The 72,089-nt window shown below is 39.9% G+C and overlaps 3 pseudogenes and 1 gene segment (V, D, J or C); all 4 read left to right on the top strand.

The window, feature by feature from the left end:
• The first annotated feature begins 33,573 nt into the window (after positions 1–33,573).
• LOC147230087 (Ig heavy chain V region pseudogene) lies at positions 33,574–37,185 on the top strand (annotated as a pseudogene).
• Positions 37,186–43,430: 6,245 nt separating this feature from the next.
• On the top strand, positions 43,431–43,895 carry LOC147230086 (Ig heavy chain V region 3-like). The segment is given in 2 exon segments: positions 43,431–43,473; positions 43,561–43,895. Coding segments are annotated over 2 exon segments (378 nt in total).
• A 2,073-nt stretch (positions 43,896–45,968) lies between these two features.
• On the top strand, positions 45,969–46,414 carry LOC147230085 (immunoglobulin heavy variable 4-38-2 pseudogene; annotated as a pseudogene).
• Positions 46,415–51,388: 4,974 nt separating this feature from the next.
• On the top strand, positions 51,389–51,834 carry LOC147230084 (immunoglobulin heavy variable 4-38-2 pseudogene; annotated as a pseudogene).
• Positions 51,835–72,089: the final 20,255 nt, after the last annotated feature.

Below are 72,089 nucleotides of genomic sequence, written 5' to 3'. Positions count from 1 at the left end.
TTACTGTGCCAGAGACCCACAATAACACAAACCACCTGCAGAGCTGAACAAAAACCCCTCTTGTAACATCTTCATCCACCAGAGGAGGAGCTCTCAGACCATTTCAGAACGCTTTCATATGATAAGAAAATCTCTTTTTGAACACAGTCCACACTGACAGACAGCGGCGTTGGCTTTAGGGTTGGACCTTCTAAATTCTCAATTGTTTTAAAGGTTGGAGGGATTTTACTCTTTCTTGGCAAATTCAAATTCAAGTTCTTTCTCAGTTTAACGTTAAATACAAATACATACATTTCCAATCTCCTTTAGTTAATTTTCTTTTGTGCTGATACAAACATGAGCTATAAAAATCTATTTTTCATCAATCCTGAAATAATTGTTTGCCTTTGGTTCTTACTGTGATTTTCAACATTTTGTGGAAATAGAAAAGTACGCTCCTCTCCAAGTTATTCTAAGTGACTCTACTGGTAAAAAAAAAAAGGTTTTTTTTTTGTCAGAATGTTAAATCTTGATAAAACTACTTTTTACCCAGATTCCACATTCTGACAAAAATGAATTCAAAGAATTGTTGAAATTTTTTCATTCTGTCAGACAAATGAAATATATCTCATCAAATCTACATTCAACATTTAAAATTGAATGAATTCCAATTATTTAAAGCTCTACGATTTGGACAACTTGCAGAATTTTGAAACTAGAAACGAGAATGATGTTTTCACGCATGTTGTTTTTATATTTTCGGTTCCTTAACATCTGTTGAGCCTTTCCGCTCTGGTGCAACATTTGTTTTAATTTGCATCGAATAACTGAGAAACCAAATGTTAATTCCTAAAAATCTTCAAAAGCTTATGATCTGAACTAAATGTCAGGCTTAAATAAGAAAGAAGAGTTTGTTTCCATGTGAGATTTCAGCTTTGTTTTCCTTCTGTCTCCGTTATATAACCGTCCAGAAACAAAGTCTCGGGTGAATAAGCAAAGGAAAATCAAACAAATCGATTATTCATGTTGAAAATGCAAATGAATGTCAGTCATAAGGAGGTGGAGTTTGCGTGTCGGCGAGAAGACGGGAGAGTCGCATCGGTCCACCATGTTCTCTGTCGTGCCGATGCTGCTGCTGACCGCCGGATCCTGTGAGGAACTTTCCCTCCGATCGACCGCTCGGAAACACCGTCGTCAGACGGCCGTAATAATGTTGTGGTGTTTCCACAGGTGTGAACGGTCTGGATCTCATTCAGTCAGACTCAGTCGTCGTGCAGCCCGGACAGTCTGTCGCCATCACCTGTCAGCTCTCTGGTTATTCCGTCACCGACAACAACTATGCGACCGGTTGGGTCAGACAGGGTGAAGGAAAACCCATGGACTGGATTTCTCATATGTGGGGGGGAGGAAATTTTTACCAAAATGATGTTTTGAAGAACAAGTTCAGCTACAGTCGAGACACTTCTGCCGGAACGGTGACACTTAAAGGACAAAACCTGCAGCCTGCAGACAGTGCAGTGTATTACTGTGCCAGACACCCACAATAACACAAACCACCTGCAGAGCTGAACAAAAACCCCTCTTGTAACATCTTAATCCACCAGAGGAGGAGCTCTCAGACCACGGCTGAGTCCAACTTCACTTTTTGGGGAAGGATAAAAAACTTTATTGATCCCCATAGGGGATATCCCTTTGTCACCACAGCAGCGTAACAGTCATAATGTCAACAAAAAGGAGAAAAATAGGAATATAGATGGAAAGACTGAAGATGGCAAGACATCGACGAGTAAATAGACATCAGACAACAACAGCGACAACATCAAGGATAACAATGGGCAACATCAAGGAAAAAAGAGGCCGAAAAATACACAACCAGAACTAAACAATATAATTAGAGTGACAAAAATAAATAACAATGAATAAAATAAAGAAATAAAAATAAGCAGGATGTGTGCGGGCCGGACCATAGACTGGTAGAAGTGTTGAGGAGCTACAGATGTCAAACGACCTCAGTCTCCCAAGGAAGAACATCCTGGTCTGACCCTTCCTGTCAGTGACGTGCGGTGAGGTTCAGTACATGCATTCACACATACATACATACAAACATACACAAAAACAAATAAACATACATACATAAATATACATTTATATGTGTGTATATATGTGTAGTTATGTATATGTCATTGTATTTCTTTGTATACGTATGTATGCATATGTGCATCTATGTATGTATGTATGTATGTGTGTCGATGAGTATAAGTATGTTTGTATGTAAGTATGTGCATAAGTATGTATGTATGAATATATGTAGGTGCATATGTACATATATGAATGTGTACATGTATGTATATATATATGCATTTATGTATGTATGTGTGTATGTCTTAGTATATGTAAGTACATATGCGTGTATCTGTGTTTGTATGTGTGTGTGTATGTATATGTATAAGTACGTTTGTGTGTGTGAATGTAAGTACATGCATAAGTATGTACATGTGTTTTCATGAGTGTATATATATATGCATGTATGTATGTAGAAATGTTTGTAAATATATTTGAATGTGTGTAGAAATGTAAATATAAGCAAAAGTAGTTTCATAATTACCTATATGTATGTATACAGGCATATAGAGGTATATGTGTATGTATATGTATAAGTGCATGCGTGTATGTATGTATGTATGTATGTGTGTTTGTGTGTCTGTGTGTGTGTATGAGTACATTTGTATGTATGTATGTATTGAAATGCCTATGTATGTTTGTATGTATATAGAACTGTAGTTCAATATGTATGTATAAATGTAAGTAGATGTATAAATACTTATATATGTATGTATGAATGTATGTATTTATGTATGTAAGTATGTGCATAAGTATGTATGGGTGTAAGTATGTATGAATGTATGTCGGTGCATATGTACATATATGAATGTGTACATGTATGCGTATATATATATACATATATATGTATATATATATATATATATATGCATGTTATTTATAAATGTTTGTAAATATTTTTGAATGTGTGTAGAAATGTAAATATGTGCACAAGTGGATTCATAATTATAATTTTGTATGTATAGGGTATGTACATGTATATATATGTATTAAGGTATGTATTTATGTGTCTAAGTAAGTTTGTAAGTATGTATGCATGTATGTATGTAAGTACAAAGGTATACGTTTATGTATGTAGAAATATATGTAAATATGTTCTTATGTGGAAATGTAAGTATAATGTATGTATATTTATGTATTTGTGTATTTATGTATGTGTGTATGTATACATGTATATATGCATGTATGCTTGTATGTATGTTTGTGTATGTATGTGTATAAGTACGTTTCTATGTATGTATGTATGTATTTTCGTACATTTGTATGTTTGTATGTATATAGAAGTGTAGTTAAATCTGTGTGTATGTATGTATGAAATGGCTGGTGAGGCGCTGACGTCATCAGTCAGATTTACAAACATATGAACCCGACAGAGTAGCTTATTCACCATTTTATTGGCAGCAGATAACGTGTTTTGTTTAAAATATCATATCAACATTCTTTACATATACAAACTGTCGCATAGGAAAAAAGCACATAAAAAAAAAACGTAATAACTCTTACCTTTACTTATAAATGAAGTCCATGCGCCGCTGAGCAGCGCTAAGCGGTTTTCCTTTAGCTTAGCATCGTGGATGCTGATGTTGAGTCTTTGCTGTTCATTCAAAGCCAAATCTATCCTGGACATCCCCAATGTTTTTAGGGCGATTTGACTTTGAATGCGAGCGGCCGACCGCTCATGTTTGATGGTCAGAAGTTGAGAAAAGAATTCAGGAAAAGCAGAAAAGGCGCTTTCTTACTGGACATCCACACAGCAGCCTTTTTAAACATTATTTATTGATCTTATTGATAAGTGAGTGAAAGGAAACCATGAGGAAAGTGTTGATTCAGAATTTGATCCTTAAATCCAGCGTTTGACTGGTCTTTCCATGAGTTATTGTTGAAGAAGATGATCTCTCATGGATCTGAAGTGTCCACTGCAGCATGGATCTTCATGAAAGCAGTGAAGATTATGATTCAATGCATGAAATCATCCAATTATTATATACATGTGCGAGTTTTGAATGCTTTGTTTGGATCCAGCATGTTTTGTTTGTATGCAAAGTGTCCCTCCTTACTGGCCGATATAAACATGGGGCATCTTGAAAAAGTCAGGAGAAGAGAAGTTCCCCTCAGGTCCTCTTCAGTAGCACCATGTTGTCTGTATCTCTGCTGCTGCTGCTGCTGCTGACTGCTGGATCCTGTGAGTATCACTGAGGCAGAGACACTGACAGTACCATCACGGCACACTGACTCTTATTCCTTCTACATTCAACATGGTTTCCTCCACAGGTGTCAAGGGTGAACAGTTGACACAGCCAGCCTCTGTGACTGTGCAGCCTGGTCGACCTCTGACCATCACCTGTCAGCTCTCCTATTCTGTTAGCAGCTACTACGCATCTTGGATCAGACAACCTGCAGGGAAAGGACTGGAGTGGATTGTCAGTCGTGCTGGATCCACCACATACTGGAAAGATTCACTGAAGAACAAGTTCAGCATTGAATTAGATTCTTCCAGTTACATTGTGACTTTAAAAGGACAGAACATGCAGCCTGCAGACAGTGCAGTGTATTACTGTGCTAAACACCCACAATAACACAAACCACCTGCAGAGCTGAACAAAAACCCCTCTTGTAACATCTTAATCCACCAGAGGAGGAGCTCTCAGACCATTTCAGAACACTTTCATTTGATAAGAAAAAATCTCTTTTTGAATGCAGGCCACAGTGACAGACAGCAGCGTTGGCTTTAGGGTTGGACCTTCTAAATTCTCAATTGTTTTAAAGGCTGGAGGGATTTTATTCTTTCTTGGCAAATTCAAGTTCTTTCCCAGTTAAACACAGTTAAATACAAATAAATACATTTCCAATCTCCTTTAGTTAATTTTCTTTTGTGCTGATACAAACATGAGCTATAAAAATCTATTTTTCATCAATCCTGAAATAACTGTTTGCCTTTGGTTCTTACTGTTATTTTCAACATTTTGTGGAAATAGAAAAGTACGCTCCTCTCCAAGTTATTCTAAGTGACTCTACTGGTAAAAAAAAAAAAAAAAATGTTGTTTTTTTTTGTCAGAATGTTAAATCTTGATAAAACTACTTTTTACCCAGATTCCACATTCTGACAAAAATGAATTCAAAGAAGTGTTGACATTTTTTCATTCTGATTTGTGATTGGGTATTTTTCTCGATCAGGTCACCTGCTCTATTTCACACAGCTTCTTTCCTTCTTCCCATTATTTCAATGGGAAATAAATGAACATTGTGGTGTGCAAACAGAAAAGTGAGCTCCTCTTGTAGTGAACTTACAAGTCACTAGTAAGTAGCTTCATGGTAACAGTGCCAAGGCTTTTCCTGCGATCTCACCTGTCATGATTACTGATATAGACTTGATGCAAGCAGAGAAATGAATGGTTCATTGTGGGTGTTTATCTGGGAGAGACTCCCTCCAAGCATGTGAGAGGCAAAGTGGGAAAAGACAAAAAGATGAATTTGTTCGACGTGTCAGACGTTGACTAAAAAAAGAGTTGCGTTTGAATCCAGAGGAGGAGCTTTCAGACCATTTCAGAACTGTGACTTATTATAAGAAAAATCTCTTTTTGAATGCAGTCCACAGTGATAAATATTGATTTCTTAGAGTTTGGACTTTCTAATGTCCAGATGATGTGACTGCGCTGATGCTTGAGCTGCCCCAGATCAGGTTAGACACCAAGTTAGGCTATGCAGTGTGTGTGTGTGTACGTTTGTGTACGACTTTGTCAACAAAACAAAAAAAAAAACTCACTAACCCAAGCTTACTGTTCTGTATATTTCCTGTGTATCTTGTATTTGCAAGTGTTATTTGCAGTCCTTATGTTTTCTATTGTAAGTCGCTTTGGATAAAAGCGTCTGCCAAATGTAATGTAATGATGTTGGTGGTTTGATCTTTCCATAAACAATTTGCAAAGTCCAGATGCATCTTAGTCTCTAAGCTACAGGTAAGAAATCTTTGAAATTTGGATAGACTCCTATCAAACCAATATATCAACAATTTAGTGTTTTATAAAGTTCTCAAACATTTTTACACATTTGATTGGATTGTTTTCTTGATCAGGACACCTTCTCCATCTTCACACAGCATCTTTGATTCTTTCTTATACTTTTTATCGACCATTTTAGGATTATTTTTTTTACAATTTTCCCACTAATACCCGTCTTTCACTGGATATTTTTATTTTCTTCAAAGTTTTTAATTCAAAATCAATACCAAAGCTTGCTGACATGTAATTCTCTATCATATTTCAGCCACACACTCAAACTATCTGTGCATTAGTTCATCTGCTCTTTTGCTGATAGAGAAAACGTGTGTGTGTGTGTGTGTGTGTGTGTGTGTGTGTGTGTGTGTGTGTGTGTGTGTGTGTGTGTGTGTGTGTGTGTGTGTGTGCAGCTCCTTCCACCTCAGTCTTTCACCAGTGAGTGTGATGGAGCAGGAGAATGATTTCAGCTGGGGTGCAATGCACACCTGCGGATCATGAGGCCTCGTCAGGCTGAGCTTAAGGAGGAGCTCGCTGCCGCCCCTTCAGGGATAGATGCTTGTCTTGAGTGGGTACTGCCACACAGACCCCTCTCTTGGAGTCCACCTTGCCCTTCCTGGTGGATCTTCATCCCCAAAGTAAGAGCCGTTTTTTGTTCCCGAGTCCTGAATTTGCCTCTTTTCCCCCCAACCTGGCTCCTTCTTTGTCGGCGTATGCTAGCCGGTTTCCTGGCTCCTGCACTGCCATCCAGTCATCCCCCTTGCAAAATAAACCCCCTTAAAGCACTTTACTTCTTGAGTGTCTTTGTGTTTAGTTCAGCCATCACTTCTTGAGTCCATGACACTTTCTGTTTATGACTAGTTTCAGTAAATGTTCTCCTTTCTGACTTCTGGTTGCAGCACTAACAAGGTGCAGATAGCCATAAGTTAATGAATACTTGAATGAATTGAGTAAACTTTTTTTGAAAACAAATACTAGTGATGCATGTCTAAATGAGAAATAGGATTTAAAATTATTTCATGTCGTTTGTTGAATGAAAGTAGTGAACACTAGACTGCAAAAGAAGTCCGCATTCGTGAACAGCAGTATGGCTTCATGCCAAGAAAGAGTACAACAGATGCAGTATTTTCTTTGAAAATGCTAATAGGAAGTACAGAAAAGGCCAGAGAGAGCTGACTTGTGTTTTTGTAGACCAAGAAAAAGCATAGGACAGGGTGCCAAGAGAGGAACGCTGGAATTGTATGAGGAAATCTGGAGTGGCAGAAAAGTATGTTAGACTGGTGCAGGACATGTATGCTAACTGTGAGACACTGGTACGGTGTGCTGTAGGGGAAATGAGAAGTTCAAGGTGGAGGTGTGACTCCATCAGGGATCAGCTCTGAGCCCCTTCTGGTTTGCAGTGTTGATGCACGGTCTGACAGATGAGGTTGGACGAGAATTTCCATGGACCATGAGGTTTGCAGATGACATTGTGATCTGTTGTGAGAGCAGGGAACAGATTCAGGAAAATCAAGACAGGTGGAGGTATGCGCTGGAAAGGAGAGGGATCAAGGTTAGTTGCAGCAAGACAGAATATATGTGTGTGAATGAGAGGAACTCGGGTGGAACGGTGAGGCTACAGGGAGTGGAGATCAAGAAGCTGGAGGATTTCAGGTACTTAGGGTCAACAGTCCAGAGCAATGGAGAGTGTGGAAAAGAGGTGAAGAGACGGGTCCAAGCAGGTTGGAATGGGTGGAGAAAAGTGTCAGGGGTACGAAGAGATAGAAGACTTTCAGCCAGAATAAAAGGAAAGGTGTACAAGACAGTGGTGAGACCAGCGATGATGTTTGGACTAGAAACTGTTACAATGACCAAAAGACAGCAGGCAGAACTAGAGGTTGCAGAGATGAGGATGCTAAGGCTCTCTTTGGGAGTGACCAGGATGGAGAGGATCAGACATGAGTATCAGAGGAACAACACATCATGTAAGATGTTTTGGACAGAAGGTCAGAAAAGCCAGACTGAGATGGTTGGGTCATGGACAGAGAAGAGATAGTGAATATATTGGTAGACGGATGCTGGAATTGGAGCTGCCAGGCAAGAGGTCTGGAGGACGACACAAAGAGAAGATTTATGGACGTAGTGAGAGAGGAGGATAGAGAGAATAGGGTTACATCAGGGTTGTCTTGGCAACGATTTTTTTTTTATTAAATTAAATGCAATTCAAGAATGCTCCGCTAGGGGGCGCACTATTTTGGTCAGAGTAGACGGTAATCTGCGTCACTGAGACGGACCAATCAGCAGACGTTATCAATGCACCACCTGCTGCTTGTTATGACGTTTTTTCTACCCTGTTCTCCACCTCCCCGCTACGCCCTCATTAGCCAAAATGTCGTTATCAAAATAGAGAAAAGTAGTGAAAGAGTGCAGAATTTTCAAAGAAAAATGGACTACGTCCCATTTATTTACGGAGACGCACGGGAAACCTTCGTGCTCGGCGTGTTTGAAACAAGTTCCGGTATTTAAAGAATATAATATACGGCGCCACTACGAGAATCAGAGTGAAAAATATGACAGCTTGCAAAGAAACAGAAGAGATAAGATCAACCAATAACTGGCAGGTCTGAGGAAACAGCGTCCACTTTCACCCAGAGCCGAGAAATCAGAGAAGCAGCGGTAAAAGCCAGCTAGCTAATTGCTAGCGAATATGTGCAATTTAAAGTTTAGTCACCAGCTTCACTACAAACTAGTATGTTGGAATTCTACTGTTCATGCAACTCCATACATTTTCAGTATGTATTGTATGTGTATTTATGTTTCATGGATGAAGTTTACACATTTACAGGACAGGTGAATACTTTCTTCCTTACTCATTTAATAGCACCCTTTTTAGTTTGTAAGGTGAAGGCAGAGATTCAATTTAGATTTTATATGCACATGTGTAAATGGTTATAAGTCTCATTTAATCTTTAAAGTGCATTACTATATTTTTCAATACCAATTACTTGTTAAAGTTTTGTGCCTTTGTACGATCAGTGGGATCTCATGATCACATGATTGCAATGCAAACATGTGAATGATAGAAGTAAATTTCACTTTTGTCGAAGGAAATATGAGGTGTTTCATGAAATGTTTTGTAAAGGGATTGTTCATGAAATTCCAAGATTTTCCTAATGTTCTTGTACTTCTTTACACCAAAAGGAAAGACATGATATTTTGGTTATATATTGCTGAGTATGCCATTATTTTAACGGTCTGGCCCACTTGACATCTACCTTGGCCGTATGTGAGAAATGAGTTTGACACCCCTGGTTTAAATCAATGGAAGAAAAAAATCATTTGTTTCTTTAAGGGAACCAGGGGTTGAAAGTGAAACTCATTTATATGTCTATTCATTTGGTTTTGTGTAGTTAATGTTAGCTTTGTAAATGTCTACATGGTACCCAATTGGAATTACTTTTTCCACCTATTTAAATTCTTTGGATAAACAATCTGACATTCAAACTAACTATAGGTGTGTGGTTTCTCTTTATCTTTAACATATTAACTGCTCTTCCTCCAAATCCAGTCCTGGTCCAAACCCTATTATATTTGTAGTAAGTGCTCCATTTGACTCCTTTGTTTATAGTCAGCATGTTTTGTTTGTATGCAAAGTGTCCCTCCTTACTGGCCGATATAAACATGGGGCGTCTTGAAAAAGTCAGGAGAAGAGAAGTTCCCCTCAGGTCCTCTTCAGTAGCACCATGTTGTCTGTATCTCTGCTGCTGCTGCTGCTGCTGACTGCTGGATCCTGTGAGTATCACTGAGGCAGAGACACTGACAGTACCATCACGGCACACTGACTCTTATTCCTTCTACATTCAACATGGTTTCCTCCACAGGTGTCAAGGGTTACCAGTTGACACAGCCAGCCTCTGTGACTGTGCAGCCTGGTCGACCTCTGACCATCACCTGTCAGCTCTCCTATTCTATCAGCAGCGGCTACACAGCTTGGATCAGACAACCTGCAGGGAAAGGACTGGAGTGGATTGTCACGACTGATGGAGGCTCCACATTCTGGAAAGATTCTTTCAAGAACAAGTTCAGTTTTGAAATAGATTCTTCCAACACAAGAATAACATTAAAAGGACAGAACCTGCAGCCTGCAGACAGTGCAGTGTATTACTGTGCCAGACACCCACAATAACACAAACCACCTGCAGATCTGAACAAAAACCCCTCTTGTAACATCTTCATCCACCAGAGGAGGAGCTCTCAGACCAAGGCTGAGTCTTACTTCACTCTTTTGGGGAAGGATAAGAAACTTTATTGATCCCCAGAGGGGATATCCCTTTGTCACAGCAGCGTAACAGTCATAATGTCAACAAAAAGGAGAAAAATAGGAATATAGATAGAAAGACTGAAGATGGCAAGACATCGACGAGTAAATAGACATCAGACAACAACAGCAACAACATCAAGGATAACAATGGGCAACATCAAGGAAAAAAGAGGCTGAAAAATACACAACCAGAACTAAACAATATAATTAGAGTGACAAAAATAAATAGCAATGAATAAAATAAAGAAATAAAGATATAAAAATATGCAGGATGTGTGCGGGCCGGACAGTAAACTGGACTGGACTGTTAACACCAACGCCATCTTCAAGAAGGGTCAGAGCCGCCTGTTCTTCCTCAGATCTTTTAACATCTGCAGGACCATGCTGCAGATGTTCTACCACTCGATGGTGTCCAGCATCATCTTCTACGCTGTTGTGTGCTGGGGCAGCAGGCTCAAGACAGCTGCACTGAACGCCACAGGAGGTCTTTCCTCCCTGAGGCGATCAGACTTTTTAATACCTCTCCATTCAGCCGCCGGCAACCTTAAAAACCTATCTTTAACCTAAAAAAAACACAAAAACTGTGCAATATTTCATTTCACTGTGCAATATTTCATTTCATAACAGCTACACTACAATTTTTCCTTTTATCATACTATTGTGCACTCCTTACCTCACTTGTTACTAAGACACTTATAGTTTTATCATTGTTTACTGAGACACTTTATAGTTTCACTGAGGCACTTTATAGTTTATAGTTTATTTTTATTTCTAATTCTGCCTTTTTCTTTTTATTATTACTGTTATATTTTGTGTAACTCTGGCACAACAATTTCCTTCGGGATTAATAAAGTTGTTCTTATCTTATCATAGACTGGTAGAAGTGTTGAGGAGCTACAGATGTCAAACGACCTCAGTCTCCCAAGGAAGAACATCCTGGTCTGACCCTTCCTGTCAGTGACGTGCGGTGAGGTTCAGTACATGCATACACACATACATACATACAAGCATATACAAAAACAAATAAATATACATAAATATACATTTATATGTGTGTATATATGTGTAGTTATGTATATGTCATTGTATTTCTTTGTATACGTATGTATGTATATGTGCATCTATGTATGTATGTATGTGTGTGTGTGTATGTGTTAGTAAGTTTGTATGTAGGTATGTGCATAAGTATGTATGTGTGTATGTATGTATGAATTTATGTAGGTGCATATGTACATATATGAATGTGTACATGTATGTATATATATATGCATTTATGTATGTATGTGTGTATGTGTTAGTATATGTAAGTACATATGCGTGTGTCTGTGTTTGTATGTGTGTGTGTTTGTATATGTATGAGTACGTTTGTGTGTATGAATGTAAGTACATGCATAAGTATGTATATGTGTATTTATGAGTGTATATATGTATGCATGTATGTATGTAGAAATGTTTGTAAATATGTTTGAATGTGTGTAGAAATGTAAATATAAGCATAAGTAGTTTCGTAATTACCTATATGTATGTATACAGGTATATAGAGGTATATGTGTATGTATATGTATAAGCGTATGCGTGTATGTATGTATGTATGTATGTATGTGTGTTTGTATGTGTGTGTGTGTGTGTATAAGTACATTTGTATGTATGTATGTATGTATGAATTTAAGTGCCTATGTATGTTTGTATGTATATAGAACTGTAGTTCAATATGTATGTATAAATGTAAGTAGGTGTATAAATACTTATATATGTATGTATACATGTATGTATTTATGTGCATAAGTATGTATGTGTGTAAGTATGTATGAATGTATGTAGGTGCATATATATATATGAATGGGTACATGTATGCGTATATATATATATATATATATATATATATATATATATATATATATATATATATATATATATATATAATTCAGAATTTGATCCTTAAATCCAGCGTTTGACTGGTCTTTCCATGAGTTATTGTTGAAGAAGATGATCTCTCATGGATCTGAAGTGTCCACTGCAGCATGGATCTTCATGAAAGCAGTGAAGATAAGGATCTAATGCATGAAATCATCCAATTATATACATGTGCGAGTTTTGGCTCCTTTGTTTATAGTCAGCATGTTTTGTTTGTATGCAAAGTGTCCCTCCTTACTGGCCGATATAAACATGGGGCGTCTTGAAAAAGTCAGGAGAAGAGAAGTTCCCCTCAGGTCCTCTTCAGTAGCACCATGTTGTCTGTATCTCTGCTGCTGCTGCTGCTGACTGCTGGATCCTGTGAGTATCACTGAGGCAGAGACACTGACAGTACCATCACGGCACACTGACTCTTATTCCTTCTACATTCAACATGGTTTCCTCCACAGGTGTCAAGGGTTACCAGTTGACACAGCCAGCCTCTGTGACTGTGCAGCCTGGTCGACCTCTGACCATCACCTGTCAGCTCTCCTATTCTATCAGCAGCGGCTACACAGCTTGGATCAGACAACCTGCAGGGAAAGGACTGGAGTGGATTGTCACGACTGATGGGGACACCACACACTGGAAAGATTCTTTCAAGAACAAGTTCAGTGTTGAAGTCGATTCTTCCAGAGACATGTGACTTTAAAAGGACAGAACCTGCAGCCTGCAGACAGTGCAGTGTATTACTGTGCTAAAGACCCACAGTAACACAAACCACCTGCAGAGCTGAACAAAAACCCCTCTTGTAACATCTTAATCCACCAGAGGAGGAGCTCTCAGACCATTTCAGAACACTTTCATTTGATAAGAAAATCTCTTTTTGAACACAGTCCACACTGACAGACAGCGGCGTTGGCTTTAGGGTTGGACCTACTAAATTCTCAATTGTTTTAAAGGTTGGAGGGATTTTACTCTTTCTTGGCAAATTCAAATTCAAGTTCTTTCTCAGTTTAACGTTAAATACAAATACATACATTTCCAATCTCCTTTAGTTAATTTTCTTTTGTGCTGATACAAACATGAGCTATAAAAATCTATTTTTCATCAATCCTGAAATAATTGTTTGCCTTTGGTTCTTACTGTTATTTTGAACATTTTGTGGAAATAGAAAAGTACGCTCCTCTCCAAGTTATTCTAAGTGACTCTACAAGTAAAAAAAAAAAAACTGTTTTTTTTTTTTGTCAGAATGTTAAATCTTGATAAAACTACTTTTTACCCAGATTCCACATTCTGACAAAAATGAATTCAAAGAAGTGTTGAAATTTTTTCATTCTGTCAGACAAATGAAATATATCTCATCAAATGTACATTCAACATTTAAAATTGAATGAATTCCAATTATTTAAAGCTCTACGATTTGCACAACTTGCAGAATTTTGAAACTAGAAACGAGAATGATGTTTTCACGCATGTTGTTTTTATATTTTCGGTTCCTTAACATCTGTTGAGCCTTTCCGCTCTGGTGCAACATTTGTTTTAATTTGCATCAAATAACTGAGAAACCAAATGTTAATTCCTAAAAATCTTCAAAAGCTTATGATCTGAACTAAATGTCAGGCTTAAATAAGAAAGAAGAGTTTGTTTCCATGTGAGATTTCAGCTTTGTTTTCCTTCTGTCTCCGTTATATAACCGTCCAGAAACAAAGTCTCGGGTGAATAAGCAAAGGAAAATCAAACAAATCGATTATTCATGTTGAAAATGCAAATGAATGTCAGTCATAAGGAGGTGGAGTTTGCGTGTCGGCGAGAAGACGGGAGAGTCGCATCGGTCCACCATGTTCTCTGTCGTGCCGATGTTGCCGCTGACCGCCGGATCCTGTGAGGAACTTTCCCTCCGATCGACCGCTCGGAAACACCGTCGTCAGACGGCCGTAATAATGTTGTGGTGTTTCCACAGGTGTGAACGGTCTGGATCTCATTCAGTCAGACTCAGTCGTCGTGCAGCCCGGACAGTCTGTCGCCATCACCTGTCAGCTCTCTGGTTATTCCGTCACCGACGACAACTATGCGACCGGTTGGGTCAGACAGGGTGAAGGAAAACCCATGGACTGGATTTCTCATATGTGGGGGGGAGGAAATTTTTACCAGAATGATGTTTTGAAGAACAAGTTCAGCTACAGTCGAGACACTTCTGCCGGAACGGTGACACTTAAAGGACAGAACCTGCAGCCTGCAGACAGTGCAGTGTATTACTGCGTACGACGTCCCACAATAACACAAACCACGTGCACAGCTGAACAAAAACCCCTCTTGTAACATCTTAATCCACCAGAGGAGGAGCTCTCAGACCACGGCTGAGTCCATCTTCACTCTTTTGGTGAAGGATAAGAAACTTTATTGATCCCCAGAGGGGATATCCCTTTGTCACAGCAGCGTAACAGTCATAATGTCAACAAAAAGGAGAAAAATAGGAATATAGATAGAAAGACTGAAGACAGCAAGACATCGACGAGTAAATAGACATCAGACAACAACAGCGACAACATCAAGGATAACAATGGGCAACATCAAGGAAAAAAGAGGCTGAAAAATACACAACCAGAACTAAACAATATAATTAGAGTGACAAAAATAAATAGCAATGAATAAAATAAAGAAATAAAAATAAACAGGATGTGTGCGGGCCGGACCATAGACTGGTAGAAGTGTTGAGGAGCTACAGATGTCAAACGACCTCAGTCTCCCAAGGAAGAACATCCTGGTCTGACCCTTCCTGTCAGTGACGTGCGGTGAGGTTCAGTACATGCATACACACATACATACATACAAACATATACAAAAACAAATAAACATACATACATAAATATACATTTATATGTGTGTATATATTTGTAGTTATGTATATGTCATTGTATTTCTTTGTATACGTATGTATGCATATGTGCATCTATGTATGTATGTATGTATGTGTGTCGATGAGTATAAGTATGTTTGTATGTAAGTATGTGCATAAGTATGTATGTATGAATATATGTAGGTGCATATGTACATATATGAATGTGTACATGTATGTATATATATATGCATTTATGTATGTATGTGTGTATGTCTTAGTATATGTAAGTACATATGCGTGTATCTGTGTTTGTATGTGTGTGTGTATGTATATGTATAAGTACGTTTGTGTGTATGAATGTAAGTACATGCATAAGTATGTATATGTGTTTTCATGTATGTATATATATATGCATTTATGTATGTATGTGTGTATGTCTTAGTATATGTAAGTACATATGCGTGTATCTGTGTTTGTATGTGTGTGTGTATGTATATGTATAAGTACGTTTGTGTGTATGAATGTAAGTACATGCATAAGTATGTATATGTGTTTTCATGAGTGTATATATGTATGCATGTATGTATGTAGAAATGTTTGTAAATATGTTTGAATGTGTGTAGAAATGTAAATATAAGCATAAGTAGTTTCATAATTACCTATATGTATGGATACAGGTATATAGAGGTATATGTGTATGGATATGTATAAGTGTATGCGTGTATGTATGTATGTGTGTTTGTGTGTCTGTGTGTGTGTATAAGTACATTTGTATGTATGTATGTATTGAAATGCCTATGTATGTTTGTATGTATATAGAACTGTAGTTCAATATGTATGTATAAATGTAAGTAGATGTATAAATACTTATATATGTATGTATGAATGTATGTATTTATGTATGTAAGTATGTGCATAAGTATGTATGGGTGTAAGTATGTATGAATGTATGTCGGTGCATATGTACATATATGAATGTGTACATGTATGCGTATATATATATATACAGATATATGTATTAATATATATATGCATGTTATTTATAAATGTTTGTAAATATTTTTGAATGTGTGTAGAAATGTAAATATGTGCACAAGTGGATTCATAATTATAATTTTGTATGTATAGGGTATGTACATCTATATATATGTATTAAGGTATGTATTTATGTGTCTAAGTAAGTTTGTAAGTATGTATGCATGTATGTATGTAAGTACAAAGGTATACGTTTATGTATGTAGAAATATATGTAAATATGTTCTTATGTGGAAATGTAAGTATAATGTATGTATATTTATGTATTTGTGTATTTATGTATGTGTGTATGTATACATGTATATATGCATGTATGCTTGTATGTATGTTTGTGTATGTATGTGTATAAGTACGTTTCTATGTATGTATGTATGTATTTTCGTACATTTGTATGTTTGTATGTATATAGAAGTGTAGTTAAATCTGTGTGTATGTATGTATGAAATGGCTGGTGAGGCGCTGACGTCATCAGTCAGATTTACAAACATATGAACCCTACAGAGTAGCTTATTCACCATTTTATTGGCAGCAGATAACGTGTTTTGTTTAAAATATCATATCAACATTCTTTACATATACAAACTGTCGCATAGGAAAAAAGCACATAAAAAAAAAACGTAATAACTCTTACCTTTACTTATAAATGAAGTCCATGCGCCGCTGAGCAGCGCTAAGCGGTTTTCCTTTAGCTTAGCATTGTGGATGCTGATGTTGAGTCTTTGCTGTTCATTCAAAGCCAAATCTATCCTGGACATCCCCAATGTTTTTAGGGCGATTTGACTTTGAATGCGAGCGGCCGACCGCTCATGTTTGATGGTCAGAAGTTGAGAAAAGAATTCAGGAAAAGCAGAAAAGGCGCTTTCTTACTGGACATCCACACAGCAGCCTTTTTAAACACTATTTATTGATCTTATTGATAAGTGAGTGAAAGGAAACCATGAGGAAAGTGTTGATTCAGAATTTGATCCTTAAATCCAGTGTTTGACTGGTCTTTCCATGAGTTATTGTTGAAGAAGATGATCTCTCATGGATCTGAAGTGTCCACTGCAGCATGGATCTTCATGAAAGCAGTGAAGATTATGATTCAATGCATGAAATCATCCAATTATTATATACATGTGCGAGTTTTGGCTCCTTTGTTTATAGTCAGCATGTTTTGTTTGTATGCAAAGTGTCCCTCCTTACTGGCCGATATAAACATGGGGCGTCTTGAAAAAGTCAGGAGAAGAGAAGTTCCCCTCAGGTCCTCTTCAGTAGCACCATGTTGTCTGTATCTCTGCTGCTGCTGCTGCTGCTGACTGCTGGATCCTGTGAGTATCACTGAGGCAGAGACACTGACAGTACCATCACGGCACACTGACTCTTATTCCTTCTACATTCAACATGGTTTCCTCCACAGGTGTCAAGGGTTACCAGTTGACACAGCCAGCCTCTGTGACTGTGCAGTCTGGTCGACCTCTGACCATCACCTGTCAGGTCTCCTATTCTGTTAGCGAGGACTACACAGCTTGGATCAGACAACCTGCAGGGAAAGGACTGGAGTGGATTGTCAGTGGTGCTCGTAGGTCCACAACATACTGGAAAGATTCACTGAAGAACCAGTTCAATATTGAAGTCGATTCTTCCAGTAACATTGTGACTTTAAAAGGACAGAACCTGCAGCCTGCAGACAGTGCAGTGTATTACTGTGCCAGTGACCCACAATAACACAAACCACCTGCAGAGCTGAACAAAAACCCCTCTTGTAACATCTTAATCCACCAGAGGAGGAGCTCTCAGACCATTTCAGAACACTTTCATTTGATAAGAAAAAATCTCTTTTTGAATGCAGGCCACAGTGACAGACAGCAGCGTTGGCTTTAGGGTTGGACCTTCTAAATTCTCAATTGTTTTAAAGGCTGGAGGGATTTTATTCTTTCTTGGCAAATTCAAGTTCTTTCCCAGTTAAACACAGTTAAATACAAATAAATACATTTCCAATCTCCTTTAGTTAATTTTCTTTTGTGCTGATACAAACATGAGCTATAAAAATCTATTTTTCATCAATCCTGAAATAACTGTTTGCCTTTGGTTCTTACTGTTATTTTCAACATTTTGTGGAAATAGAAAAGTACGCTCCTCTCCAAGTTATTCTAAGTGACTCTACTGGTAAAAAAAAAAAAACTGTTTTTTTTTTTTTTGTCAGAATGTTAAATCTTGATAAAACTACTTTTTACCCAGATTCCACATTCTGACAAAAATGAATTCAAAGAAGTGTTGACATTTTTTCATTCTGATTTGTGATTGAGTATTTTTCTCGATCAGGTCACCTGCTCTATTTCACACAGCTTCTTTCCTTCTTCCCATTATTTCAATGGGAAATAAATGAACATTGTGGTGTGCAAACAGAAAAGTGAGCTCCTCTTGTAGTGAACTTACAAGTCACTAGTAAGTAGCTTCATGGTAACAGTGCCAAGGCTTTTCCTGCGATCTCACCTGTCATGATTACTGATATAGACTTGATGATAGCAGAGAAATGAATGGTTCATTGTGGGTGTTTATCTGGGAGAGACTCCCTCCAAGCATGTGAGAGGCAAAGTGGGAAAAGACAAAAAGATGAATTTGTTCGACGTGTCAGACGTTGACTAAAAAAAGAGTCGCGTTTGAATCCAGAGGAGGAGCTTTCAGACCATTTCAGAACTGTTTCTTATGATAAGAAAAATCTCTTTTTGAATGCAGTCCACAGTGATAAATATTGATTTCTTAGAGTTTGGACTTTCTAATGTCCAGATGATGTGACTGCGCTGATGCTTGAGCTGCCCCAGATCAGGTTAGGCACCAAGTTAGGCTATGCAGTGTGTGTGTGTGTGTGTGTGTACGTTTGTGTTTGACTTTGACAAAACAAAACAAAACAAAAAAACTCACTAACCCAAGCTTACTGTTCTGTATATTTCCTGTGTATCTTGTATCTGCAAGTGTTATTTGCAGTCCTTATGTTTTCTATTGTAAGTCGCTTTGGATAAAAGCGTCTGCCAAATGTAATGTAATGATGTTGGTGGTTTGATCTTTCCATAAACAATTTGCAAAGTCCAGATGCATCTTAGTCTCTAAGCTACAGGTAAGAAATCTTTGAAATTTGGATAGACTCCTATCAAATCAATATATCAACAATTTAGTGTTTTACAAAGTTCTCAGACATTTTTCCACATTTGATTGGATTGTTTTCTTGATCAGGACACCTTCTCCATCTTCACACAGCATCTTTGATTCTTCCTTATACTTTTTATCGACCATTTTAGGATTATTTTTTTTTTTTACAATTTTCCCACTAATACCCATCTTTCACTGGATATTTTTTTTTCTTTTCTTCAAAGTTTTTAATTCAAAATCAATACCAAAGCTTGCTGACGTGTAATTCTCTATCATATTTCAGCCACACACTCAAACTATCTGTGCATTAGTTCATCTTCTCTTTTGCTGATAGAGACAACGTGTGTGTGTATGTGTGTGTGTGTGCAGCTCCTTCCACCTCAGTCTTTCACCAGTGAGTGTGATGGAGCAGGAGAATGATTTCAGCTGGGGTGCAATGCACACCTGCGGATCATGAGGCCTCGTCAGGCTGAGCTTAAGGAGGAGCTCGCTGCCGCCCCTTCAGGGATAGATGCTTGTCTTGAGTGGGTACTGCCACACAGACCCCTCTCTTGGAGTCCACCTTGCCCTTCCTGGTGGATCTTCATCCCCAAAGTAAGAGCCGTTTTTGTTCCCGAGTCCTGAATTTGCCTCTTTTCCCCCCATCCTGGCTCCTCCTTTGTCGGCGTATGCTAGCCGGTTTCCTGGCTCCTGCACTGCCATCCATTCATCCCCCTTGTAAAATAAACCCCCTTAAAGCACTTTACTTCCTGAGTGTCTTTGTGTTTAGTTCAGCCATCACTTCTTGAGTCCATGACACTTTCTGTTTATGACTAGTTTCAGTAAATGTTCTCCTTTCTGACTTCTGGTTGCAGCACTAACAAGGTGCAGATAGCCATAAGTTAATGAATACTTGAATGAATTGAGTAAACTTTTTTTGAAAACAAATACTAGTGATGCATGTCTAAATGAGAAATAGGATTAAAAATTACTTCATGTTGTTGGTTGAATGAAAGTAATGAACACTAGACTGCAAAAAGAAGTCCGCATTTGTGAACAGCAGTATTACTTCATGCCAAGAAAGAGTGCAACGGATGCAGTATTTTCTTTGAAAATGCTAAGAGGAAGTTCAGAAAAGGCCAGAGAGAGCTGACTTGTGTTTTTGTAGACCTAGAAAAAGCATAGGACAGGGTGCCAAGAGAGGAACGCTGGAATTGTATGAGGAAATCTGGAGTGGCGGAAAAGTATGTTAGACTGGTGCAGGACATGTATGCTAACTGTGAGACACTGGTACGGTGTGCTGTAGGGGAAATGAGAAGTTCAAAGTGGAGGTGTGACTCCATCAGGGATCAGCTCTGAGCCCCTTCTGGTTTGCAGTGTTGATGCACGGTCTGACAGATGAGGTTGGAAAAGAATCTCCATGGACCATGAGGTTTGACATTGTGATCTGTTGTGAGAGCAGGGAACAGATTCAGGTCAAGATCAAGAAGCTGGAGGATTTCAGGTACTTGTGGTCAATAGTCCAGAGCAACGGAGAGTGTGGAAAAGAGGTGAAGAGACGTGTCCAAGCAGGTTGGAATGGGTGGAGAAAAGTGTCAGGGGTACGAAGAATAAATGTTCATCTTCTGTCTGACTTCTGGTCTCCGTAGCGATGGGACGATGACACCTCAAGGAGTGTATTGACACACTAGACAAACTGTGTCGGCAGTGTATTGATACTGTGTTGGTCACCCAATAGTGACCCTTGCAGTAGTTATAAAATCCTTGCAGGTAAAGAAATTCCTTGTTTGTGTAAATGCTAAACTGAGTTGGTTTGTAAAATATAGCAAATTTGAGTACAAATCTGTTACAATTTTTGACGTGTGTACACATTTTTAACTGTTCAATCAAATGAAATAAAAGACAAAAAAGTGATTAGTTTATGAATGGTTATTGGGGAACAAGAGTTTTTGGAGTGTCTTTGCTCCAAGGTGATTTCTCCTCTTAGACACCAGCTCCCCAGTCTTAGAAAATACTCTTTCACATGGTACAGATGACGATGGTGAGCAGAGAGTTTTAAGTGCAAGTTGATGCAGACGTGGATATGTTTTCTGGTTCCATTTCCAATATTGTAAAGGGTCTTGGTTTCTGGGTGTGTTTGCTTCTGTCAGGTAGCGTTGGATTTCAATTACGGAGTCACATGATCGAAATTATTCCACACTGGGGAAAACTTCTTAGAACGATCCATAATTATGCAAAATACTTCCTGAGTGTCTTTGTGTTTAGTTCAGGCATCACATCTTGAGTCCATGACACTTTCTGTTTATGACTAATTTCAAATGTCGGTAAATGTTCTACTTCTTTTTGAATTCAGGTTGCAGTCCTAACAAGGTGTAACCCAGGTGCAGATAGCCATAAGTTATTGAATATTTGAATAAATTGGGTAAAAATCTTTTGAAAACATACTAGTCATAGATGTCTGAATGAGAAATAGGATTAAAAAGGATTTCATGTTGTTGGTGAAATGAAAGTAGTGTGAACTAGACTGCAAAAAGAAGTCCGCATTCATGAACAGCAGCATGGCTTCATGCCAAGAAAGAGTCCGACCGATGTAGTATTTTCTTTAAGAATGCTAATAGAAAATTACAGAAAAGGCCAGAGAGAGCTGAATTGTGTTTTTGTAGACCTAGAAAAAGCATAGGACAGGGTGCCAAGAGAGGAACTATGGAATTGTATGAGGAAATCTGGAGTGGCAGAAAAGTATGTTAGACTGGTGCAGGACATGTATGCTAACTGTGAGACATTGGTACGGTGTACTGTAGGGGAAATGAGAAGTTCAAGGTGGAGGTGAGACTCCATCAGGGATCAGCTCTGAGCCCCTTCTTGTTTGCAGTGTTGATGAACAGTCTGACAGATGAGGTTGGACAAGAATCTCCATGGACCATGAGGTTTGCAGATGACATTGTGATCTGTTATGAGAGCCTGGAACAGATTCAGGAAACTCAAGAGAGGTGGAGGTATGCGCTGGAAAGGAGAGGGATCAAGGTTAGTTGCAGCAAGACAGAATATATGTGTGTGAATGAGAGGAACTCGGGTGGAACGGTGAGGCTACAGGGAGTGGAGATCAAGAAGCTGGAGGATTTCAGGTACTTGTGGTCAACAGTCCAGAGCAACGGAGAGTGTGGAAAAGAGGTGAAGAGACGGGTCCAAGCAGGTTGGAATGGGTGGAGAAAAGTGTCAGGGGTACGAAGAGATAGAAGACTTTCAGCCAGAATAAAAGGAAAGGTGTACAAGACAGTGGTGAGACCAGCGATGATGTTTGGACTAGAAACTGTTACAATGACCAAAAGACAGCAGGCAGAACTAGAGGTTGCAGAGATGGAGATGTTGAGGTTCTCTTTGGGAGTGACCAGGATGGAGAGGATCAGACAGGAGTATCAGAGGAACATCATGTAAGATGTTTTGGACAGAAGGTCAGAGAAGCCAGACTGAGATGGTTCGGTCATGGACAGAGAAGAGATAGTGAATATATTGGTAGACGGATGCTGGAATTGGAGCTGCCAGGCAAGAGGTCTGGAGGACGACACAAAGAGAAGATTTATGGACGTAGTGAGAGAGGAGGATAGAGAGAATAGGGTTACATGGAGTAGGTTGATTCGCTGTGAAGACCCCTGAAGGGAAAAGCTGAAAGAAGATGATCTTAAGTCTGATTGCAATTGAAGGTGTTCATTTTCTATTGGGTTAAATAAGATACTTCATGTAACTTTCCTGTGGTAAACTCGAGTTACCATAGTTGTAATAACCTGCGAGTAGGAAGGTAATACTGACACTGGATTTCTTTACACTAAAATAGGTCTGTATTGATTTAAAAGAAAGAAGGACTAGTAAAAGCAAAATAACTTACCGCTTAAACATTTAAAAGTAGGAACTGACTAAGAAGCTATGATGGAGAAAGACTGGAAACAGAATTTAAATAGAGCTCAAATCAGAAACTGAAAGTAAATAAGTTTAAATCAGGGGTGTCAAACATGCGGCCCGCAAAGGGGTTCGACCAGGCCTGCAGGATACCTTTGAAAGTGAAAAAATGCATAAAAGACAAGGATTTATTTTTTTTAATTAAACGCAATTCAAGAATGTTTCGCTAGGGGGCGCACTATTTTGGTCAGAGTAGACGGTAAACTGCGTCACTGAGACGGACCAATCAGCAGACGTTATCAATGCACCACCTGCTGCTTGTTATGACGTTTTTTCTACCCTGTTCTCCACCTCCCCGCTACGCCCTCATTAGCCAAAATGTCGTTATCAAAATAGAGAAATTTAGTCAAAGAGTGTAGAATTTTCAAAGACAAACGGACTACTTCCTATTTATTTACGGAGACGCACGGGAAACCTTCGTGCTCGGCGTGTTTGAAACAAGTTCCGGTATTTAAAGAATATAATATTCGGCGCCACTACGAGAATCAGAGTGAAAAATATGACAGCTTGCAAAGAAACAGAAGAGATAAGATCAACCAATAACTGGCAGGTCTGAGGAAACAGCGTCCACTTTCACCCAGAGCTGAGAAATCAGAGAAGCAGCGGTAAAAGCCAGCTAGCTAATTGCTAGCGAATATGTGTAATTTAATTTTAGTCACCAGCTTCACTACAAACTAGTATGTTGGAATTCTACTGTTCATGCAACTCCATGCATTTTCAGTATGTATTGTATGTGTATTTATGTTTCATGGATGAAGTTTACACATTTACAGGACAGGTAAATACTTTCTTCCTTACTCATTGAATAGCACCCTTTTTAGTTTGTCAGGTGAAGGCAGGGATTCAATTTAGATTTTATATGCACATGTGTAAATGGTTATAAGTCTCATTTAATCTTTAAAGTGCATTACTATATTTTTCAATACTAATTACTTGTTAAAGTTTTGTGCCTTTGTACGATCAGTGGGATCACATGATCACATGATTGCAATGCAAACTTGTGAATGATCGAAGTAAATTTCACTTTTGTCGAAGGAAATATGAGGTGTTTCATGAAATGTTTTGTAAAGGGATTGTTCATGAAATTCCAAGATTTTCCTAATGTTCTTGTACTTCTTTACACCAAAACAGAGGAAAGATATGATATTTTGGTTATTTATTGCTGAGTATGCCATTATTTCAACGGTCCGGCCCACTTGACATCTACCTTGGCTGTATGTGAGAAATGAGTTTGACACCCCTGGTTTAAATCAATGGCAGAAAAAAAATCATTTGTTTCTTTAAGGGAACCAGGGGTTGAAAGTGAGACTCATTTATATGTCTATTCATTTGGTTTTGTGTAGTTAATGTTAGCTTTGTAAATGTCTACATGGTACCCAATTGTAATTACTTTTTCCACCTATTTAAATTCTTTGGATAAACAATCTGGCATTCAAACTAACTATAGGTGTGTGGTTTGTCTTTATCTTTAACACATTAACTGCTCTTCCTCCAAATCCAGTCCTGGTCCAAACCCATATTATATTTGTAGTAAGTGCTCCTTTTGACTCCTTTGTTTATAGTCAGCATGTTTTGTTTGTATGCAAAGTGTCCCTCCTTACTGGCCGATATAAACATGGGGCGTCTTGAAAAAGTCAGGAGAAGAGAAGTTCCCCTCAGGTCCTCTTCAGTAGCACCATGTTGTCTGTATCTCTGCTGCTGCTGCTGCTGCTGCTGACTGCTGGATCCTGTGAGTATCACTGAGGCAGAGACACTGACAGTACCATCACGGCACACTGACTCTTATTCCTTCTACATTCAACATGGTTTCCTCCACAGGTGTCAAGGGTGAACAGTTGACACAGCCAGCCTCTGTGACTGTGCAGCCTGGTCGACCTCTGACCATCACCTGTCAGGTCTCCTATTCTGTTGGCAGCTACTTCACAGCTTGGATCAGACAACCTGCAGGGAAAGGACTGGAGTGGATTGGAATGAGATACACTGGAGGCACTTACTTCAAGGACTCACTGAAGAACACGTTCAGCATTGAATTAGATTCTTCCAGAAACATTGTGACTTTAAAAGGACAGAACCTGCAGCCTGCAGACAGTGCAGTGTATTACTGTGCCAGACACCCACAATAACACAAACCACCTGCAGAGCTGAACAAAAACCCCTCTTGTAACATCTTAATCCACCAGAGGAGGAGCTCTCAGACCACGGCTGAGTCCAACTTCACTCTTTTGGTGAAGGAAAAGAAACTTTATTGATCCCCATAGGGGATATCCCTTTGTCACCACAGCAGCGTAACAGTCATAATGTCAGCAAAAAGGAGAAAAATAGGAATATAGATAGAAAGACTGAAGATAGCAAGACATCGACGAGTAAATAGACATCAGACAACAACAGCGACAACATCAAGGATAACAATGGGCAACATCAAGGAAAAAAGAGGCTGAAAAATACACAACCAGAACTAAACAATATAATTAGAGTGACAAAAATAAATAACAATGAATAAAATAAAGAAATAAAAATAAGCAGGATGTGTGCGGGCCGGACCATAGACTGGTAGAAGTGTTGAGGAGCTACAGATGTCAAACGACCTCAGTCTCCCAAGGAAGAACATCCTGGTCTGACCCTTCCTGTCAGTGACGTGCGGTGAGGTTCAGTACATGCATACACACATACATACATACAAATATATACAAAAACAAATAAACATACATACATAAATATACATTTATATGTGTGTATATATGTGTATTTATGTATGTATGATTGTATTTCTTTGTATACGTATGTATGCATTTGTGCATCTATGTATGTATGTGTGTGTATGAGTATAAGTATGTTTGTATGTAAGTATGTGCATAAGTATGTATGTATGAATATATATAAGGTGCATATGTACATATATGAATGTGTACATGTATGTATATATATGCATTTATGTATGTATGTGTGTATGTCTTAGTATATGTAAGTACATATGTGTGTATCTGTGTTTGTATGTGTGTGTGTATGTATATGTATAAGTACGTTTGTGTGTATGAATGTAAGTACATGCATAAGTATGTATATGTGTTTTCATGAGTGTATATATGTATGCATGTATGTATGTAGAAATGTTTTGTTTGAATGTGTGTAGAAATGTAAATATAAGCATAAGTAGTTTCATAATTACCTATATGTATGTATACAGGTATATAGAGGTATATGTGTATGTATATGTATAAGTGTATGCATGTATGTATGTATGTGTGTTTGTGTGTCTGTGTGTGTATAAGTACATTTGTATGTATGTATGTATTGAAATGCCTATGTATGTTTGTATGTATATAGAACTGTAGTTCAATATGTATGTATAAATGTAAGTAGATGTATAAATACTTATATATGTATGTATGAATGTATGTATTTATGTATGTAAGTATGTGCATAAGTATGTATGGGTGTAAGTATGTATGAATGTATATAGGTGCATATGTACATATATGAATGTGTACATGTATGCGTATATATATATATATACATATATATATGTATATATATATATATATATATATATATATGCATGTTATTTATAAATGTTTGTAAATATTTTTGAATGTGTGTAGAAATGTAAATATGTGCACAAGTGGATTCATAATTATAATTTTGTATGTATAGGGTATGTACATGTATATATATGTATGAAGGTATTTATTGTGTATTTATGGTATTTATGGTATTTATGTGTCTAAGTAAGTTTGTAAGTATGTATGCATGTATGTATGTAAGTTCAAAGGTATACGTTTATGTATGTAGAAATATATGTAAATATGTTCTTATGTGGAAATGTAAGTATGATGTATGTATATTTATGTATTTGTGTATTTATGTATGTCTGTATGTATACATGTATATATGCATGTATGCTTGTATGTATGTTTGTGTATGTATGTGTATAAGTACGTTTCTATGTATGTATGTATGTATTTTCGTACATTTGTATGTTTGTATGTATATAGAAGTGTAGTTAAATCTGTGTGTATGTATGTATGAAATGGCTGGTGAGGCGCTGACGTCATCAGTCAGATTTACAAACATATGAACCCTACAGAGTAGCTTATTCACCATTTTATTGGCAGCAGATAACGTGTTTTGTTTAAAATATCATATCAACATTCTTTACATATACAAACTGTCGCATAGGAAAAAAGCACATAAAAAAAAAACGTAATAACTCTTACCTTTACTTATAAATGAAGTCCATGCGCCGCTGAGCAGCGCTAAGCGGTTTTCCTTTAGCTTAGCATTGTGGATGCTGATGTTGAGTCTTTGCTGTTCATTCAAAGCCAAATCTATCCTGGACATCCCCAATGTTTTTAGGGCGATTTGACTTTGAATGCGAGCGGCCGACCGCTCATGTTTGATGGTCAGAAGTTGAGAAAAGAATTCAGGAAAAGCAGAAAAGGCGCTTTCTTACTGGACATCCACACAGCAGCCTTTTTAAACATTATTTATTGATCTTATTGATAAGTGAGTGAAAGGAAACCATGAGGAAAGTGTTGATTCAGAATTTGATCCTTAAATCCAGTGTTTGACTGGTCTTTCCATGAGTTATTGTTGAAGAAGATGATCTCTCATGGATCTGAAGTGTCCACTGCAGCATGGATCTTCATGAAAGCAGTGAAGATAATGATCTAATGCATGAAATCATCCAATTATATACATGTGCGAGTTTTGGCTCCTTTGTTTATAGTCAGCATGTTTTGTTTGTATGCAAAGTGTCCCTCCTTACTGGCCGATATAAACATGGGGCGTCTTGAAAAGTCAGGAGAAGAGAAGTTCCCCTCAGGTCCTCTTCAGTAGCACCATGTTGTCTGTATCTCTGCTGCTGCTGCTGCTGCTGACTGCTGGATCCTGTGAGTATCACTGAGGCAGAGACACTGACAGTACCATCACGGCACACTGACTCTTATTCCTTCTACATTCAACATGGTTTCCTCCACAGGTGTCAAGGGTGTACAGTTGACACAGCCAGCCTCTGTGACTGTGCAGTCTGGTCGACCTCTGACCATCACCTGTCAGCTCTCCTATTATATCAGCGACGGCTGGACAGCTTGGATCAGACAACCTGCAGGGAAAGGACTGGAGTGGATTGTCACGACTGATGGAGGCTCCACGTACTGGAAAGATTCTTTTAAGAACAAGTTCAGTTTTGAAATAGATTCCTCAAACACAAGAATAACATTAAAAGGACAGAACCTGCAGCCTGCAGACAGTGCAGTGTATTACTGTGCCAGAGACGCACAATAACACAAACCACCTGCAGAGCTGAACAAAAACCCCTCTTGTAACATCTTAATCCACCAGAGGAGGAGCTCTCAGACCAAACCTGAGTCCAATTTCACCCTTTACTTGAAGTAGAAACGTTCAAAAATCCTTTAACTTCCCGAACCGTCCCAAATTTTGATTCTCAGACGATAAGGTCCGATATTCCTCTCTTCGTCCAGCAGTTGTGAAATTCATATCACACACAGAGATCCTGTACAAACACTTATCCTTTGCTAACTGCTTTCTCTGTATTTACTCCTGTACTTCTTCATTCTACACACACACACACACACACACATATATATTTGTATATCCTGGAAAAGTTTATTTGAAACATTTTACCAATAGAGGTCAGTGAAACATAGCTTTTCTTCAAATCAAATATTAACATATATATGATATCACATCTTTGATCGCATGGTTTACACAGAATTCAGCCCTTTATGTTCAATTTTGATTTTTTTTTTTTCAATTTTGTGCAAACACAGTGTGTTATACAATCAAAAGCAATGATCCAAAATGGAGAAAGTCCAAAGAATACGTGTCTGGCATTGATTTGAAAAAAATGATCTATTTAAAGCTGGATTATTTAGAAATGATTAAAAAATAGATATCAGTATTTTAAAGTTAGTTAGTTAGTCCTCTTGCAGGAAATGCGTAGAGCCAACCGTGGCTACCAGGTTTCTCCATTGGGGTCTGTCGTTGGCAAGTTGCTGTGCCTGTGCCAGGCTCACACCGCAGGCCCTGAGGTCTTGGGCCACAACATCAAGCCAGCGGGTGCGGGGGGCACCTCTGGGTCTTCTCCATCCGGCTAGCTGGGGATTAAAGGCCAAGATGGAGCTTGTGGGGTGTTCGGCAGGCAAGCGGATGATGTGGCCATACCGACGAACTCGCCGCATTGCTGCGAGGCGAGATGCTGGGGGCCGCTGGGTTCGATCCCTTAGGGTCTTGTTTGTGACATGCTGGGTCCAGCTGATGCCTTCTAATGTCCTCAGGGCCCTGGAGTCAAATCCATCAAGCCTGGCTGCCAGCGTGTTGTTCAGCGGCCAGGTTTCGGAGCCATAGAGGAGGACAGAGATGACTGAGGCATTGTAGACCCGGAGCTTTGTCACCCGGGATATGTGCCGGTGTCGCCACAATGGTCTCCACAGGGACTGCATGACTGACGCCGCACAGGGGTCTGTTACCGAGAGGATCCGTCCGGTTTATTCTGGTTGCTTCAGTTGGTTTCGTAACTGGTTTATTTCACCATGCCGGGTAGTTGGCCCTGCGATGGCTATTCAGCTGGTGGGGCTGCCACCTCACAGCACACTGACATGCTGCTGGAGGCTGGCGGGTTCACAGTTTGTTGTGACCCGCCTGCGTGCGCCCCCAACACGTGCTTTTCTCTCAGGGTCTGCTCCCCTAGCCTTTTGTCTTCCCAGACTAACCCACAAGGCAGTGGGACTGAGCCACACTTTGTCTGGTCCCTCACCTGGGACCTGTTTGCCTTGGGTGACCCTTCCAGGGGCATGAAGCCCCCGACAACATAGCTCCCAGGATCACTGGGGCACGCAAACCCTCCACCACGGTAAGGTGGCAGCTCACGGAGGGGTATTTTAAAGTAGAGAAACACTTTCATCATTCCTCACATCCTGAACGTTTATCGAACATTTATTTTATCCGTTTTTTGCAATTTGCTATTTTTTGGGGGAGCATTTTCTGCAACTGAATTCCAAACAGATAGAACACGTAGGAATAGAATAGATATTTCCACTTTATATTACAAGTTGGTTTTACATTTGAATGAAAAAAAAATTTAAGGATATAAAAAAAGCACTTTTAATTATTCCTTTAATAGAAATGGACTCTTTTAAAAATCAGACATTTGAAAAAGTCAGAGTCAAATCAGACAAATGTAATAGTCGCCTTGAAAATGGATGTTTCACATATAGAGAGACAGATTTTTCTTTTTCTATTAAAAATGATGACGATGGCATGAATTGACATTCATTATAGATAATTAAAAGTTCTATAATCCAAAATAAGAAACCCAGTAGGAACTGTTGCTGGTGTCAGAAGGGGAGTTTGGAAAAATGTCATTTATAAAACAAGGAAATTAAAAAAAACAAACAAACAAAAAAAAAAAAAAACAGCTCAATAATTTCAAAGTTCAGAGAAATAGATTAACTATATAACACTCGTGTATATTCTTGTTTCTATGTATATTCTTGTATCTATCTATCTATCTATCTATCTATCTATCTATCTATCTATCTATCTATCTATCTATCTATCTATCTATCTATCTATCTATGCAGATCCATCCATTTAAAGTGTACACAGGAGTTTGATGGCTCAAAAGCATGTAAGTGTAGCATTGAATCCCATTTATTCCCACATGCACTGCAGCATTTGTGCACGGATGTCACATAAGACATAACAACCAAATAACCAAATGACATCGAACATGAAGTTCATGCAGAAAATTCCTTTTTTTTTGTATTTTATTGAATTTCAGGATTCAGGATTCAGTGTTTAAGGTCATATATCCATCTCCACTGTATGGCTGAAAGTCTTGACTCATCTCTCCAAATAATGGGAATCAGGTGTTCCAATCACGTCCACGTTCACAGGTGTGTGAAATCAAACATTTTTAAAAACATTTGTGAAAGAACGCGTCGCTCTCAGTGAATTCCAGCGTGGAGCTGTGATGGGTTGTGCAACAAATCCAGTCGCTCCTAAATATTCCACCGTGATATAAGAACAAGAGGTCGCAGAATTTCTGCTCATAGTAAGGTGAAATAACATTCACATCTTTTTAATTTTGTCATTGCTACTGTCACTTTTTTTTCATTTATTTTTATCCTTGTATCTTTCCTCACTTTGTGGGGGATGGGAACAGCTTGTAGTCTGGATTTTTCTTTTTTTTTTTTTAATTTTTTGGTCAACATTTCTGACTTATGACACTAATGGCAGCTATGGAACAAAAAGCATGATTTTATTGGATAATGGGAAAAATCAGTTTTTGTGAGAAATAGTAAGGTGAAATGACATAAATCAAAACAATGACAAATAATCCCTGGATGTCATTTGGTTGTTCGTGTCAGAGTCAAGTATCATCTTGTTATAAAAAAAAAAAAGTATATATTTTAATTTATATTAGAAAACAGGATGTGCATCACTGTATTTGAACATTAAGAGGAATTTGTCAAAAACAACACCGTTTTGAACGGAGAGGAAAAAGGATGAAATGTAGATACAATATTTATCAGTATGAATTCCTGAGCTGAAATTCCAAAGCTTAAACTTTATTAGAGCTCAAAGAAGCAACATGTGAAAATCTGACTTCATGTCTGCAATAATAGATATTAAAGGGTTACGTTTTTTTTTTCCCTCCAAATTTAATTTTTTTTGACATCTAATGTAAAAACATACGCCGCAATAATTTACCAAAGCTATTTTTTTCCCTTTTTTTTTTTTTTGTCCTTTTTGGTATAAAATGAAAGGAGCGGATGTCTGTACCTGGAAACATTTTTACCTTCATCCGTTCCAAATTTCACTTTTGTCATCCAGCGAAAATAAAACATATGTAAATAAGTTTTAAAGAGGAAGAAAAAACCGAAACGATTTGCAGAAGAATGACGAGCCACGATGGAGTTTTTGTAGGAGACTTTGTCACTGTGACTGGCTGGTGGGTGGCACAGTGATACAGAGCAACAGAAAAACCTCCTTCCTTTCGCCTTTACCAAATATTAAGGATTCAGCGATGGTTTAATCATTTAGATTTTTTTTTCTTTTTTTTTTCCAATCGTAATTACGTTATACTTAAGACATGTCACTTGTATTTTATTGATACCATAATGCAACAATTTGAACAGATACTGGGTGTTCAATCAGTCTGTGACTGTGTGTGTGTGTGTGTGTGTGTGTGTGCGCAAACACACATATTTGTGTGTCTCTCTCTCATATATATATATTATATTGATGTCTCTTTCTCTCTCTATATATATATGTTTGTGTGTGTGGTATTTCTTTCATTATATATATATATATATATGTATATATATACACACACACACACATGTGTGCGTGAGATATAAGCATATGTATATAATGTAAGCACATACACGTGTGTATATATACAGTATATTTGTGTATATGCTTACACACTACATTTTTTAAATTCATCATTACATTATATACATGCATGTATAATATAAATTCACGTTTGTATTTATATAATATTACTTGAACTTTTTCTCTTCCGAGCACCTAAATACAGTATTCTGTTAAATCAACCTTTTTATAGCAAAAGGGTTCCTGCAGCTGTGGGACTGTTAAGAGTTATTTTACGTTGTTCAACATCACAACGTATACAAAAAAAATGTTACTAAATATATATTTAAAAATTTGAAACACTTGTAGAAGTGCATTCTACTCAATTAATCCACAGCAGTAATATTTTAGCATTTATGGAGATTCTCAAGAGTATATTTATTGGTAGTAATGTGTTTGGATAAATGCTGTCATTGTCAGGCATTTGTTTTTGTACTGAGCTGAATCACAGTGTATAACTGGGTACCACAGTGAGAACTCTCAATACAAAATCCTTCAAAAAGTTTTTTTTTTTTTTTTCAAATAGTGGTCCGGAATGATCTCATAATCATGTTTTTATTCTTTACACAATTTATCTTCATACCCTCACAAAGATTCGGCTTATAATGAAAAATGCTAGCAACTGTATAAGTAAATTACATAAATGCAGGGAAAATATAAAACAAAATGAATGCTATCTATCTATCTATCTGGAGGTAGGTGGATCTGGAGTTCTATGGATCTAAAGTGTCCACTGCAGCATGGATCTTCATGAAAGCAGTGAAGATAATGATTTAATGCATGAAATCTTCCAATTATTATATACATGTGTGAGTTTTGGCCCCTTTGTTTATAGTCAGCATGTTTTGTTTGTATGCAAAGTGTCCCTCCTTACTGGCCAATATAAACATGGGGCGTCTTGAAAAAGTCAGGAGAAGAGAAGTTCCCCTCAGGTCCTCTTCAGTAGCACCATGTTGTCTGTATCTCTGCTGCTGCTGCTGCTGCTGACTGCTGGATCCTGTGAGTATCACTGAGGCAGAGACACTGACAGTACCATCACGGCACACTGACTCTTATTCCTTCTACATTCAACATGGTTTCCTCCACAGGTGTCAAGGGTTACCAGTTGACACAGCCAGCCTCTGTGACTGTGCAGCCTGGTCGACCTCTGACCATCACCTGTCAGGTCTCCTATTCTGTTAGCAGCTACTACACAGCTTGGATCAGACAACCTGCAGGGAAAGGACTGGAGTGGATTGTCAGTGGTCGTCGTGGACAAACAACATACTGGAAAGATTCATTGAAGAACCAGTTCAATATTGAAGTCGATTCTTCCAGAAACATTGTGACTTTAAAAGGACAGAACCTGCAGCCTGCAGACAGTGCAGTGTATTACTGTGCCAGACACCCACAATAACACAAACCACCTGCAGAGCTGAACAAAAAGCCCTCTTGTAACATCTTAATCCACCAGAGGAGGAGCTCTCAGACCAGGGCTGAGTCCAACTTCACTTTTTGGGGAAGGATAAGAAACTTTATTGATCCCCATAGGGGACATCCCTTTTTATCACAGCAGCGTAACAGTCATAATGTCAACAAAAAGGAGAAAAATAGGAATATAGATAGAAAGACTGAAGATAGCAAGACATGGCCGAGTAAATAGACATCAGACAACAACAGCGACAACATCAAGGATAACAATGGGCAACATCAAGGAAAAAAGAGGCTGAAAAATACACAACCAGAACTAAACAATATAATTAGAGTGACAAAAATAAATAGCAATGAATAAAATAAAGAAATAAAAATAAGCAGGATGTGTGCGGGCCGGACCATAGACTGGTAGAAGTGTTGAGGAGCTACAGATGTCAAACGACCTCAGTCTCCCAAGGAAGAACATCCTGGTCTGACCCTTCCTGTCAGTGACGTGCGGTGAGGTTCAGTACATGCATACACACATACATACATACAAACATATACAAAAACAAATAAACATACATACATAAATATACATTTATATGTCTGTATATATGTGTATTTATGTATGTATGATTGTATTTCTTTGTATACGTATGTATGTATTTGTGCATCAATGTATGTATGTATGTATGTGTGTGTATGAGTATAAGTATGTTTGTATGTAAGTATGTGCATAAGTATGTATGTATGAATATATGTAGGTGCATATATACATATATGAATGTGTACATGTATGTATATATATATGCATTTATGTATGTATGTGTGTATGTCTTAGTATATGTAAGTACATATGTGTGTATCTGTGTTTGTATGTGTGTATGTATGTATATGTATAAGTACGTTTGTGTGTATGAATGTAAGTACATGCATAAGTATGTATATGTGTTTTCATGAGTGTATATATGTATGCATGTATGTATGTAGAAATGTTTGTAAATATGTTTGAATGTGTGTAGAAATGTAAATATAAGCATAAGTAGTTTCATAATTACCTATATGTATGTATACAGGTATATAGAGGTATATGTGTATGTATATGTATAAGTGTATGCGTGTATGTATGTATGTATGTATGTATGTATGTGTGTCTGTGTGTCTGTGTGTGTGTATAAGTACATTTGTATGTATGTATGTATTGAAATGCCTATGTATGTTTGTATGTATATAGAACTGTAGTTCAATATGTATGTATAAATGTAAGTAGATGTATAAATACTTATATATGTATGTATGAATGTATGTATTTATGTATGTAAGTATGTGCATAAGTATGTATGGGTGTAAGTATGTATGAATGTATGTAGGTGCATATGTACATATATGAATATGTACATGTATGCGTGTATATATATATATATATACATATATATATGTATATATATATATATATATGCATGTTATTTATAAATGTTTGTAAATATTTTTGAATGTGTGTAGAAATGTAAATATGTGCACAAGTGGATTCATAATTATAATTTTGTATGTATAGGGTATGTACATGTATATATATGTATTAAGGTATGTATTTATGTGTCTAAGTAAGTTTTTAAGTATGTATGCATGTATGTATGTAAGTACAAAGGTATACGTTTATGTATGTAAAAAATATATGTAAATATGTTTTTATGTGAAAATGTAAGTATGATGTATGTATATTTATGTATTTGTGTATTTATGTATGTGTGTATGTATACATGTATATATGCATGTATGCTTGTATGTATGTTTGTGTATGTATGTGTATAAGTACGTTTCTATGTATGTATGTATGTATTTTCGTACATTTGTATGTTTGTATGTATATAGAAGTGTAGTTAAATCTGTATGTATGTATGTATGAAATGGCTGGTGAGGCGCTGACGTCATCAGTCAGATTTACAAACATATGAACCCTACAGAGTAGCTTATTCACCATTTTATTGGCAGCAGATAACGTGTTTTGTTTAAAATATCATATCAACATTCTTTACATATACAAATTGTCGCATAGGAAAAAAGCACATAAAAAAAAAACGTAATAACTCTTACCTTTACTTATAAATGAAGTCCATGCGCCGCTGAGCAGCGCTAAGCGGTTTTCCTTTAGCTTAGCATCGTGGATGCTGATGTTGAGTCTTTGCTGTTCATTCAAAGCCAAATCTATCCTGGACATCCCCAATGTTTTTAGGGCGATTTGACTTTGAATGCGAGCGGCCGACCGCTCATGTTTGATGGTCAGAAGTTGAGAAAAGAATGCAGGAAAAGCAGAAAAGGCGCTTTCTTACTGGACATCCACACAGCAGCCTTTTTAAACATTATTTATTGATCTTATTGATAAGTGAGTGAAAGGAAACCATGAGAAAAGTGTTGATTCAGAATTTGATCCTTAAATCCAGTGTTAGACTGGTCTTTCCATGAGTTATTGTTGAAGAAGATGATCTCTCATGGATCTGAAGTGTCCACTGCAGCATGGATCTTCATGAAAGCAGTGAAGATAAGGATTTAATGCATGAAATCATCCAATTATTATATACATGCGCGAGTTTTGGCTCCTTTGTTTGCATCCAGCATGTTTTGTTTGTATGCAAAGTGTCCCTCCTTACTGGCCGATATAAACATGGGGCGTCTTGAAAAAGTCAGGAGAAGAGAAGTTCCCCTCAGGTCCTCTTCAGTAGCACCATGTTGTCTGTATCTCTGCTGCTGCTGCTGCTGCTGACTGCTGGATCCTGTGAGTATCACTGAGGCAGAGACACTGACAGTACCATCACGGCACACTGACTCTTATTCCTTCTACATTCAACATGGTTTCCTCCACAGGTGTCAAGGGTGTACAGTTGACACAGCCAGCCTCTGTGACTGTGCAGTCTGGTCGACCTCTGACCATCACCTGTCAGCTCTCCTATTCTATCAGCAACGACTGGACAGCTTGGATCAGACAACCTGCAGGGAAAGGACTGGAGTGGATTGTCAGGACTGATGGAGGCTCCACATCCTGGAAAGATTCTTTTAAGAACAAGTTCAGTTTTGAAATAGATTCTTCCAGGACAAGAATAACATTAAAAGGACAGAACCTGCAGCCTGCAGACAGTGCAGTGTATTACTGTGCCAGACACCCACAATAACACAAACCACCTGCAGAGCTGAACAAAAACCCCTCTTGTAACATCTTAATCCACCAGAGGAGGAGCTCTCAGACCATTTCAGAACACTTTCATATGATATCAAAAATCTCTTTTTGAATGCAGTCCACAGTGACAGTCAGCAAAGTTTTCTTAGTGGTTTGACTCTAATGTCCAGGTGCTGCTCCTGGTTTGAGTTTTTACATGAATGGTTTGAAAACAATGGAAGGACTTCCCATCTCAGAAACCAAAATCCAAAACACTGTGATTGGATAACACCGTGATTTGTGATTGGGTATTTTTCTCGATCAGGTCACCTTCTCCATCTTCAAACAGCATCTTTGATTCTTCCTTATACTTTTTATCGACCATTTTAGGGTTATTTTTTGTTACAATTTCCCCACTTATACCCGTCTTTCACTGGATATTTTTATTTTCTTCAAAGTCAAAATCAATACCAAAGCTTGCTGACGTGTAATTCTCTATCATATTTCAGCCACACACTCAAACTATCTGTACATTAGTTCATCTGCTCTTTTGCTGATAGAGACAACAAACAGCGACAGAACACAGCGGTTCATGTGTTGATGAATCAGACACTTTATTCACGCTGTTATGTCGACTTTCTTCCTGTTGGGATCCGGGCTCGTGTGTGTGTGTGTGTGCGTGCGTGCGTGCGTGCGTGCGTGCGTGCGTGCGTGCGTGCGTGCGTGCGTGTGTGTGTGCAGCTCCTTCCACCTCAGTCTTTCACCAGTGAGTGTGATGGAGCAGGAGAATGATTTCAGCTGGGGTGCAATGCACACCTGCGGATCATGAGGCCTCGTCAGGCTGAGCTTAAGGAGGAGCTCGCTGCCGCCCCTTCAGGGATAGATGCTTGTCTTGAGTGGGTACTGCCACACAGACCCCTCTCTTGGAGTCCACCTTGCCCTTCCTGGTGGATCTTCATCCCCAAAGTAAGAGCCGTTTTTTGTTCCCGAGTCCTGAATTTGCCTCTTTTCCCCCCATCCTGGCTCCTCCTTTGTCGGCGTATGCTAGCCGGTTTCCTGGCTCCTGCACTGCCATCCAGTCATCCCCCTTGCAAAATAAACCCCCTTAAAGCACTTTACTTCCTGAGTGTCTTTGTGTTTAGTTCAGCCATCACTTCTTGAGTCCATGACACTTTCTGTTTATGACTAGTTTCAGTAAATGTTCTCCTTTCTGACTTCTGGTTGCAGCACTAACAAGGTGCAGATAGCCATAAGTTAATGAATACTTGAATGAATTGAGTAAACTTTTTTTGAAAACAAATACTAGTGATGCATGTCTAAATGAGAAATAGGATTAAAAATTATTTCATGTTTGTTGAATGAAAGTAGTGAACACTAGACTGCAAAAGAAGTCCGCATTTGTGAACAGCAGTATGGCTTCATGCCAAGAAAGAGTAAAACAGATGCAGTATTTTCTTTGAAAATGCTAATAGGAAGTACAGAAAAGGCCAGAGAGAGCTGACTTGTGTTTTTGTAGACCTAGAAACAGCATAGGACAGGGTGCCAAGAGAGGAACTATGGAATTGTATGAGGAAATCTGGAGTGGCAGAAAAGTATGTTAGACTGGTGCAGGACATGTATGCTAGCTGTGAGACACTGGTACGGTGTGCTGTAGGGGAAATGAGAAGTTCAAGGTGGAGGTGAGACTCCATCAGGGATCAGCTCTAAGCCCCTTCTGGTTTGCAGTGTTGATGCACGGTCTGACAGATGAGGTTGGAAAAGAATCTCCATGGACCATGAGGTTTGACATTGTGATCTGTTGTGAGAGCAGGGAACAGATTCAGGTCAAGATCAAGAAGCTGGAGGATTTCAGGTACTTGTGGTCAACAGTCCAGAGCAACGGAGAGTGTGGAAAAGAGGTGAAGAGACGGGTCCAAGCAGGTTGGAATGGGTGGAGAAAAGTGTCAGGGGTACGAAGAGATAGAAGACTTTCAGCCAGAATGAAAGGAAAGGTGTACAAGACAGTGGTGAGACCAGCGATGATGTTTGGACTAGAAACTGTTACAATGACCAAAAGACAGCAGGCAGAACTAGAGGTTGCAGAGATGAGGATGCTAAGGCTCTCTTTGGGAGTGACCAGGATGGAGAGGATCAGACATGAGTATCAGAGGAACAGCACATCATGTAAGATGTTTTGGACAGAAGGTCAGAAAAGCCAGACTGAGATGGTTGGGTCATGGACAGAGAAGAGATAGTGAATATATTGGTAGACGGATGCTGGAATTGGAGCTGCCAGGCAAGAGGTCTGGAGGACGACACAAAGAGAAGATTTATGGACGTAGTGAGAGAGGAGGATAGAGAGAATAGGGTTACATGGAGTAGGTTGATTCGCTGTGAAGACCCCTGAAGGGAAAAGCTGAAAGAAGGTGATCTTAAGTCTGATTGCAATTGAAGGTGTTCATTTTCTATTGGGTTAATTAAGATACTTCATGTAACTTTCCTGTGGTAAACTCGAGTTACCATAGTTGTAATAACCTGCGAGTAGGAAGGTAATACTGACACTGGATTTCTTTACACTAAAATAGGTCTGTATTGATTTAAAAGAAAGAAGGACTAGTAAAAGCAAAATAACTTACCGCTTAAACATTTAAAAGTCGGAACTGACTAAGAAGCTATGATGGAGAAAGACTGGAAACAGAATTTAAATAGAGCTCAAATCAGAAACTGAAAGTAAATAAGTTTAAATCAGGGGTGTCAAACATGCGGCCCGCAAAGGGGTTCGACCAGGCCCGCAGGATACCTTTGAAAGTGAAAAAATGCATAAAAGACAAGGATTTATTTTTTTTAATTAAACGCAATTCAAGAATGTTCCGCTAGGGGGCGCACTATTTTGGTCAGAGTAGACGGTAAACTGCGTCACTGAGACGGACCAATCAGCAGACGTTATCAATGCACCACCTGCTGCTTGTTATGACGTTGTTTCTACCCTCTTCTCCACCTCCCCGCTACGCCCTCATTAGCCAAAATGTCGTTATCAAAATAGAGAAAAGTAGTTAAAGAGTGTAGAATTTTCAAAGACAAACGGACTACTTCCTATTTATTTACGGAGACGCACGGGAAACCTTCGTGCTCGGCGTGTTTGCAACAAGTTCCGGTATTTAAAGAATATAATATTCGGCGCCACTACGAGACTCAGAGTGAAAAATATGACAGCTTGCAAAGAAACAGAAGAGATAAGATCAACAAATTACTGGCAGGTCTGAGGAAACAGCGTCCACTTTCACCCAAAGCAGAGAAATCAGAGAAGCAGCGGTAAAAGCCAGCTAGCTAATTGCTAGCGAATATGTGCAATTTAAAGTTAAGTCACCAGCTTCACTACAAACTAGTATGATGGAATTCAATTTTCATGCAACTCCATACATTTTCAGTGTGTATTGTTTGTGTTTGCATGTTTCATGGATGTAGTTTACACATTTACAGGACAGGTAAATACTTTCTTCCTTACTCATTTAATAGCACCCTTTTTAGTTTGTCAGGTGAAGGCAGGGATTCAATTTAGATTTTATATGCACATGTGTAAATGGTAATAAGTCTCATTTAATCTTTAAAGTGCATTACTATATTTTTCAATACTAATTACTTGTTAAAGTTTTGTGCCTTTGTACGATCAGTGGGATCTCATGATCTCATGATTGCAATGCAAACATGTGAATGATAGAAGTAAATTTCACTTTTGTCGAAGGAAATATGAGGTGTTTCATGAAATGTTTTGTAAAGGGATTGTTCATGAAATTCCAAGATTTTCCGAATGTTCTTGTACTTCTTTACACCAAAACAGAGGAAAGACATGATATTTTGGTTATTTATTGCTGAGTGTGCCATTATTTTAACGGTCCGGCCCACTTGACATCTACCTTGGCCGTATGTGAGAAATGAGTTTGACACCCCTGGTTTAAATCAATGGCAGAAAAAAAATCATTTGTTTCTTTAAGGGAACCAGGGGTTGAAAGTGAAACTCATTTATATGTCTATTCATTTGGTTTTGTGTAGTTAATGTTAGCTTTGTAAATGTCTACATGGTACCCAATTGTAATTACTTTTTCTACCTATTTAAATTCTTTAGAAACAAGCTGGCATTTAAACTAAATATTGGTGTGTGGTTTCTCTTTATCTTTAACACATTAACTGCTCTTCCTCCAAATCCAGTCCTGGTCCAAACCGATATTATATTTGTAGTAAGTGCTCCTTTTGACTCCTTTGTTTATAGTCAGCATGTTTTGTTTGTATGCAAAGTGTCCCTCCTTACTGGCCGATATAAACATGGGGCGTCTTGAAAAAGTCAGGAGAAGAGAAGTTCCCCTCAGGTCCTCTTCAGTAGCACCATGTTGTCTGTATCTCTGCTGCTGCTGCTGCTGCTGACTGCTGGATCCTGTGAGTATCACTGAGGCAGAGACACTGACAGTACCATCACGGCACACTGACTCTTATTCCTTCTACATTCAACATGGTTTCCTCCACAGGTGTCAAGGGTGTACAGTTGACACAGCCAGCCTCTGTGACTGTGCAGCCTGGTCGACCTCTGACCATCACCTGTCAGCTCTCCTATTCTATCAGCAGCGGCTGGACAGCTTGGATCAGACAACCTGCAGGGAAAGGACTGGAGTGGATTGTCACGACTGATGGAGGCTCCACGTACTGGAAAGATTCTTTTAAGAACAAGTTCAGTTTTGAAATAGATTCTTCCAACACAAGAATAACATTAAAAGGACAGAACCTGCAGCCTGCAGACAGTGCAGTGTATTACTGTGCCAGAGACCCACAATAACACAAACCACCTGCAGAGCTGAACAAAAACCCCTCTTGTAACATCTTAATCCACCAGAGGAGGAGCTCTCAGACCATTTCAGAACACTTTCATATGATGAGAAAAATCTCTTTTTGAACACAGTCCACACTGATTGATAGCAGAGATGGATTTGTCCAACTTTACTCTGTACTTGCTAAAAAAAAGGTTCATAAATCATTGGAGAGACTTCCCAAATTGTTTCAAATTTTGATTTACATAACATATTCGCTTATTTATCCTCCAGTAGAGAAATTCACATCTAATACCCAGACGGGTATTTTGCCCCCAGATGACCAAAGTAACAATATCACAATATATTCAACTAGCACTTTCAACTTGCAAAATACATATTTTATCGCCTGTTTATATATTGTATAGTTATTTTATTGCCTATCTGTATATTTTATGTATATTGTCTATTTTATACAGTTTTATATTTGTATTGTCCAGGACTACAGATGGAAATTAGCTATGAGCTATGATCTGGTACAAACATCTCTGCCTCTGTGCTTAATTGTACACTGTCCTGATAAACTTCTAAACAAACAAACAAACAATAGTGACATCTGACAACACAGAAAGGTTGAAAATGGATTAAAACCTGCATGATAATCATTTTCTAAAGATACAGGATATTATTGTCTGAAAAATATGAATTTATAGACATGAAATTATTTCTCTGAAACTTAACTCATACCGAGATTTAAAATTCTGAAACATTAATTGAATTCAATAACTGAATGTAAGTAATGTTTTCACAATTTTGTAAAGTAATTTTATTTTTATCTATCTATCTATCTATCTATCTATCTATCTATCTATCTATCTATCTATCTATCTATCTATCTATCTATCTATCTATCTATCTATCTATCTATCTATCTATCTATCTATCTCAGAAAATTAGATTATGTGATAAAGGTCTTTATCTTCTGTAATAAAATTACAAAAACAAAAATTACTTTTTCATGATATTCTAATATTTTGAGATAGAATTTTTGAGTTTTCTTAAGATGTAAGACATAATCAGCAATATTAAAATAATAAAAGTCTTGCAATGTTTCAGTGGATTTGCAATGAGCCCAGAATGTATGACATTTTTGTTTTTGTAAATGCGTTACAGAAGATAAAGAACTGTATCACAATATTCTAATTTTCAGACACAGTCCTGTATGTAGAATGTATATATATATATATATACTCTTTTCTGTCTCATTTTTTTACACTTTGCTCTTCATGCTTGCAACTTTGCTTCTGCTACCACAATTGCCCCTCGGGGACAAAAAGTGTCTCTGACTCCAAGCGTTTTGCAGAGTCTTCTCAAACTTTAGGTGATGCAAATGGAGAAGAAGCCGCGCCCCTCTACTTGAACACTACATAAGCTTCATTCTGTCTACAACACACACATCATCTCTCCAGCAGCAGAGGCAGCGGCCATGACGGTTGTTGCAAGTATCCTCCTCTTGGGTCTCGTTTCAGGTGAGCGAAGGTGACGTCAGCTGGAGGTGACGAAGGGAGTTCTGGACGTGTCTTGTTATCTAAAGTGTGTGTGTGTGTGTGTTTCAGCTGTCCGGGGACAAACCCTCACCTCTTCGGATCCAGTGGTCAGCAGACCCGGAGAGTCGGTCACTCTGTCATGCAAAGTCAGCGGTCTTCCACTTGCTTGGCTGCACTGGATTCGTCAGAAAGCAGGGAAAGGCCCGGAATGGATCGGTCGCATCGACGCCGGAAGCGGCACCGTATTTGCCCGAACTCTCCAAGGGCAGTTTTCCATCAGCAAAGACACTTCCAGGAACGTAGTGTATCTGGAGAAGAAGCGTCTGATAGCAGAAGATTCAGCTGTCTACTACTGTGCAAGAGACACACAGACACATGAGGCCACAAGGTTGAACAAGAAGTGAAAAACACTCCGGTCTGTTTGAGAGTCAGTGAAGCACGTCAGGGATGTGTCAAGTACTTTGTCACACTGGAGAATTCCTAAAGTTTCCTTCTACTGTTGATGAACACTGTCAAATCAACAAAGAATATCAGAACAAACGTTCTTCTTCTTTCGGCTTTTCCCTTCAGGTATCAACTTTCTCCATCTAACCCTATTCTCTGTATCCTCCTCTCTCACATCAACTACCTTCATATCTTCTCTCACTACGTCCATAAACCTTCTCTTTGGTCTTCCTCCAGACCTCTTGCCTGGCAGCTCCAATTCCAGCATCCGTCTACCAATATATTCTCTATCCCTCCTCTGTCCATGACCCAACCATCTCAGTCTGGCTTCTCTGACCTTCTCTCCAAAACATCTAACATGTGCTGTTCCTCTGATAGACTCATTCCTGATCCTCTCCATCCTGGTCACTCCCAGAGAGAACCTTAGCATCCTCATCTCTGCAACCTCTAGTTCTGCCTGCTGTCTTTTGGTCATTGTAACAGTTTCTAGTCCAAACATCATTGCTGGTCTCACCACTGTCTTGTACACCTTTCCTTTTATTCTGGCTGAAAGTCTTCTATCTCTTCGTACCCCTGACACTTTTCTCCACCCATTCCAACCTGTTTGGACCCGTCTCTTCACCTCTTTTCCACACTCTCCGTTGCTCTGGACTGTTGACCCTAAGTACCTGAAATCCTCCAGCTTCTTGATCTCCACTCCCTGTAGCCTCACCGCTCCACCCGAGTTCCTCTCACTCACACACATATATTCTGTCTTGCTGCGACTAACTTTCATTCCTCTCCTTTCCAGAGCATACCTCCACCTCTCTAGATTTTCCTCTTACCTGTTTTCTGCTCTCACTACAGATCACAATGTCATCCCCAAACATCATGGTCCATGGGGATTCCTGTCTAACCTCATCTGTCAGCCTATCCATCACCATTGCGAACAAGAAGGGGCTCAGAGCTGATCCCTGATGGAGTCCCACCACCACCTTGAACTTCTCGTTACCCCTTCAGCACACCGTACCAGTGTCTCACAGCGAGCATACAGGTCCTGCACCAGTCTAACATACTTCTCTGCCACTCCAGACTTCCTCATACAATACCAGAGCTCCTCTCTTGGCACCCTGTCATATGCTTTTTCTAGGTCTTCAAAAACACAATGCAACTCCCTCTGACCTTCCCTGTACTTTTCTATTAGCATTCTCAACGCAAATACTGCATCTGTAGTACTCTTCCTAGGCATGAAGCCATACTGCTGTTCACAAACGCTGACTTCTGCTCTCAGTCTAGTTTCCACTACTCTTTCCCATAAACTTCATTGTATGGCTCATCAACTTTATCCCTTTATCTTCCATTTGATATCATTGGACCTAAAGTGTCTGTAAAAGACAAAATGTGAAGATTTCAGGTTGAAAAGATAAAAACGCTGCATTCGTCCAAATGCAATTTATATGATACTGCATTCAGAAGGATCCGTGTTCCCTCTTGTGTGCGACGCAGAAGAACGAGCACCAGCAAGAACATGAATTCAGCTTCTTAATCAGCGGTTGCGGCTGTTGAACCTGCTGAAGAATAAGCCAAAAAAAAACAAACAAACAACCCACAACATCTGATGGATATTTTCTGTGAAAACAATGTGACCTTTGAGGACCAACATGTGTAATGACAGGATGACAATAATATATACTATTTATTGATCTTATTGATAAGTGAGTGAAAGGCTGGCATGAGGAAAGTGTTATTCAGAATTTGATCCTTAAATCCAGCGTTTGACTGGTCTTTCCATGAGTTATTGTTAAAAAGATGATCTCTCATGGATCTGAAGTGTCCACTGCAGCATGGATCTTCATGAAAGCAGTGAAGATAATGATTTAATGCATGAAATCATCCAATTATTATATACATGTGCGAGTTTTGGCTGCTTTGTTTAGATCCAGCATGTTTTGTTTGTATGCAAAGTGTCCCTCCTTACTGGCCGATATAAACATGGGGCGTCTTGAAAAAGTCAGGAGAAGAGAAGTTCCCCTCAGGTCCTCTTCAGTAGCACCATGTTGTCTGTATCTCTGCTGCTGCTGCTGCTGCTGACTGCTGGATCCTGTGAGTATCACTGAGGCAGAGACACTGACAGTACCATCACGGCACACTGACTCTTATTCCTTCTACATTCAACATGGTTTCCTCCACAGGTGTCAAGGGTGAACAGTTGACACAGCCAGCCTCTGTGACTGTGCAGCCTGGTCGACCTCTGACCATCACCTGTCAGGTCTCCTATTCTGTTAGCGACTACTACACATCTTGGATCAGACAACCTGCAGGGAAAGGACTGGAGTGGATTGTCAGTGGTCGTCGTGGAGACCCAACATACTGGAAAGATTCACTGAAGAACCAGTTCAATATTGAAGTCGATTCTTCCAGAAACATTGTGACTTTAAAAGGACAGAACATGCAGCCTGCAGACAGTGCAGTGTATTACTGTGCCAGAGACCCACAATAACACAAACCACCTGCAGAGCTGAACAAAAACCCCTCTTGTAACATCTTAATCCACCAGAGGAGGAGCTCTCAGACCATTTCAGAACACTTTCATATGATATCAAAAATCTCTTTTTGAACACAGGCCACAGTGACAGACAGCGGCGTTGGCTTTAGGGTTGGACCTTCTAAATTCTCAATTGTTTTAAAGGCTGGAGGGATTTTATTCTTTCTTGGCAAATTCAAGGTCTTTCTCAGTTAAACACAGTTACATACAAATACATACATTTCCAATCTCCTTTAGTTAATTTTCTTTTGTGCTGATACAAACATGAGCTATAAAAATCTATTTTTCATCAATCCTGAAATAATTGTTTGCCTTTGGTTCTTACTGTTATTTTGAACATTTTGTGGAAATAGAAAAGTACGCTCCTCTCCAAGTTATTCTAAGTGACTCTACAAGTAAAAAAAAAAAAAACTTTTTTTTTTTTGTTTTTGTCATAATGTTAAATCTTGATAAAACTACTTTTTACCCAGATTCCACATTCTGACAAAAATGAATTCAAAGACGTGTTGAAATTTTTTCATTCTGTCAGAGAAATAAAATATATCTCATCAAATCTACATTCAACATTTAAAATTGAATGAATTCCAATTATTTAAAGCTCTACGATTTGCACAACTTGCAGAATTTTGAAACTAGAAACGAGAATGATGTTTTCACGTGTGTTGTTTTTATATTTTCGGTTCCTTAACATCTGTTGAGCCTTTCCGCTCTGGTGCAACATTTGTTTTAATTTGCATCGAATAACTGAGAAACCAAATGTTAATTCCTAAAAATCTTCAAAAGCTTATGATCTGAACTAAATGTCAGGCTTAAATAAGAAAGAAGAGTTTGTTTCCATGTGAGATTTCAGCTTTGTTTTCCTTCTGTCTCCGTTATATAACCGCCCAGAAACAAAGTCTCGGGTGAATAAGCAAAGGAAAATCAAACAAATCGATTATTCATGTTGAAAATGCAAATGAATGTCAGTCATAAGGAGGTGGAGTTTGCGTGTCGGCGAGAAGACGGGAGAGTCGCATCGGTCCACCATGTTCTCTGTCGTGCCGATGCTGCCGCTGACCGCCGGATCCTGTGAGGAACTTTCCCTCCGATCGACCGCTCGGAAACACCGTCGTCAGACGGCCGTAATAATGTTGTGGTGTTTCCACAGGTGTGAACGGTCTGGATCTCATTCAGTCAGACTCAGTCGTCGTGCAGCCCGGACAGTCTGTCGCCATCACCTGTCAGCTCTCTGGTTATTCCGTCACCGACGACAACTATGCGACCGGTTGGGTCAGACAGGGTGAAGGAAAACCCATGGACTGGATTTCTCATATGTGGGGGGGAGGAAATTTTTACCAGAATGATGCTTTGAAGAACAAGTTCAGCTACAGTCGAGACACTTCTGCCGGAACGGTGACACTTAAAGGACAAAACCTGCAGCCTGCAGACACAGCAGTGTATTACTGCGTACGACGTCCCACGACAACACACACCACAGGAAGCCCTGCACAAATACTGAAGCAGCTGCACACATACAGGATGTGTGTGTGGAATATACACTCACCGGCCACTTTATTAGGTACGCCGTGCTAGTAACGGGTTGGACCCCCTTTTTACATGATATTACATTGCATTACATTTGGCAGACGCTTTTATCCAAAGCGACTTACAATAGAGGACATAGGGACTGCAAATACACTTGCAAATACACGATGCACAGGAAATATACAGAACAGTAAGCTTGGGCTAGTGAGGGTTTTTTTTTTTTTTGGACAGAGACACTCAAACGTACACACACACACACTGCATAGCCTAACTTACTGCCAACCTTATCTGGGGCATCAGCGCAGTAAAAAGTCCTGAAAGAGAACAGTTTTTACTTGTTTCTTGAAGGTTGAGAGAGATGATGCTAGTCTTGTTGCTTCCGGAAGTTTGTTCCACCACTGAGGTAGTAGAACTGAGAACAGTTTTGCCTGAGATCGCTTAGAGCGAGCAGAAGGTACCGCTAGTAGGTTTGTATTAGAGGAACGTAGCTCTCTGCCGGGAACTGCCGTCGCTGATCTTTTCGTTGTAATAGGCCTTCTTGGCAGTTGTCACAGAGGTGGCAAAGGACGCTAGTAGAGACTGCAGGTTTTCGAGATCTATCGGGTTGCCAGTTTTGTGCCGCTTTCTTTCTGCCTCTCTAAGGGTAGAACGCAGAGCGCTTCAGCCATGGTCGAGGCCGGGTAGAGAGTGCAGGCTTGGTGGATAGAGGGCACATGTTGTCCAGGCAGGAGCTCAGTGTGGAGCTGAGCGACTCTGTTGCAATATCTACATCTAATGAAGACAGTGTGCTGGGGGCTGGCGAGGCAGAAGTAACTGCCGACGCAAAGTCTGTGATAGACAGTCTGCTGAGATTCCGTCTATATGTGACCACAGGTGGAGTGCTGGCTGGTGACTGTGGTAGAGTGATTGTGAAATGAATAAAGAAGTGGTCAGAAACATGCAGCGGTGTTATCTTCACACCATTCACCTCACAGTTCTCAGCGAAAATCCGGTCAAGTCCATTTCTGTTTTTGTGTGTCGGGGAGCAGCTGGCAAGGTGAAGGTCAAAAGCATTCATCAAGTCTTCAAAGTCGCCGGCATATGGCTTGTCTAGGTGTGTGTTGAAGTCACCGAGGATGAGTAGGGGACAGTCCAGATCTGGGATGGAGGAGATAATCAAGTCCAATTCATCCACCATGGCACCTAGTGGCCCAGGTGGTCTGTACACTATAATTACAGATAACTTGATTGGAGCAGTTACCCTGATGGCATGGGATTCGAACGAACCGTATTCATAGTTTGACAGCAAGGGGGTGTCGATCCATTGGTTGTGAGTTAGGATTCCCGTCCCCCCCCCTCGCTGCATCATACGGGGGGTGTGTGAGAAGGAGTGGGTGGTGGATAGGGCTGCTGTTGTTGCTGTCTTATCCGGTTTCAGCCAGGTTTCAGTTAATGCCAGCAGGTCTAGAAAGAGTCTACTGGCGTGAGCAGAGATAAAGTCTGCTTTGTTCACAGCAGATCGGCAGTTCCATAGCCCAACCGTGAATGAGCTGGTGTTTGCAGTGGTGTGAGGTTGCAGTGACTTGAGGTTGGATAGGTTTCTGCGTTGGTGGTTGCGGCAATAAGGCCTGCGTCTCTTGTAGATTACAGGTATTTTCTGGAAACACATTGTGAGCGTAGGTCAGAAGTAAAATAAGTGTGTGCGTTATCGGAGAAGTTGCTTTGGTGGAGTTGCACAGGTAGAGTTGCCCGTCTTTACATTCTCCCGTTCCACCACATCCCAAAGATGCTCTATTGGATTGAGATCTGGTGACTGTGAAGGCCATTTGAGTCCAGTGAACTCATTGTCATGTTCAAGAAACCAGTCTGAGATGATTCCAGCTTTATGACGTGGCGCATTATCCTGCTGAAAGTTGCCATCAGAAGTTGGGTACATTGTGGTCATCAAGGGATGGACGTGGTCAGCAACAATACTCAGGTAGGCTGTGGCGTTGCAACGATGCTCAATTGGTACCAAGGGGCCCAAAGAGTGCCAGGAAAATATTCCCCACACCGTTACACCATCACCAGCAGCCTGAACCGTTGATACAAGGCAGGACGGATCCATGCTTTCATGTTGTTGACGCCAAATTCTGACCCGACCAACCGAATGTCGCGACAGAAATCGAGACTCGTCAGACCAGGCGACGTTTTTCCAATCTTCTATCGTCCAATTTCGATGAGCTCGTGCAAATCGTAGCCTCAGTTTCCTGTTCTTAGCTGAAAGGAGTGGCACCCGGCGTGGTCTTCTGCTGCTGTAGCCCATCTGCCTCAAAGTTGGACATCCTGTGCGTTCAGAGATGCTCTTCTGCCTACCTTGGTTGTAACGGGTGGTTATTTGAGTCACTGCTGCCTTTCTATCAGCTGGAACCAGTCTGGCCGTTCTCCTCTGACCTCTGGCATCAACAAGGCGTTTCCGCCCACAGAACCGCCGCTCACTGGATATTTTTTCTTTTTCGTACCATTCTCTGTAAACCCTAGAGATGGTTGTGCGTGAAAATCCCTGTAGATCAGCAGTTTCTGAAATACTCAGACCAGCCCTTCTGGCACCAACAACCATGCCACGTTCAAAGTCACTCACATCACCCTTCTTCCCCAGACTGATGCTCAGTTTGAACTGCAGGAGATCGTCTTGACCACGTCTACATGCCTAAATGCACTGAGTTGCCGCCATGTGATTGGCTGATTAGAAATTAAGTGTTAACGAGTGTAAAAAGTGGCCGGTGAGTGCAGTTATTCATACACTTACTACTTTTTAATGAGCACCAGGAAGCACTTTCAAATGTTTATTTAGGAGTGGATGAGCATGTCAACAGTGGCAACAGACAAATCCAGATACAAATATTCCTTCATAAACGCATTTCGTCTCCGTCCATCTATACGTGAGTTTCCCAGATCCATTTCATGAACCCATCGGAGGCGATCGATGCAAACTTTTCCTTCTTGAAAAACACATCAGCCCATCTAATGTGTCAGAAAAACACTTTGATATTCACTTTAGAAAAGTCCTTTATCTTCTGTTAAATTCTTGTGGAGGGAACATTGGATTCTATCAAAGTTTGAAACAAAAAAAACAGGCTGGTGTGTGAAGTGAGATTTATACAAAGGGATCTTGCGTCCGCTCGTGCACGGATCTTAAAACAAGTAGGATCGATCACGATTGTATGAATGAAATCATCAAATGATGAGATCCGAGTGTGTCGACGTGAAGACAAAACCACCGGCGTCAATTTTCAAATCATTGTTCGGCAAATTCGACCTGTGTTAAAGGTCAGTGTTTTGCTATGCAAATCAAACTTACCGCCATTCAGCAATAAAACGTTGCCTTCCTGTTGTCGGCTGCAGGAGAAGGAGAGAAGTTCCCCTCAGGTCCTCTTCAGTAGCACCATGTTGTCTGTATCTCTGCTGCTGCTGCTGCTGCTGCTGACTGCTGGATCCTGTGAGTATCACTGAGGCAGAGACACTGACAGTACCATCACGGCACACTGACTCTTATTCCTTCTACATTCAACATGGTTTCCTCCACAGGTGTCAAGGGTGAACAGTTGACACAGCCAGCCTCTGTGACTGTGCAGCCTGGTCGACCTCTGACCATCACCTGTCAGGTCTCCTATTCTGTTAGCGGCTACTACACAGCTTGGATCAGACAACCTGCAGGGAAAGGACTGGAGTGGATTGTCAGTCGTGCTGGATCCACCACATACTGGAAAGATTCACTGAAGAACAAGTTCAGCATTGAATTAGATTCTTCCAGTAACATTGTGACTTTAAAAGGACAGAACCTGCAGCCTGCAGACAGTGCAGTGTATTACTGTGCCAGAGACCCACAATAACACAAACCACCTGCAGAGCTGAACAAAAACCCCTCTTGTAACCTCTTCATCCACCAGAGGAGGAGCTCTCAGACCATTTCAGAACACTTTCATATGATATCAAAAATCTCTTTTTGAATGCAGTCCACAGTGACAGTCAGCAAAGTTTTCTTAGTGGTTTGACTCTAATGTCCAGGTGCTGCTCCTGGTTTGAGTTTTTACATGAATGGTTTGAAAGCAATGGAAGGACTTCACATCTCAGAAACCAAAATCCAAAACACTGTGATTGGATAACACCGTGATTTGCGATTGGGTATTTTTCTCGATCAGGTCACCTGCTCTATTTCACACAGCTTCTTTCCTTCTTCCCATTATTTCAATGGGAAATAAATGAACATTGTGGTGTGCAAACAGAAAAGTGAGCTCCTCTTGTAGTGAACTCACAAGTCACTAGTAAGTAGCTTCATGGTAACAGTGCCAAGGCTTTTCCTGCGATCTCACCTGTCATGATTACTGATATAGACTTGATGCAAGCAGAGAAATGAATGGTTCATTGTGGGTGTTTATCTGGGAGAGACTCCCTCCAAGCATGTGAGAGGCAAAGTGGGAAAAGACAAAAAGATGAATTTGTTCGACGTGTCAGACGTTGACTAAAAAAAGAGTCGCGTTTGAATCCAGAGGAGCTTTCAGACCATTTCAGAACTGTTTCGTATGATAAGAAAAATCTCTCTTTGAATGCAGTCCACAGTGATAAATATTTATTTCTTAGAGTTTGGACTTTCTAATGTCCAGATGATGTGACTGCGCTGATGCTTGAGCTGCCCCAGATCAGGTTAGACACCAAGTTAGGCTATGCAGTGTGTGTGTGTGTGTGTGTACGTTTGTGTACGACTTTGTCAAAAAAACAAAAAAAAAAACTCACTAACCCAAGCTTACTGTTCTGTATATTTCCTGTGTATCTTGTATTTGCAAGATTTATTTGCAGTCCTTATGTTTTCTATTGTAAGTCGCTTTGGATAAAAGCGTCTGCCAAATGTAATGTAATGATGTTGGTGGTTTGATCTTTCCATAAACAATTTGCAAAGTCCAGATGCATCTTAGTCTCTAAGCTACAGGTAAGAAATCTTTGAAATTTGGATAGACTCCTATCAAACCAATATATCAACAATTTAGTGTTTTATAAAGTTCTCAAACATTTTTACACATTTGATTGGATTGTTTTCTTGATCAGGACACCTTCTCCATCTTCACACAGCATCTTTGATTCTTCCTTATACTTTTTATCGACCATTTTAGGATTATTTTTTTTTACAATTTTCCCACTAATACCCGTCTTTCACTGGATATTTTTATTTTCTTTTCTTCAAAGTTTTTAATTCAAAATCAATACCAAAGCTTGCTGACGTGTAATTCTCTATCATATTTCAGCCACACACTCAAACTATCTGTGCATTAGTTCATCTGCTCTTTTGCTGATAGAGACAGTGTGTGTGTGTGTGTGTGTGTGTGCAGCTCCTTCCACCTCAGTCTTTCACCAGTGAGTGTGATGGAGCAGGAGAATGATTTCAGCTGGGGTGCAATGCACACCTGCGGATCATGAGGCCTCGTCAGGCTGAGCTTAAGGAGGAGCTCGCTGCCGCCCCTTCAGGGATAGATGCTTGTCTTGAGTGGGTACTGCCACACAGACCCCTCTCTTGGAGTCCACCTTGCCCTTCCTGGTGGATCTTCATCCCCAAAGTAAGAGCCGTTTTTGTTCCCGAGTCCTGAATTTGCCTCTTTTCCCCCCATCCTGGCTCCTCCTTTGTCGGCGTATGCTAGCCGGTTTCCTGGCTCCTGCACTGCCATCCAGTCATCCCCCTTGTAAAATAAACCCCCTTAAAAAACTTTACTTCCTGAGTGTCTTTGTGTTTAGTTCAGCCATCACTTCTTGAGTCCATGACACTTTCTGTTTATGACTAATTTCAGTAAATGTTCTCCTTTCTGACTTCTGGTTGCAGCACTAACAAGGTGCATATAGCCATAAGTTCATGAATACTTGAATGAATTGAGTAAACTTTTTTTGAAAACAAATACTCGTGATGCATGTCTAAATGAGAAATAGGATTAAAAATTACTTCATGTTGTTGGTTGAATGAAAGTAGTGAACACTAGACTGCAAAAAAAAGTCCGCATTTGTGAACAGCAGTATTACTTTATGCCAAGAAAGAGTGCAACAGATGCAGTATTTTCTTTGAAAATGCTAATGGGAAGTACAGAAAAGGCCAGAGAGAGCTGAATTGTGTTTTTGTAGACCTAGAAAAAGCATAGGACAGGGTGCCAAGAGAGGAACGCTGGAATTGTATGAGGAAATCTGGAGTGGCAGAAAAGTATGTTAGACTGGTGCAGGACATGTATGCTAACTGTGAAACATTGGTACGGTGTGCTGTAGGGGAAATGAGAAGTTCAAGGTGGAGGTGGGACTCCATCAGGGATCAGCTCTGAGCCCCTTCTGGTTTGCAGTGTTGATGCACGGTCTGGCAGATGAGGTTGGACAAGAATCTCCATGGACCGTGAGGTTTGCAGATGACATTGTGATCTGTTTTGAGAGCAGGGAACAGATTCAGGAAAATCAAGAGAGGTGGAGGTATGTGCTGGAAAGGAGAGGGATCAAGGTTAGTGATAGCAAGACAGAATATATGTGTGTGAATGAGAGGAACTCGGGTGGAGCGGTGAGGCTACAGGGAGTGGAGATCAAGAAGCTGGAGGATTTCAGGTACTTAGGGTCAACAGTCCAGAGCAACGGAGAGTGTGGAAAAGAGGTGAAGAGACGGGTCCAAGCAGGTTGGAATGGGTGGAGAAAAGTGTCAGGGGTACGAAGAGATAGAAGACTATCGGCCAGAATGAAAGGAAAGGTGTACAAGACAGTGGTGAGACCAGCGATGATGTTTGGACTAGAAACTGTTCAATGACCAAAAGGCAGCAGGCAGAACTAGAGGTTGCAGAGATGAGGATGCTAAGGCTCTCTTTGGGAGTGACCAGGATGGAGAGGATCAGACATGAGTATCAGAGGAACAACACATCATGTAAGATCTTTTGGACAGAAGGTCAGAAAAGCCAGACTGAGATGGTTGGGTCATGGACAGAGGAGAGATAGTGAATATATTGATAGACGGATGCTGGAATTGGAGCTGCCAGGCAAGAGGTCTGGAGGACGACACAAAGAGAAGATTTATGGACGTAGTGAGAGAGGAGGATAGAGAGAATAGGGTTACATCAGGGTTGTCAAACATGCGGCCCGCAAAGGGGTTCGATCAGGCCCGCAGGATACCTTTGAAAGTGAAAAAATGCATAAGACAAGGATTTATTTTTTTTATTAAATGCAATTCAAGAATGTTCCGCTAGGGGGCGCACTATTTTGGTCAGAGTAGACGGTAATCTGCGTCACTGAGACGGACCAATCAGCAGACGTTATCAATGCACCACCTGCTGCTTGTTATGACGTTTTTTCTACCCTGTTCTCCACCTCCCCGCTACGCCCTCATTAGCCAAAATGTCGTTATCAAAATAGAGAAATTTAGTTAAAGAGTGCAGAATTTTCAAAGAAAAATGGACTACGTCCCATTTATTTACGGAGACGCACGGGAAACCTTCGTGCTCGGCGTGTTTGAAACAAGTTCTGGTATTTAAAGAATATTATATACGGCGCCACTACGAGACTCAGAGTGAAAAATATGACAGCTTGCAAAGAAACAGAAGAGATAAGATCAACCAATAACTGGCAGGTCTGAGGAAACAGCGTCCACTTTCACCCAGAGCTGAGAAATCAGAGAAGCAGCGGTAAAAGCCAGCTAGCTAATTGCTAGCGAATATGTGCAATTTAATTTTAGTCACCAGCTTCACTACAAACTAGTATGGTGGAATTCTACTGTTCATGCAACTCCATGCATTTTCAGTATGTATTGTATGTGTATTTATGTATCATGGATGAAGTTTACACATTTACAGGACAGGTAAATACTTTCTTCCTTACACATTTAATAGCACTCTTTTTAGTTTGTAAGGTGAAGGCAGGGATTCAATTCAGATTTTATATGCACATGTGTAAATAGTTTAAAAAACCCTTTCTTTATAAGTCTCATTTAATCTTAAAGTGCATTACTATAGTTTTCAATACCAATTATTTGTTAAAGTTTTGTGCCTTTGTACGATCAGTGGGATCTCATGATCACATGATTGCAATGCAAACATGTGAATGATAGAAGTAAATTTCACTTTTGTCGAAGGAAATATGAGGTGTTTCATGAAATGTTTTGTAAAGGGATTGTTCATGAAATTCCAAGATTTTCCGAATGTTCTTGTACTTCTTTACACCAAAACAGAGGAAGGACATGATATTTTGGTTATTTATTGCTGAGTATGCCATCATTTTAATGGTCCAGCCCACTTGACATCTACCTTGGCCGTATGTGAGAAATGAGTTTGACACCCCTGGTTTAAATCAATGGAAGAAAAAAAATCATTTGTTTCTTTAAGGGAACCAGGGGTTGAAAGTGAGACTCATTTATATGTCTATTCATTTGGTTTTGTGTAGTTAATGTTAGCTTTGTAAATGTCTACATGGTACCCAATTGTAATTACTTTTTCCACCTATTTAAATTCTTTGGATAAACAATCTGGCATTCAAACTAACTATAGGTGTGTGGTTTGTCTTTATCTTTAACACATTAACTGCTCTTCCTCCAAATCCAGTCCAGGTCCAAACCCATATTGTATTTGTAGTAAGTGCTCTTTTTGACTCCTTTGTTTATAGTCAGCATGTTTTGTTTGTATGCAAAGTGTCCCTCCTTACTGGCCGATATAAACATGGGGCGTCTTGAAAAAGTCAGGAGAAGAGAAGTTCCCCTCAGGTCCTCTTCAGTAGCACCATGTTGTCTGTATCTCTGCTGCTGCTGCTGCTGCTGCTGCTGACTGCTGGATCCTGTGAATATCACTGAGGCAGAGACACTGACAGTACCATCACGGCACACTGACTCTTATTCCTTCTACATTCAACATGGTTTCCTCCACAGGTGTCAAGGGTGAACAGTTGACACAGCCAGCCTCTGTGACTGTGCAGCCTGGTCAACCTCTGACCATCACCTGTCAGGTCTCCTATTCTGTTAGCAGCTACTGGACAGCTTGGATCAGACAACCTGCAGGGAAAGGACTGGAGTTTATTGTCAGTGGTCGTCGTGGGCACACCACATTCTGGAAAGATTCATTGAAGAACCAGTTCAATATTGAATTAGATTCTTCCAGTAACATTGTGACTTTAAAAGGACAGAACCTGCAGCCTGCAGACAGTGCAGTGTATTACTGTGCCAGACACCCACAATAACACAAACCACCTGCAGAGCTGAACAAAAACCCCTCTTGTAACATCTTAATCCACCAGAGGAGGAGCTCTCAGACCATTTCAGAACACTTTCATATGATATCAAAAATCTCTTTTTGAATGCAGGCCACAGTGACAGACAGCGGCGTTGACTTTAGGGTTGGACCTTCTAAATTCTCAATTGTTTTAAAGGCTGGAGGGATTTTATTCTTTCTTGGCAAATTCAAGTTCTTTCCCAGTTAAACACAGTTAAATACAAATAAATACATTTCCAATCTCCTTTAGTTAATTTTCTTTTGTGCTGATACAAACATGAGCTATAAAAATCTATTTTTCATCAATCCTGAAATAACTGTTTGCCTTTGGTTCATACTGTTATTTTCAACATTTTGTGGAAATAGAAAAGTACGCTCCTCTCCAAGTTATTCTAAGTGACTCTACTGGTAAAAAAAAAAAAATGTTTTTTTTTTTTTTGTCAGAATGTTAAATCTTGATAAAACTACTTTTTACCCAGATTCCACATTCTGACAAAAATGAATTCAAAGAAGTGTTGACATTTTTTCATTCTGATTTGTGATTGGGTATTTTTCTCGATCAGGTCACCTGCTCTATTTCACACAGCTTCTTTCCTTCTTCCCATTATTTCAATGGGAAATAAATGAACATTGTGGTGTGCAAACAGAAAAGTGAGCTCCTCTTGTAGTGAACTCACAAGTCACTAGTAAGTAGCTTCATGGTAACAGTGCCAAGGCTTTTCCTGCGATCTCACCTGTCATGATTACTGATATAGACTTGATGATAGCAGAGAAATGAATGGTTCATTGTGGGTGTTTATCTGGGAGAGACTCCCTCCAAGCATGTGAGAGGCAAAGTGGGAAAAGACAAAAAGATGAATTTGTTCGACGTGTCAGACGTTGACTAAAAAAAGAGTCGCGTTTGAATCCAGAGGAGGAGCTCTCAGACCATTTCAGAACTGTTTCTTATGATAAGAAAAATCTCTTTTTGAATGCAGTCCACAGTGATAAATATTGATTTCTTAGAGTTTGGACTTTCTAATGTCCAGATGATGTGACTGCGCTGATGCTTGAGCTGCCCCAGATCAGGTTAGACACCAAGTTAGGCTATGCAGTGTGTGTGTGTGTGTACGTTTGTGTTTGACTTTGACAAAACAAAACAAAAAAAAAACTCACTAACCCAAGCTTACTGTTCTGTATATTTCCTGTGTATCTTGTATCTGCAAGTGTTATTTGCAGTCCTTATGTTTTCTATTGTAAGTCGCTTTGGATAAAAGCGTCTGCCAAATGTAATGTAATGATGTTGGTGGTTTGATCTTTCCATAAACAATGTGCAAAGTCCAGATGCATCTTAGTCTCTAAGCTACAGGTAAGAAATCTTTGAAATTTGGATAGACTCCTATCAAACCAATATATCAACAATTTAGTATTTTATAAAGTTCTCAAACATTTTTACACATTTGATTGGATTGTTTTCTTGATCAGGACACCTTCTCCATCTTCACACAGCATCTTTGATTCTTCCTTATACTTTTTATCGACCATTTTAGGATTATTTTTTTTTACAATTTTCCCACTAATACCCGTCTTTCACTGGATATTTTTATTTCATTTTCTTCAAAGTTTTTAATTCAAAATCAATACCAAAGCTTGCTGACGTGTAATTCTCTATCATATTTCAGCCACACACTCAAACTATCTGTGCATTAGTTCATCTGCTCTTTTGCTGATAGAGACAACAAATGTGTGTGTGTGTGTATATGTGAGTGTGTGTGTGTGTGTGTGTGTGTGCAGCTCCTTCCACCTCAGTCTTTCACCAGTGAGTGTGATGGAGCAGGAGAATGATTTCAGCTGGGGTGCAATGCACACCTGCGGATCATGAGGCCTCGTCAGGCTGAGCTTAAGGAGGAGCTCGCTGCCGCCCCTTCAGGGATAGATGCTTGTCTTGAGTGGGTACTGCCACACAGACCCCTCTCTTGGAGTCCACCTTGCCCTTCCTGGTGGATCTTCATCCCCAAAGTAAGAGCCGTTTTTGTTCCCGAGTCCTGAATTTGCCTCTTTTCCCCCCATCCTGGCTCCTTCTTTGTCAGCGTATGCTAGCCGGTTTCCTGGCTCCTGCACTGCCATCCAGTCGTCCCCCTTGCAAAATAAACCCCCTTAAAGCACTTTACTTCCTGAGTGTCTTTGTGTTTAGTTCAGCCATCACTTCTTGAGTCCATGACACTTTCTGTTTATGACTAATTTCAGTAAATGTTCTCCTTTCTGACTTCTGGTTGCAGTACTAACAAGGTGCATATAGCCATAAGTTCATGAATACTTGAATGAATTGAGTAAACTTTTTTTGAAAACAAATACTCGTGATGCATGTCTAAATGAGAAATAGGATTAAAAATTACTTCATGTTGTTGGTTGATTGAAAGTAGTGAACACTAGACTGCAAAAAGAAGTCCGCATTTGTGAACAGCAGTATTACTTTATGCCAAGAAAGAGTGCAACAGATGCAGTATTTTCTTTGAAAATGCTAATGGGAAGTACAGAAAAGGCCAGAGAGAGCTGCATTGTGTTTTTGTAGACCTAGAAAAAGCATAGGACAGGGTGCCAAGAGAGGAACGCTGGAATTGTATGAGGAAATCTGGAGTGGCAGAAAAGTATGTTAGACTGGTGCAGGACATGTATGCTAACTGTGAGACATTGGTACGGTGTGCTGTAGGGGAAATGAGAAGTTCAAGGTGGAGGTGAGACTCCATCAGGGATCAGCTCTGAGCCCCTTCTGGTTTGCAGTGTTGATGCACAGTCTGACAGATGAGGTTGGACAAGAATCTCCATGGACCGTGAGGTTTGCAGATGACATTGTGATCCGTTGTGAGAGCAGGGAACAGATTCAGGAAAATCAAGAGAGGTGGAGGTATGCGCTGGAAAGGAGAGGGATCAAGGTTAGTTGCAGCAAGACAGAATATATGTGTGTGAATGAGAGGAACTCGGGTGGAGCGGTGAGGCTACAGGGAGTGGAGATCAAGAAGCTGGAGGATTTCAGGTACTTGTGGTCAACAGTCCAGAGCAACGGAGAGTGTGGAAAAGAGGTGAAGAGACGGTTTCAAGCAGGTTGGAATGGGTGGAGAAAAGTGTCAGGGGTACGAAGAGATAGAAGACTATCGGCCAGAATGAAAGGAAAGGTATACAAGACAGTGGTGAGACCAGCGATGATGTTTGGACTAGAAACTGTTACAATGACCAAAAGACAGCAGGCAGAACTAGAGGTTGCAGAGATGAGGATGCTAAGGCTCTCTTTGGGAGTGACCAGGATGGAGAGGATCAGACATGAGTATCAGAGGAACAACACATCATGTAAGATCTTTTGGACAGAAGGTCAGAAAAGCCAGACTGAGATGGTTGGGTCATGGACAGAGGAGAGATAGTGAATATATTGATAGACGGATGCTGGAATTGGAGCTGCCAGGCAAGAGGTCTGGAGGACGACACAAAGAGAAGATTTATGAACGTAGTGAGAGAGGAGGATAGAGAGAATAGGGTTACATCAGGGTTGTCAAACATGCGGCCCGCAAAGGGGTTCGATCAGGCCCGCAGGATACCTTTGAAAGTGAAAAAATGCATAAGACAAGGATTTATTTTTTTTTATTAAATGCAATTCAAGAATGTTCCGCTAGGGGGCGCACTATTTTGGTCAGAGTAGACGGTAATCTGCGTCACTGAGACGGACCAATCAGCAGACGTTATCAATGCACCACCTGCTGCTTGTTATGACGTTTTTTCTACCCTGTTCTCCACCTCCCCGCTACGCCCTCATTAGCCAAAATGTCGTTATCAAAATAGAGAAATTTAGTTAAAGAGTGCAGAATTTTCAAAGAAAAATGGACTACGTCCCATTTATTTACGGAGACGCACGGGAAACCTTCGTGCTCGGCGTGTTTGAAACAAGTTCCGGTATTTAAAGAATATTATATACGGCGCCACTACGAGACTCAGAGTGAAAAATATGACAGCTTGCAAAGAAACAGAAGAGATAAGATCAACCAATAACTGGCAGGTCTGAGGAAACATCGTCCACTTTCACCCAGAGCTGAGAAATCAGAGAAGCAGCGGTAAAAGCCAGCTAGCTAATTGCTAGCGAATATGTGCAATTTAATTTTAGTCACCAGCTTCACTACAAACTAGTATGGTGGAATTCTACTGTTCATGCAACTCCATGCATTTTCAGTATGTATTGTATGTGTATTTATGTTTCATGGATGAAGTTTACACATTTACAGGACAGGTAAATACTTTCTTCCTTACACATTTAATAGCACTCTTTTTAGTTTGTAAGGTGAAGGCAGGGATTCAATTCAGATTTTATATGCACATGTGTAAATAGTTTAAAAAACCCTTTCTTTATAAGTCTCATTTAATCTTAAAGTGCATTACTATAGTTTTCAATACCAATTATTTGTTAAAGTTTTGTGCCTTTGTACGATCAGTGGGATCTCATGATCACATGATTGCAATGCAAACATGTGAATGATAGAAGTAAATTTCACTTTTGTCGAAGGAAATATGAGGTGTTTCATGAAATGTTTTGTAAAGGGATTGTTCATGAAATTCCAAGATTTTCCGAATGTTCTTGTACTTCTTTACACCAAAACAGAGGAAGGACATGATATTTTGGTTATTTATTGCTGAGTATGCCATTATTTTAACGGTCCAGCCCACTTGACATCTACCTTGGCCGTATGTGAGAAATGAGTTTGACACCCCTGGTTTAAATCAATGGCAGAAAAAAAATCATTTGTTTCTTCAAGGGAACCAGGGGTTGAAAGTGAAACTCATTTATATGTCTATTCATTTGGTTTTGTGTAGTTAATGTTAGCTTTGTAAATGTCTACATGGTACCCAATTGTAATTACTTTTTCTACCTATTTAAATTCTTTAGAAACAAGCTGGCATTTAAACTAAATATTGGTGTGTGGTTTCTCTTTATCTTTAACACATTAACTGCTCTTCCTCCAAATCCAGTCCTGGTCCAAACCCTATTATATTTGTAGTAAGTGCTCTTTTTGACTCCTTTGTTTATAGTCAGCATGTTTTGTTTGTATGCAAAGTGTCCCTCCTTACTGGCCGATATAAACATGGGGCGTCTTGAAAAAGTCAGGAGAAGAGAAGTTCCCCTCAGGTCCTCTTCAGTAGCACCATGTTGTCTGTATCTCTGCTGCTGCTGCTGCTGCTGACTGCTGGATCCTGTGAGTATCACTGAGGCAGAGACACTGACAGTACCATCACGGCACACTGACTCTTATTCCTTCTACATTCAACATGGTTTCCTCCACAGGTGTCAAGGGTGAACAGTTGACACAGCCAGCCTCTGTGACTGTGCAGCCTGGTCGACCTCTGACCATCACCTGTCAGGTCACCTATCCTGTTAGCATCTTCTACACATCTTGGATCAGACAACCTGCAGGGAAAGGACTGGAGTGGATTGTCAGTGGTAGTCGTGGAGACACAACATACTGGAAAGATTCACTGAAGAACCAGTTCAATATTGAAGTCGATTCTTCCAGAAACATTGTGACTTTAAAAGGACAGAACCTGCAGCCTGCAGACAGTGCAGTGTATTACTGTGCCAGACACCCACAATAACACAAACCACCTGCAGAGCTGAACAAAAACCCCTCTTGTAACATCTTAATCCACCAGAGGAGGAGCTCTCAGACCATTTCAGAACACTTTCATATGATGAGAAAAATCTCTTTTTGAACACAGTCCACACTGACAGACAGCGGCGTTGGCTTTAGGGTTGGACCTTCTAAATTCTCAATTGTTTTAAAGGCTGGAGGGATTTTATTCTTTCTTGGCAAATTCAAGTTCTTTCTCAGTTAAACACAGTTAAATACAAATACATACATTTCCAATCTCCTTTAGTTAATTTTCTTTTGTGCTGATACAAACATGAGCTATAAAAATCTATTTTTCATCAATCCTGAAATAATTGTTTGCCTTTGGTTCTTACTGTTATTTTGAACATTTTGTGGAAATAGAAAAGTACGCTCCTCTCCAAGTTATTCTAAGTGACTCTACTGGTAAAAAAAAAAAAAAGGGTTTTTTTTGTCATAATGTTAAATCTTGATAAAACTACTTTTTACCCAGATTCCACATTCTGACAAAAATGAATTCAAAGAATTGTTGAAATTTTTTCATTCTGTCAGACAAATGAAATATATCTCATCAAATGTACATTCAACATTTAAAATTGAATGAATTACAATTATTTAAAGCTCTACGATTTGCACAACTTGCAGAATTTTGAAACTAGAAACGAGAATGATGTTTTCACGCATGTTGTTTTTATATTTTCGGTTCCTTAACATCTGTTGAGCCTTTCCGCTCTGGTGCAACATTTGTTTTAATTTGCATCGAATAACTGAGAAACCAAATGTTAATTCCTAAAAATCTTCAAAAGCTTATGATCTGAACTAAATGTCAGGCTTAAATAAGAAAGAAGAGTTTGTTTCCATGTGAGATTTCAGCTTTGTTTTCCTTCTGTCTCCGTTATATAACCGTCCAGAAACAAAGTCTCGGGTGAATAAGCAAAGGAAAATCAAACAAATCGATTATTCATGTTGAAAATGCAAATGAATGTCAGTCATAAGGAGGTGGAGTTTGCGTGTCGGCGAGAAGACGGGAGAGTCGCATCGGTCCACCATGTTCTCTGTCGTGCCGATGTTGCTGCTGACCGCCGGATCCTGTGAGGAACTTTCCCTCCGATCGACCGCTCGGAAACACCGTCGTCAGACGGCCGTAATAATGTTGTGGTGTTTCCACAGGTGTGAACGGTCTGGATCTCATTCAGTCAGACTCAGTCGTCGTGCAGCCCGGACAGTCTGTCGCCATCACCTGTCAGCTCTCTGGTTATTCCGTCACCGACGACAACTATGCGACCGGTTGGGTCAGACAGGGTGAAGGAAAACCCATGGACTGGATTCTCATATGTGGGGGGGAGGGGATTTTTACCAAAATGATGTTTTGAAGAACAAGTTCAGCTACAGTCGAGACACTTCTGCCGGAACGGTGACACTTAAAGGACAAAACCTGCAGCCTGGAGACACAGCAGTGTATTACTGCGTACGACGTCCCACGACAACACACACCACAGGAAGCCCTGCACAAATACTGAGGCAGCTGCACACATACAGGATGTGTGTGTGTGGAATAGTTATTCATGCACTTACTACTTTTTAATGAGCACCAGGAAGCACTTTCAAATGTTTATTTAGGAGTGGATGAGCATGTCAACAGTGGCAACAGACAAATCCAGATACAAATATTCCTTCATAAACGCATTTCGTCTCCGTCCATCTATACGTGAGTTTCCCAGATCCATTTCATGAACCCATCGGAGGCGATCGATGCAAACTTTTCCTTCTTGAAAAGCACAGCAGCCCATCTAATGTGTCAGAAAAACACTTTGATATTCACTTTAGAAAAGTCCTTTATCTTCTGTTAAATTCTTGTGGAGGGAACATTGGATTCTGTAAGAGTTTGAAACGAAACAACAGGCTGGTGTGTGAAGTGAGATTTGTACAAAGGGATCTTGCGTCCGCTCGTGCACGGATCTTAAAACAAGTAGGATCGATCACGATTGTATGAATGAAATCATCAAATTATGAGATCCGAGTGTGTCGACGTGAAGACAAAACCACCGGCGTCAATTTTCAAATCATCGTTCGGCAAATTCGACCTGTGTTAAAAGTCAGTGTTTTGCTATGCAAATCCAACTTACCGCCATTCAGCAATAAAACGTTGCCTTCCTGTTGTCGGCTGCAGGAGAAGGAGAGAAGTTCCCCTCAGGTCCTCTTCAGTAGCACCATGTTGTCTGTATCTCTGCTGCTGCTGCTGCTGCTGCTGACTGCTGGATCCTGTGAGTATCACTGAGGCAGAGACACTGACAGTACCATCACGGCACACTGACTCTTATTCCTTCTACATTCAACATGGTTTCCTCCACAGGTGTCAAGGGTGAACAGTTGACACAGCCAGCCTCTGTGACTGTGCAGCCTGGTCGACCTCTGACCATCACCTGTCAGGTCTCCTATTCTGTTAGCACCTACTACACAGCTTGGATCAGACAACCTGCAGGGAAAGGACTGGAGTGGATTGTCAGTGGTCGTCGTGGAAAAACAACATACTGGAAAGATTCACTGAAGAACCAGTTCAATATTGAAGTCGATTCTTCCAGTAACATTGTGACTTTAAAAGGACAGAACCTGCAGCCTGCAGACAGTGCAGTGTATTACTGTGCCAGAGACCCACAATAACACAAACCACCTGCAGAGCTGAACAAAAACCCCTCTTGTAACATCTTAATCCACCAGAGGAGGAGCTCTCAGACCATTTCTGAACACTTTCATATGATATCAAAAATCTCTTTTTGAATGCAGTCCACAGTGATAAATATTTATTTCTATGAGTTTGGACTTTCTAATGTCCAAATGATGTGACTGCGCTGATGCTTGAGCTGCCCCAGATCAGGTTAGGCACCAAGTTAGGCTATGCAGTGTGTGTGTGTGTGTGTGTGTGTGTACGTTTGTGTTTGACTTTGACAAAACAAAACAAAAAAAAAACTCACTAGCCCAAGCTTACTGTTCTGTATATTTCCTGTGTATCTTGTATTTGCAAGTGTTATTTGCAGTCCTTATGTTTTCTATTGTAAGTCGCTTTGGATAAAAGCGTCTGCCAAATGTAATGTAATGATGTTGGTGGTTTGATCTTTCCATAAACAATTTGCAAAGTCCAGATGCATCTTAGTCTCTAAGCTACAGGTAAGAAATCTTTGAAATTTGGATAGACTCCTATCAAACCAATATATCAACAATTTAGTGTTTTATAAAGTTCTCAAACATTTTTACACATTTGATTGGATTGTTTTCTTGATCAGGACACCTTCTCCATCTTCACACAGCATCTTTGATTCTTCCTTATACTTTTTATCGACCATTTTAGGATTATTTTTTTTAACAATTTTCCCACTAATACCCGTCTTTCACTGGATATTTTTTTTCATTTTCTTCAAAGTTTTTAATTCAAAATCAATACCAAAGCTTGCTGACGTGTACTTCTCTATCATATTTCAGCCACACACTCAAACTATCTGTGCATTAGTTCATCTGCTCTTTTGCTGATAGAGATAACAAATGTGTGTGTGTGTGTGTGTGTGTGTGTGTGTGTGTGTGTGTGTGTGTGTGTGTGTGTGTGTGTGTGTGTGTGTGTGTGCAGCTCCTTCCACCTCAGTCTTTCACCAGTGAGTGTGATGGAGCAGGAGAATGATTCCAGCTGGGGTGCAATGCACACCTGCGGATCATGAGGCCTCGTCAGGCTGAGCTTAAGGAGGAGCTCGCTGCCGCCCCTTCAGGGATAGATGCTTGTCTTGAGTGGGTACTGCCACACAGACCCCTCTCTTGGAGTCCACCTTGCCCTTCCTGGTGGATCTTCATCCCCAAAGTAAGAGCCGTTTTTGTTCCCGAGTCCTGAATTTGCCTCCTTTCCCCCCAAACCTGGCTCCTCCTTTCTCGGCGTATGCTAGCCGGTTTCCTGGCTCCTGCACTGCCATCCAGTCATCCCCCTTGCAAAATAAACCCCCTTAAAGCACTTTACTTCCTGAGTGTCTTTGTGTTTAGTTCAGCCATCACTTCTTGAGTCCATGACACTTTCTGTTTATGACTAGTTTCAAATTTTAGTAAACGTTCTCCTTCTTTCTGACTTCTGGTTACAGTACTAACAGGGTGTAACCCAGGTGAAGATAGCCATACGTTAATTAAAACGGAATAGTGAATGAATAAATTGAGTCTATTTTCTTTTGAAAAAAATATTTTTGATAAATTTCTAAATGAGATAAATAGGATTAAGAATTTCATGTTATTGGTGAAATGAAATAGTGGTGGAAACTAGACTGTGAGCAGAAGTCAGCATTTGTGAACAGCAGTATGGCTTCATGCCCAGAAAGTGGACTACAGATGCCCTATTTGCTTTGAAACTGCTAATAGAGAAGGCCAGAGGGAGCTGCATTGTGTTTTTGTAGACCTAGAAAAGCACAGGACAGGGTGCCAAGAAAGGAACTCGGAGTGGCAGAGAAGTATGTTAGACTGGTGCAGGACATGTATGCTAGGGGTGAGACAGTGGCGAGGTGTACTGTAGTGGTAAAGAGAAGTTCAAGGTGGAGGTCGGACTCCATCAGGGATCAGCTCTGAACCCCCTCTCGTTTGCAGTGGTGATGGACATGAATATCCATGGACCATGATTGCAGATGACATTGTGATCTATCGTGAGAGCAGGGGTCAATAGTCCACAGCAATGGAGAGGGTGGAAAAGTGGTGAAGAGACGGGTTCAAGCAGGTTGGAATGGGTGGAGAAAAGTGTCAGGGGTACGAAGAGTAAATGTTCATCTTCTGTCTGACTTCTGGTCGACCTCTGACCATCCGTAGTGATGGGACGATGACACCTCAAGGAGTGTATTGACACACCAGACAAACTGTGTCGGCAGTGTATTGATACTGTGTTGGTCACCCAATAGTGACCCCTGCAGTAATTATAAAATCCCTGCAGGTAAAGAAATTCCTTGTTTGTGTAAATGCTAAACTGAGTTGGTTTGTAAAATATAGCAAATTTGAGTACAAATCTGTTACAATTTTTGACTTATCTACACATTTTTCACTGCTAAATCATATGCAAAAAAAAGACAAAGTGATTAGTTTATGAATGGTTATTGGGGAACAAGAGTTTTTGGAGTGTCTTTGCTCCAAGGTGATTTCTCCTCTTAGACACCAGCTCCCCAGTCTTAGAAAATACTCTTTCACATGGTACAGATGACGATGGTGAGCAGAGAGTTTTAAGTGCAAGTTGATGCAGACGTGGATGTGTTTTCTGATTCCATTTCCAATATTGTAAAGGGTCTTGGTTTCTGGGTGTGTTTGCTTCTGTCAGGTAGCGTTGGACTTCAATTACGGAGTCACATGATCAAAATTATTCCACACTGGGGAAAACTTCTTAGAACGATCCATAATTACGCAAAATACTTCCTGAGTGTCTTTGTGTTTAGTTCAGGCATCACATCTTGAGTCCGTGACACTTTCTGTTTATGACTAATTTCAAATGTCAGTAAATGTTCTACTTCTTTCTGACTTCAGGTTGCAGTACTAACAAGGTGTAACCCAGGTGCAGATAGCCATAAGTTATTGAATATTTGAATAAATTGAGTAAATTTTTTTGAAAACATACTAGTCATGCATGTCAAAACGAGAAATAGGATTAAAAAGGATTTCATGTTGGTGGTGAAATGAAAGTAGTGGAAACTAGACTGCGAAAAGAAGTCTGCATTTGTGAACAACAGCATGGCTTCATGCCAAGAAAGAGTCCAACAGATGCAGTATTTTCTTTAAGAATGCTAATAGAAAAGTACAGGGAAGGCCAGAGGAAGCTGCATTGTGTTTTTGTAGACCTAGAAAAAGCACAGGACAGGGTGCCAAGAGAGGAGCTCAGGTATTGTATGAGGAACTCTGGAGTGGCAGAGAAATATGTTAGACTGGTGCAGGACATGTATGCTCACTGTGAAACAGTGGTACGGTGTGCTGTAGGGGAAATGAGAAGTTCAAGGTGGAGGTGGGACTCCGTCAGGGATCAGCTCTGAGCCCCTTCTTGTTTGCAGTGGTGATGGACATGAATCTCCACGGACCATGATTGCAGATGACATTGTGATCTGTCGTGAGAGCAGGGGTCAACAGACCAGAACAATGGAGAGTGTGGAAAAGTGGTGAAGAGACGGGTTCAAGCAGGTTGGTTCCACTAGTCTATGGTAATCATCCCATATAGATATCTTTGTAAATGTCTATATGGTACCAAATTGCAATGACTTTTTCTACCTATTTAAATTCTTTAGAAACAAGCTGGCATTCAAACTAACTATAGGTGTGTGGTTTCTCTTTATCTTGAACACATTAACTGCTCTTCCTCCAAATCCAGTCCAGGTCCAAACCCATATTGTATTTGTAGTAAGTGCTCTTTTTGACTCCTTTGTTTATAGTCAGCATGTTTTGTTTGTATGCAAAGTGTCCCTCCTTACTGGCCGATATAAACATGGGGCGTCTTGAAAAAGTCAGGAGAAGAGAAGTTCCCCTCAGGTCCTCTTCAGTAGCACCATGTTGTCTGTATCTCTGCTGCTGCTGCTGCTGCTGCTGCTGACTGCTGGATCCTGTGAATATCACTGAGGCAGAGACACTGACAGTACCATCACGGCACACTGACTCTTATTCCTTCTACATTCAACATGGTTTCCTCCACAGGTGTCAAGGGTGAACAGTTGACACAGCCAGCCTCTGTGACTGTGCAGCCTGGTCAACCTCTGACCATCACCTGTCAGGTCTCCTATTCTGTTAGCAGCTACTGGACAGCTTGGATCAGACAACCTGCAGGGAAAGGACTGGAGTTTATTGTCAGTGGTCGTCGTGGGCACACCACATTCTGGAAAGATTCATTGAAGAACCAGTTCAATATTGAATTAGATTCTTCCAGTAACATTGTGACTTTAAAAGGACAGAACCTGCAGCCTGCAGACAGTGCAGTGTATTACTGTGCCAGACACCCACAATAACACAAACCACCTGCAGAGCTGAACAAAAACCCCTCTTGTAACATCTTAATCCACCAGAGGAGGAGCTCTCAGACCATTTCAGAACACTTTCATATGATATCAAAAATCTCTTTTTGAATGCAGGCCACAGTGACAGACAGCGGCGTTGACTTTAGGGTTGGACCTTCTAAATTCTCAATTGTTTTAAAGGCTGGAGGGATTTTATTCTTTCTTGGCAAATTCAAGTTCTTTCCCAGTTAAACACAGTTAAATACAAATAAATACATTTCCAATCTCCTTTAGTTAATTTTCTTTTGTGCTGATACAAACATGAGCTATAAAAATCTATTTTTCATCAATCCTGAAATAACTGTTTGCCTTTGGTTCATACTGTTATTTTCAACATTTTGTGGAAATAGAAAAGTACGCTCCTCTCCAAGTTATTCTAAGTGACTCTACTGGTAAAAAAAAAAAAATGTTTTTTTTTTTTTTTGTCAGAATGTTAAATCTTGATAAAACTACTTTTTACCCAGATTCCACATTCTGACAAAAATGAATTCAAAGAAGTGTTGACATTTTTTCATTCTGATTTGTGATTGGGTATTTTTCTCGATCAGGTCACCTGCTCTATTTCACACAGCTTCTTTCCTTCTTCCCATTATTTCAATGGGAAATAAATGAACATTGTGGTGTGCAAACAGAAAAGTGAGCTCCTCTTGTAGTGAACTCACAAGTCACTAGTAAGTAGCTTCATGGTAACAGTGCCAAGGCTTTTCCTGCGATCTCACCTGTCATGATTACTGATATAGACTTGATGATAGCAGAGAAATGAATGGTTCATTGTGGGTGTTTATCTGGGAGAGACTCCCTCCAAGCATGTGAGAGGCAAAGTGGGAAAAGACAAAAAGATGAATTTGTTCGACGTGTCAGACGTTGACTAAAAAAAGAGTCGCGTTTGAATCCAGAGGAGGAGCTCTCAGACCATTTCAGAACTGTTTCTTATGATAAGAAAAATCTCTTTTTGAATGCAGTCCACAGTGATAAATATTGATTTCTTAGAGTTTGGACTTTCTAATGTCCAGATGATGTGACTGCGCTGATGCTTGAGCTGCCCCAGATCAGGTTAGACACCAAGTTAGGCTATGCAGTGTGTGTGTGTGTGTACGTTTGTGTTTGACTTTGACAAAACAAAACAAAAAAAAAACTCACTAACCCAAGCTTACTGTTCTGTATATTTCCTGTGTATCTTGTATCTGCAAGTGTTATTTGCAGTCCTTATGTTTTCTATTGTAAGTCGCTTTGGATAAAAGCGTCTGCCAAATGTAATGTAATGATGTTGGTGGTTTGATCTTTCCATAAACAATGTGCAAAGTCCAGATGCATCTTAGTCTCTAAGCTACAGGTAAGAAATCTTTGAAATTTGGATAGACTCCTATCAAACCAATATATCAACAATTTAGTATTTTATAAAGTTCTCAAACATTTTTACACATTTGATTGGATTGTTTTCTTGATCAGGACACCTTCTCCATCTTCACACAGCATCTTTGATTCTTCCTTATACTTTTTATCGACCATTTTAGGATTATTTTTTTTTACAATTTTCCCACTAATACCCGTCTTTCACTGGATATTTTTATTTCATTTTCTTCAAAGTTTTTAATTCAAAATCAATACCAAAGCTTGCTGACGTGTAATTCTCTATCATATTTCAGCCACACACTCAAACTATCTGTGCATTAGTTCATCTGCTCTTTTGCTGATAGAGACAACAAATGTGTGTGTGTGTGTATATGTGAGTGTGTGTGTGTGTGTGTGTGTGTGCAGCTCCTTCCACCTCAGTCTTTCACCAGTGAGTGTGATGGAGCAGGAGAATGATTTCAGCTGGGGTGCAATGCACACCTGCGGATCATGAGGCCTCGTCAGGCTGAGCTTAAGGAGGAGCTCGCTGCCGCCCCTTCAGGGATAGATGCTTGTCTTGAGTGGGTACTGCCACACAGACCCCTCTCTTGGAGTCCACCTTGCCCTTCCTGGTGGATCTTCATCCCCAAAGTAAGAGCCGTTTTTGTTCCCGAGTCCTGAATTTGCCTCTTTTCCCCCCATCCTGGCTCCTTCTTTGTCAGCGTATGCTAGCCGGTTTCCTGGCTCCTGCACTGCCATCCAGTCGTCCCCCTTGCAAAATAAACCCCCTTAAAGCACTTTACTTCCTGAGTGTCTTTGTGTTTAGTTCAGCCATCACTTCTTGAGTCCATGACACTTTCTGTTTATGACTAATTTCAGTAAATGTTCTCCTTTCTGA

The sequence above is a fragment of the Fistularia commersonii genome, chromosome 10 (assembly GCF_037954325.1).
Source record: "Fistularia commersonii isolate RoL2024-O1a breed Wild chromosome 10, RoL_Fcom_v1.0, whole genome shotgun sequence".
Classification (NCBI taxonomy): domain Eukaryota; kingdom Metazoa; phylum Chordata; class Actinopteri; order Syngnathiformes; family Fistulariidae; genus Fistularia; species Fistularia commersonii.
This window is presented reverse-complemented; position numbering and strand designations above follow the sequence as displayed.